At 42.3% G+C, this 72089-nt stretch overlaps 1 protein-coding gene across 3 annotated transcripts; it reads right to left on the reverse strand.

Annotated features, from left to right (window-relative positions):
• Positions 1–26103: 26103 nt before the first annotated feature.
• Positions 26104–52209, reverse strand: PNPLA4 (patatin like phospholipase domain containing 4). 3 transcript variants are annotated; one of them, XM_053580212.1, is made up of 7 exons: positions 51775–52207; positions 50464–50648; positions 46723–46817; positions 46433–46568; positions 36837–36902; positions 27010–27159; positions 26104–26260 (listed from the first exon to the last, which is right to left on the reverse strand). In XM_053580212.1, the coding sequence occupies exons 2-7, from the start codon at positions 50641–50643 to the stop codon at positions 26129–26131; spliced, it is 759 nt and encodes a 252-aa protein (XP_053436187.1). In that variant the 5' UTR covers positions 50644–50648; positions 51775–52207; the 3' UTR covers positions 26104–26128. The 3 variants fall into 3 exon arrangements, with proteins under 3 accessions (XP_053436187.1, XP_053436185.1, XP_053436188.1); XM_053580210.1 differs by having other exon boundaries at positions 27010–27162; positions 51775–52205; XM_053580213.1 differs by lacking the exons at positions 26104–26260; positions 27010–27159 and adding an exon at positions 31844–33218 and having other exon boundaries at positions 51775–52209.
• Positions 52210–72089: the final 19880 nt, after the last annotated feature.

Consider the following 72089-nt stretch of genomic DNA (forward strand, 5'->3'; position numbering starts at 1 on the left):
CAGTGTCCACATCAGAAAGTGCTCTGGCATTTCCTCTCCTGCTTTTAATACATGGCATTGAATATTAAAAAAAATTGGCACAATTATACAGGGCTGGAGAACAAAAGTAAAACTCAAGACTATTCAGGCACATTTCCTCCACACTTACTGCTAATACCCACCTCAAAGGAGTAAGAGGAAATTTATGGACAATGTAAAATCTCCACTTGTAAAATTTAAGATATTTTTTTTAGGGGGTAAAATGTGCTTTTATTTTTTCTATGTTTCGGGAGAAAATTTCCACCTAACTAAAGTTGACCTTGCTCTTTGACTTCTTAAAACGTTTCTTGTATTTATACCGAGTGAGTCTGACTAGTTTACTGGCACCTCTATTTCTCTACATTTGAAGATAGTTCTTGCTTTTATAACCTATGCTATCTAAGAAAGTATGGTTTCTCTCTGTGATAATCCCGCATACCTCTTATAAATGCCTATATCTTTTAAAATAAACAGCAGCCTCTGAATATTGCAAACTCATAAAATTGTCTTCCATTATAAAACATCTTAAAGGAATGTTAAGCCTATTTTCAGATCAGTTATGGTTGTTACGTCAAGTTGATTTCAAGAGTAATATCTATATAGCTAATCAATTTTTGCAATAGAGGGAAAGTTGATTGGCTTTTAGTCCCAAATGTCCACACAGCATTTTCCATTGAAAAATCTACAAAGGGAATGGGATCTATTTTAGGATTATGAGAAAGAGAAACCAAGTCTTTCTGGTAGTGTATGTGCTTTGGAGAAGAGCCTGAATGCATTATTTTTATAGAAAAGAAAACAAATACTTGTTGGCCCACCAACTTTGCCCACGTATATAATCCTCACAGCAACTACAAGTTAGTCTGGTACTCAGTTCACTCAGAAATGCTTCTGAGTTCAGTGGGTTAAGGGATTTGTCTGAGGCTGAGAAAGAAGGAGAATTTGGTTTTGTGTCTCTGCGAAGCCCCGGCTCTGGAGACTGCCTTCTTTCTTGTCTCTGATCAGAGGAGAGGTATCATTAATTGGGCAACTCATATCACTGGTCTGTTCATAGGAACTGGCAGACAAATCACCGAAGCGTCTCTTTTGGCCCAGGAAAACTAGGGAGGATGGAGTTAAAGAGACAAAAATAGCACCATCATTTTAGGAATGTGGAAGAGGAAGAGATGTGAGAGGCAAGATGATGTTTCATTACACGCAACGGATTCCTGAAACACTTAGATGTAATTAAACATAGAAAAAGGACAGAGCGAGATGCAAAACAGTGTTATGAATATATAGCCCTATAATTAGCTGCTTTTTTCAGACATAGCGCTACTTGCGGACTCTTGTCCATTAAAAAATTAAAAGAGAGACGGCTACTTAGGAAGACAAAGATGATCTAAATGAGGAGCTTAGCAGGTGGCTGTCATTGAGGAAGGATAAATAGAGGTCTCCCCTCCCCTCCCGATTGAGAAAATATTGTCTCGAGTGCTAGATAAATTTCACAATTTTATTGGCAGTTTGGTATGATTCAATTGCAGTCTGTATCCTCAAGACTTATATATTTACTTCCTTTTGCAGGGAGTCGTGAATCTGGAATTTATGTTTGGCAGTACCCTGCAGAAAGCAACATTTCTCTTGATGCATCTGCTGTGGTAATTTGCTCATTTGACTACACAAATGAGGCTGCAACTGACATGGAAAGCCAGTTATATACCAGATTAAAGATTCCAACACAGCAGAGACTCTGCAACTTTCCAAGACTCTCTCTCACTTTCCAATGTCACAAAGATTCATAAGAGCGTTTCTATCATTAAAAAAAACAGTGTCTTGGAATTGGCCCATCTTCCATTAAATGGTGGTGGTGATCCTGACCGAGAGGGTTTGAAAGTGACATTCCGTCTTCATGAGGTATTTTGTGAGAGGAAAGTAGAGGGACTGGATGAGGCGAGAAGGCACTCTTCAGAGTGTACTCCTTTGCTTTTCAATACACTAATGGACTGGAACTTTTATTGGATCTATTAAATTATAAATTTTAAAATGTGGTTTCTCTTAAGCCCTTTGATTAAACTTATCGTGTTTTTCTTATAAATCCAGAAAACAGCAAAAAATAAGAACCATTCTTTTCAAGGGATTCTTCAAATAATGCTTGCTACATTAACATCGAACAGTGTGAGTAACAAAGGGACAATGTCTAAATCTTAAGTGTGCTAATGAGAGAAAAATACATATTAAAAAGAGATTACATATTACAAGTGCAGTGTGAAAGCAGAGTTTCTCAACCGCAGCATGACAGACATTTGTCTCTGGATGATTCTTTGAAGTGGGGGCTCTCCTGGGTCGTAACATGTGGAGCAGCAACCCTGCTCTGCACCTACTAGAGGCTGGTATGAGTCCCCTCCCATGGAGATAACCTAAACTGACTCCAGACAGCATCCAATGGGGGCTTCCACTGAGAGTTTCTATGCTATAATTTCTTTCTTATAATTCTGCTGCTCAAGAAATCCATCCTCTTTTTTTTATTATCTGAAATACTACTTTTTTCTAATTATCTGAAATCATCCTACCTAACCCTAACCTCCCAGAAAATATAAGCTCCATGAAAGTGTTGTTCAGACCCTAGCAACTGTAATTAGTACTTCTTAAATCGATGAATAGAAATAGAATCAAAATAAATCTGCTCATGCTTTGAGTAGAGCCAAAAAGATGGGATTAGATTAATAACATACTCAAATCTCTGTGAGCACTTTTTAAGCTGTGCGTTAAATTGGGTTTTTCTGACCTTAGATACGAACATGTTACAAATAGTATGGATAGTTCAGTATCTTTACTTCTCTTTTGCAGAGAATCATGAATCTAGACTCTATCTCCTCTCTCCTTGTTGGGTTAGAAACCCAGCTAATAGCCTTTGTGGGCAAGAATGCAGAGCAGTGAGAAACAGATTAGATATTGTGAATGCTTTGCAATTTACAGGCTGGGAAAATCTCTGCAGAATATCCAGACCCCTTTTCAATCGAAAAGGATAATGTGGCTCGCCTAGTTAAAACTGAGGCTGTTTGGCTTTGATGACTTTCCAATGGGACATTTCTGGAATTGAGATGATGCGCTCAAACGTATGGGAAGAAAGCAATGGTGGACAAACTCACAGACTTCAAAGAACACAGGCCACGCAGCCGCAGCTGCGGAGCAGGCCACACAAGAAAAGTGGGGAGGAGGCGGGCAGCAGAATGCAGAGAGCACTCGCATGAAAGGAGATGGGTGCCACAGGGTACAAGGATGTGAGCCGGAGTCAGTCTGAAGATAGATGTGGGCGCGGAAAAATCCCAACAATCCCTGACATCTACACTGTCATCAAGAGTAAGTCGGTGTGTCTCAGGGGCTTGGAGAGAGGGAAACACCAGACAACTTGTGACAAAGTCACAGGGAGTGAGGGACACAGAGAGCATGTGCAGAAAAACTTCCATCACTGCCAGGCAGGGATTGGGGTGGGGGCTGAGCCTTTTCAGATGTCACCAGAGCTGAAGGTCCAGTGCACGTAGAGGCCTGTGAAGTGTGGTGACAATCAGGTCCTGGCCTCTCAGGCATGTAGTTCTGGGATGTGCTTGTTTCCTCTGAAGTCTCCACCACCCACCTGGGCTTGCAGGAGAGCCGGTGACTGAGAGATGCCTGGGTTATGTGGCAGCAGCTTCCCTCCCCACCTCCTGTAGGCTGGGTCCTGCCCCTGTCATCTGGTGGTGGGCAGAGGAGGCATGTGTGTGTCCCCTGATGCTCTTGGGTGACTAAAAGGAGGCTGGGTCCTGTTGCCTTGGAAGAAAGGGAGAGGGGGAAAAGAGGGAAGATGTAAGAGGGAGTTTCGTAAAAACATCGGCTCATTCGTGGATTTGACACACTATGCTGAAGTTAGAGGTGCACTCTCCAGAGCTGCAGTTCCAGAGTGAGCATGCTCCTTTCCTGTCAGCCTTGCCGGGATGCCAGCATGTTTTGAGCTCTTCCCAGAATCTTTCAGACAGGCTTCCTGAGAACAGAGCGTGGCTCATCTGCCTGGGACAGCAACACCTGGGTCTAATACCTCAGTGATTTTCACCTGCTGTGCCGCCGCCCACTGGCGTACCCTGAGAGGAGCTCAGGTGAGTCTCAAAAATTTTCAAAGATCATTAATTAAATTATTTTTGAGAGAAGTTCAAAGCACAGTAAGCATATTCTTTTTTTTTAACTTTGTTTTTTGATCAACATAATTTAATGGTGCCGTGGAAGTTTAACTATAGGTTCACGTGTGCCGTGAGATAAGAAAGGTTGAAAAAGACTGTGATAAGCCACATTGCTCACAAAGCCATTTCATAGGAGCCACTTGCAGTCTGGATGTGCAAAGTATCCAGGAAGCTTTCTGAGGATGAAAGTTATCATGTCGTCTTTGATGTAAAACATATACCCAGGTGCCCTTTGTGGAGAACAGTTCTTCACCAAATATCCCTTCAAGACAAAACTTGCTATCAATACATTTCATGTGAAAAGCCCAACTGAGAGTTTCCCTTCCTGCGTCTGTTCAATTTCTGCCCTGTCCTTCCCTCTTTAAAGCTCGTGTCCCTCCCCCAGTGCTTCTCTGAAACTGCCCTGAGGTGGCTTAGCAGTTTCTGCTGGTCACGTCGCTCTCGATTCCTTGGAGTCTTGGAGGGTTTGGCCACTCTGTTCCCTCTACTTGAGGATTGCAGGAGCCTGTGTGATGTTGCCGCCACCCCCTTCCTGTGTAGCTGGCCCCGAGGAGCTCTCAGAACCCCAGGAACTCTGCCCTGACAGTGCCCAGCCACAGCAGGGGCTTGGCTTCCTCCTTCATGGTCCTCTTGTGAAGGCTTCATGAATTCACCCTGCCTCTGAGTCCCTGGGCTGAGGTCAGCTGTATGAGGACCTGAGACCCCTGCCTCCTTAGACTCCATCCTTGCACCGTTATCCCTTGTTTGGGTCTGTTCCTCTCCTTCTGTGGACATCTCATCCACTGTCGTGGCTTGGTCATTCCCATGACAACATACCACAAAAGGCAAGCTCCCAGCGGGGGGTAATTGAAAGGGGTGTCAATAGGTACAAAACCAAATCCATGCTCTCCAGGGCACTCACTCGAGGACTTGTTAATCATTTTCTTCCTCATCTCTTCTGGTCAGGGCCAAAGCAGCCTTTTCTGCAGTAGTGACGCTGGAGGCTGGAAGGAGGGATGGGCCTGCTTTGGTTTTGCTCACATCCATGCGATGGCCCTGATAACGGTGGCAAGTGTCTCTTACGAGACCCTGGGTCTTGGTGATCTCTCACACCCAGATGTTTGCAGGGCAAGCCCACACTGGCGGTGTTAGCTGAGTGGGATTCTCCCTGAGCTTCTCTCCTTTAGCTTCTCCCTGAGCCAAACCAGCTAGAAACTTCCAGTATTTACACAACTAATCTCAGTTTAGAATTTTTTTCCCAAAACTACTGGTGTGGCAATTCTCCCAGAGTCTTTGCTAGCTCTTGAGTCTTTCAAAGATTATTTCATACAGAATTTTAAAAATTATTTTCAGCCCCACATGTTCCTGGCCCCCGGCAGAGGGAAGGCCTCCTGTTCTCTTGTCTCAGAGAGTCTTTTGTCTTGTGCCATACCCCCACATGCCACCTCATACTCCGAGACTGTGTTTAAGGCAGCTCATCATCCTGAGGACTGCTGTGTCACCATCTGGGGGCCTTCTTCTCACCCAACCACACCTGGCACAGTGGTCATTGCGTGTAGAATCATCTATCCTTAACCCTAGCTTCCCTTCTCCTTTTTTTTTTTTTTAACCTATATGTGCTGTTTTAACAAGCAGTTGGTGCCATGCTTATTAAGGGCAATTGGAAAAAGAGGCAACCAAGCCAGGAGCTTAAGCATCCAAAGAAGATAAGGAATGGATTAGAGAAAAAGCTTGCACAGGAGTCAACTTTCAGAATAAGCCTTGGGAGAGGTGTTAGGTGCTGCAATAGAGTAAATCCAGGTCTTAGAACTGTCTCCTGATGTCTTTGAGGACAGATTGAGCTCAGGCCCAAGGAAGAGGGGCCGAGAGTGCATGTGCTCAGTGCCAAGTTTGCAGAGCTAGGCTGGGCACATTTTGGCACTGCAGGCTGAGTAGGTCAAATACAGTTTGTGTCTGTTTGTCCATTTTAAGCACCCATCAAACTTCAGTACTTCTGGGAAAACAGTGGGAACATCAGACCATGATTAATAAGTGCCAGGCATAAACTCAAAAGCAAGGAACAATTGGCTCAAGAGAAAAAGAGAAGAGTAAACGTGTCCTTCAGAATGACCGCCATTCACCATCAAGGGCCGTGAGTGCTAACATTAACTTAGAGTCACAAAGGGAAGGAAGGGCCTCGAGCAGATCTAGTGGGCCACAGGTGGCAATGGTCATTGATTGTAGGAGTCCCCGTAGGTCTAATTTAGTGCCATGAAAATGCTCAGAAGGAAGCAAGTGGACTTATGTTATTTTTAACAGGAACATTGTTTGTAATTATCCTTGATTTCCTCGATTCAGCTGCTCTAGTGATCACTCTTGCTCTGTTTCAGGTGTTAAATTTTGCACCCAGAAAGTATTCTTCTTGGTCATTCGCTGCAGCTGAGATGCATGACTGTGCTGGCCTCTGATCGGTTCACAGAGAATGACCGATTCCTGGAATGCTGTAGGAACATTACTTATTTGTGTTTCTCCCTTCTCACATCCTACCTTCACTTAGCTGAAGATTTAAATAGAAGAGAAACTGGATTTATTATCTTCTCATATATAGCACTGCTTTCCAATTCTGTTCATAATTTTCTATGTGAGTAGCTAATTCTATCAAAACCCTAAACAGACGTCAGATTATTAGCCTGATCATTTATAATGTTGATCGATATTTAAACACGTATCAATAAAGTTCGTGTGTGTCAATCTGGCATACAGGCATTGCTTTTATTCTGACTTATATTTTTCAGTATTATGCAAAGTCTGTAGCAAATTGTCTGTGAGATTAGCCAATTCTATGAGAAGCATCTGCCTACAAGGAAATTTTACATTCTTATCAAATGTTTATATGTGGATTCTACAAAAATTTAGAAGACTTTGGCAAATTTGCTTTTCTTTGTGATATAAAAATTATTCTTGGTGATTTTCATTTTAGAAATAAAGTTCAAATTGGAAAAGCTAGTTGAAATATCACATTGTGCTTTTAATTGTAGGTTATACATCATACAAAGTGCGGGAGGTAGTCCCAGAGACATCCTCCAGTGAGATGCTCTGTGGGTCCGAGCAAAGAAAGCCAGTAAAGGAGAATTGCACAAATCAGGTTACTCTTCGACAAACACATCAACCTCTTTTCTCAACACAAATAATTTGAAGAGTTGGGGGCCACTTCACATTATTTCTCTTCCTCTCTGATTTATTTCAGCTAAGACGCAAGAATTCACGTGACATTCTGCATAAGCTCTGCAACGGTGGGATGTGTCATGTGGTTGAGAATGAACTTGCCTTGAAAATTCTTCCCCACATCCCTGCCTCCATCTGGACTTCAGAGTCCACCTCAGGATCAATGGGCTTAGGAGAGCAAGTCTTAAGCCCAGATACCAAGCTGGACACATGGAAAACCACCACCTTCTTCACATCTTTCATAGAAAGAGAACATGAAAGGAAATGACCCTGCTGTGCCTGCATTTTGAAAGTTCTTTAAAAAAAAAAAAACCATGAGATTCCAAGAAAAAGAACCAAACTGAGAATCTCGATCCAGGGCCACACGTCCAGTGACACTACCTACCAGGAGATAAACACGGGGAAACGAAGGAGGCAGACGGAGACAGTGAGAGTGGTTCTCAGGCTGTCCCTTCTCAGCCACAGAACAGAGTTTTACATCTCTTGATGAAAATATGAGGAAGAATAAAAAGACACAACTCTGCTGCCACTCCCAGCACTTCGGGAGGCCAAGGTGGGAGGAATGCTAGAGGCCAGAAGTTCAAGACCAGCCTGGCAACATAGTGAGAACTTGTTGCTACAAAAAAATAAAAATAAAAAATTACTGGGCCCGGTGGCATGTACCCATAGTCCTAGCTACTTGGGAGGCGGAGGTGACAGGATCACTTGAGCCCAGGAGTTTGAGGTTAGCATGAGCTATGGTCATGCCACTGCACTCCAGCCTGGGTGACAGAGCAAGGCCCTGTCTCCAGAGAACAAGTAAGCAAAAAGAGTATTCATCGAGGGTAGATAAATGTTGTCAGAATCAAAAAACATTAGCAAGTACAAAACTAGGTGTAGGATAAAAATGTTAATATCTATGTAGACTTCCAGACTTTTCATATCTCTGCTTTGTATCATATTGCATATTTACTGATTTTCGATATTTGGTTATAAACCATAAATAAAAGTTTTGTTCCTCTCACTTCTTCACGTTCTCCCATAAATAACCTTGTACTGATGGTCATAGATTATTCAGGAAGAACGAGATAATGGAAACTTATTTTGGAGTATTTTTCTTTATTCTAAATGTTCCATCTGTCTAACTATATTTATGGTATGTAAAACACCTGTTTTTATTTCCAAGGGACCAATCTGGTTCTAAAGTCACAGCTGGTGATGGTCTGCGAGGGCGTTCAGATACTATTTCTCATGCAAGGCAGATGGCTATCAAAAGAAACTTTATAATTTTATTTTCATCACCATCAAAAAATCTCGACAAACTTGCAGGCATGAGACTGACCATGCTTCAACATGGACAGTGCAAGATGTGCATTAGGGACAACGCCAGCACGCTAATAGCAGAAGGGATCAAATACTAGACATCACAATCTCGTAAGGATAATGGCAAGCTTCAATCCTTAGGGCTAAACGGTGCAAAGCAATAAACTCCACGGGCCATGTGGACCTCAACGCGTGGATGACATATGTTTGACCAGGTCCCCTGTAGAGCAAGCAGGGGCGGAGAAGGTGCCCTCTGGTCTGCGGATAAAGAGGGACAGGACGCAGGGAAGTTTAGAAGGAGCTGCGCTGAGGTGAGGTGCCCACATCAGAAGACATCTGGGGATCAAAGCTGGGGTTCCTAAAGACGGACACTGTCAGAAACAATGATATGAACAGTTTTTTATGTAAAGAATAAAAGTTAACAGTACAAGCAGGACCTCTTCTATTCTGCAACCAACTCAGGTAAAATCACCTTGGAAGCATACAAAACAGTCTCGTGTCCCGTAACAGGGATATACGGGCTGATCCACCAGATTCCTCAACCTTGGAGCGTCTGTAATGTTTGTCCTTTGTCTTTGGGCTGTGTGAGTTCATGAAAGACTTGAAATTAGTAAAATTGCTCAAATACAGAGGTGCCAAAAAGTGTATCCACACTTAAGAGAGAAAAAAGACTGTATTGAAGTTATGATACCCAAGTCACAGTTGACTTCTGCAGTTATAAGAAATACAAGATTCAAGATAACAAATGTTATGGGCATATCCTGAGTATTACAAAATTAATACAGTTTTTTCCCTTCTTAAAATGTGTATATGTTTTTTTGCACTCTCTGTACACAAGAGAAACTGTAAAGATGAATAAGAGAAAACAAGAATACAGATAATGAAGAAACATCATGAAATTTAAGGTATTGAAACTTTGACCTTATATGTCTGACAGAACAAATTCAGTTTTAAACCATTACAATATTATGTGTGCTTGTTTTATCTACTTTTTATAGTGTTTAAATCATTAAGAAAATCAGATATATCAGATTTGTTTTCATGAAATGATTAAGATAATTTGATTAGGTGTGAAATCAATGTTTAAATGTCAATGGAAATCTAATTTGTTATATTAATAAGGTCTTGATTTATTGGTTACATAAATAAAATACGGATATTTAAGAGACTGTTCTATAACTACACATAAAAAGTCAGGATAGGATAGTAGAAATATGGTGTTCTTCATGCACATAAATTTTGGAGATGTTAAGGCTTATCTCTCAACATTAAGAAGAAGAGATACTTCAGAATCTCAGAGTGTTTACAGCCAGCAGAAATTAAACTCTGGGAATACCCCCTGGTAAATGAGATAAAAACCAGATACAGTACCCTCTGGAAATGTGCAGCATATAATCACTAATTGAGAATATGTGGTTTAACAATATTTAAATGAAGTAACAAGAAGCAAAGGAAATTGCTCTATGGAAGTATTTATTGGCCATGAGAAGAATTAATTCTGAATGGAGGTTTGCTATTGAAAGGAAAATAGGGGATATAATTCAGCCAGTGAGAGAATAAAATTGAAGAATTCAAAGCCAAAGGACAAAATGTAAAAGTGTCATTTACATATTCTCATTGTACCTCTACATGGGCTATGGGGCCACTTGGGAAAGCAGATGTACTTCAGGGTAGGAGGGGTGTGGATGAGACCCAGAGCTGAGTTAAACACACGTTGAGTTTGAAAGTGCTTTGGAAAGACCCGAGTCTGAGGCAGAGGGAGACATGGATGTAGGGCCAAATGATGGCCAGTGTGGGCAAGAACAGAACCTGGAAGAGATGGGAACAGCCCTCTCAAGCCAAATACAGCCAGGGCATCATATGGGATGAAGAACAAAAATTGTCCTCTGAATCTGTCCCCTTCTACCTCTGGGGGAACTCAGCAGGAGCAAGGTGGGTGGAGTGCTGGGCCAGTTCCAGGCAGGCTGCAAGGTGGCCTCATAGATGGGGGACAAATGGGGCAGCCGCATATAGCTCCTGAGAAGTTTGGCTCTGCAGGTTCAGAGGGAGTTACAGGAGTGCCTTTGGGGGAAGTGGTGCCCTGGGCGGCCTTTTGTTTTTCATACGGGGTCTACAGAAAGTCTGTTGGGGATGGATGGTGTGAACCAGAAAGGGAGAGGCTGATGGTTCAGGAAGAGAGTAGATGAATGATGGGCACAGCTCCCTGAGAAGGGACGTGTCAGACCACACAGAAAATGCTTGCATTTCAGGTCACAAAAGAGGGAGACCTGGTCTCCACTTTCATGATAAGAGAATATCCCAAATCCCATTCCCTTAAAGGGAATACGGAAGTAGATGATGGGTGAGTTGATTATGAGCAGGCAGTACCATTCCCATGGCATGCATTTTCATTTTCTCTATGGCATGGAAGACAGGGTTGTAGGCTGCTTCTAAAAAGAACTGAGGTGGTGTGATAGTTAAGTAGAAGGGAGAAGGAACGAAATTATCATCTCAGTGGGGAAGGCAGAAGAGTGAAAGGACTAGCAAACATTTGCAACTGGCTCTTTTTAAACATTAAAATTAATATAATAGAAGTGGAAGACTAAGATTTTTGTAAAATTTGGGTATGATGAAAGCATAACATACAAACTAATTTATAAAGCCTTAAACTTTAAATTATTAAGTAAAGCCCTAAAGTGATTCTACCGTCTGAGGTAGAAAGACAAATATTATCATTACTAATCTGTTAGAAAAGTTTGCTGCAGAACATTGTATCACTTATTAATAGCATTTTTCCTCCGTGGTAATGGGATTTGGATATTCATTTCCTATTAATGGCAAAGGTAATGCAATTTTCTCTAATGAGTTTAGAAACTTGCTCACTGCCACTGCTGTTCTACGCACAGAATGCTTTATAGGATTTCACATCAGAAAGAAACTAGCTTGGGATGTCTCTGAGTTTCTCTCCTAACCTCTTCTGCTCATTTCTTCCAACCGCATCATCCTGCCTGAGCACAGCTGGGGCAGTGGCGTCACGGGCGGCTGTGATGCCGTTCTGGGCCCCTTCACTCTGTAACCTTTGCATCTTTGCCCACTTCCCACCATCACGGTCCTTGTTCTCTGCTTGCAGTAGCAGGTAGGAAGCCACGTAAACAACGTGCTGTCATCACTCCTAGTCGAAATAAATGACCTCAGCTGGGGTCTCACGTGTGCTCTGGCAGACCCGCGTGCTTTACAGAGCTGTCGCAAACTTAGATGATTTGCCTTTTATTCCAAGAGGAGAGTCGGCGGACACAGTTCTCTTCTCTCCCTCAAAGATGCCTCTGCCCTCGTCCATTCCTCTCCCTTCCTAAGGTTTTGTTTCTCCAAGGCAGTTCTTTCCTGCTCCTCCCTCAGGGCTTTTGATTCAGCCTATACCACCTTTCAGCAGGCACTTGCTCCACCAGGGACTCCATTCGTGGTCTCTCCCTGCCTTGCACGCTGAGTCTCTTCTTCCTTCGCTGACAAAATCAGCCTCGATCTTTGTTTCCCCAGCCAAAAATAATTTCTACTCACACATCTAACTTTAAAGTTACCTGTCCTCTCTCCCTCTTTCTAATATCAAACATCTTGGGGAAAGTCTGTGTATAAAAAACGGCAATAGTGTGTGTATAATCTGTCACTTATTACCCTCCCAGAAACAAATTTGTATTCCCATCACTATAGAAACCACCATCTTAGCAGGGCTCCTGAAGACTTCTTGTGCATATGAATCACTTGGGAATGTAGCTAAAATGCAGATTTTGTTCACTAGTTTGGGGCAGGAGGCTGAGATTCTGGATTTCTAACAAGCTCCCCAGGGATGCACCCGGATGTGTCCTTGGGCCACAATTTGAAATGCAAGGATGGAATGGATCATCACTCAAACTCTTATTCATTTTGTTTACAGGCTGTCACCTGAAGATTAAAGCCTTCAGTCTTGTGTACCTTATTTTCACCTCCTTTCACTTCCAGCGCATTGCTATTTGTCTTCCGAGTGCATCACTGCCCTGAACCCGCTGTCTCCAACATCCCTGAGCTGTCACCTCTAACAGATTGTCATCTTACTGGCCACCCTGCTGCACTCAGCACAGTGGAGGCTGCATGCATAAGGCGGTGCAGCTCTGGCTTCGTGGGGGAGGAGTTTTTTTGATAACATTAATGGATAACATCGGTGGACATTATTTACGCTTTAGGAAAAGCCGGTTTGCCTCTTTCCATGTTGTCTGAACCTTAGGCCAAAGAACTGCATCTGTAACCCCAAACTGAACTGTGGGGATATCCAACTCCCAAGCCCACAGCAGCTCAGGGATGGTGAACAGCCATGATGCGTCCATCACAATTCCCTCCTAGACTTTTCTGCTAGGCCTGTTTTAAAAAACAAACAAAACAAAACGAAAAACCTCGTCTGTGCTATGTGGCTGCTAATGTGATGGAATATGAGTTTTGCTCTGAGAACAGCCATCTCACTCGCCATCTGTGGACGGTCTGTTTCGAAGACTGATCATATTCTGCCTTCATTTCAGCTCCTCGCCAGATATAGCCCTGGATTTTACAGCCATATGCACCAGTGCTTTTCCCCTCTTTTCTTGATCTCTCCGTGGCTGAAAGTAATTTAACTTAGGTTTCCTTCAGATGCAACAAAAACATTTGACAAGAAACTCTCCTACAAATGATCTCTTACTTATAGATTTTAAAAGTAGCCGAGAAAATGACTCGGGTCTACAACAGATGGAAAAATTTGGATCTGGATAATTTCAGTAATTGTTTTGTGGTTTCATGATCAGTGTAATAATTGAGATGATGACATCAGGCATCTTTTCAATGTCCCTAACGTCGCACAGCACCCCACACACAGGTATACAAATTGATGCATTGGAAAAATTGACCACTGTCTGATATTCCTGGAAATTTTTCAAATGCTTAAAGTAGAGCAAAAATGAAAAGAAAAAGAAATCTCTCTTCACTCCATTTCCCTTAAATAAGAAGAATCTCTAATGACTCTTTAGAAAAACGGGCAAAATACACTAACAGAAAATTCACTGGAAAAATTAAGAAAGTTAAAATCAAGAAATTACTTAACCTTTTTTGGCTATAATTGGGCATTTATTCTACCAGAAGAAATTTAACATCTATTTATCTCATTTTGAAAATAAAAATAGCAGAGTGTGATTCACAGTTGTTAGACACCGTGTGTAATGTAACTCTCCCAGTCCACAGCATTTATATATTTCGGTATCCCATGAGTAGGTAAATGTGTGGGTTTCTGTGTGTCTTGCACATTTTCTGAGTGTGCTGGCATCTTTGTTGCTATTGTGAATGCATTTTTCTACCTTTTAAATGTGTGCTGGTATAAAAAATTATCAATTTTCACATATTCTTGAAGACATCTTAATGTTTCTTAACTTTTCATGATACTTTTCTAGTTGATTGGATTTTTTTTAGGGATTTAGTTACTCTTTTACTCTTGCACTGTTAAGGACCAGTGGCGAGCTAGGTCTTTTGAATAGTGCCAGATACAATTATAAACGTAATAATGGTTTAGTTATATATTTCACTTTTAAAACTTTTATTTATTTTTATTCATTGTTGCATTTTTCTAGAGCTCCCAGAACAATCTGCATAAGAGCAGAAACGTCAGACACACTTCCCTTATTCTTGATTTATGGGAATACTTTAATACTAGGAATAAGGCTTGTCATTTGACTGTGAATACTTTTTGAATGGTATTTTACTGGAACTTCTTTTTATTTTTAATTGAATATAACTATTTTATTAATCTGCCATGCCTATTGAAAGTCATCAAATTTCTTGAATGCATCTGACAAGCTTTTTTTCTTCCTTTAGTCAATTCACACAGTGACTCAAATTTAGAATTTCAGTGTTAAATTGTCAGAATCCAATTAGTGTCAGGTGGACCCGCAGACAGACTTCACAACCCAGAAGGCAGCCAAGGACAGCGTAACATGCAGAGTACATAAAATCTAGCTACGCGGCCTACTGTACCAACGGACGGTGAAGGAAACCACCACCGGGAGCAGAAAATAAAAAGTACTGCTTCATTCGTGGTAAACCAATCAGACAAATCCTCTAAGTAAACTCAAAAATGGTGACTGCATTAAAGATAGTTAACAAGTAAAATGAATTTTCCAGATGAAGCTCTGGAATGGCTTTGTTTAAAACAGGAGCCAGATTAAAAAATGGTTTGACTGCACTTCTGTGCCAAGACTGAAATGCAGAGAGTAGGAAAGAAGAGTCAGGCAGTATAATTATTTAAATCAAAGAAATAAAGCTCTGATAACTCACGGTCAACATGATTGTCTACCTGGACTACCCCAGAGAACCTTAACTACAACGGAAGATGGAACCCAGCACACAGGACCAGCACACAACTATTAGCAGCAATTCTGTGCACCAGCCACGACACAAAATGTATTTTTTAAAAGAACTTAATTCACAATAAGCAGAAGGAGTCAGAATAAATCTAATGATTATGTAAGACAGGTAAAATATTAAAGAACTCCTACATGTTTACAAGAACAAGACAGCTCAGTAAAAACCTGAGCATAAATAAAAATGTATTGAGTATAATTAAAGACAGATTTGTCCCTGACAGAAAAGGGAGATATAAAAACAGAAAAGGACAAAACTAGACTGAACCCTGGGGTTGGGTATGCCTGTGGATAGATAGATAGATGCTATGCCTACCTTTTTCACAGGTAGGTATGTAGGTAAGTAGGTAGATAGGTGGGTGGGTGGATGGATGGATGGATGGATGGATGGATGGATGGATGGATGGATAGATGGATGGATGGATGGATGGATAGATGGATGGATAGATAGACGGATGGATGGATGGATGGATGGATGGATGGATGGATGGATGGATGGATAGATGGATGGATAGATGGATGGATAGATGGATGGATGGAAAGATGGATGGATGGATAGATGGATGGATGGATGGATAGATAGATAGATAGATGCTATGCAAATGTTGGCCCATGCAGGCCCCCACACATACATGCATCTAAATGTTCTTCCTCTATCCACTGAGATGACCTAGCACCAGAAACACACCAGTAACCCTGCTATTTAGCTAATAAATTTAGATTATAAATATGGTAAATATAAATACCATTTTCCATTAGACAGAGCCATCATCCCTGGGAGAAATGACTGATATAAGGCTTGGACAGAGAAAGAACAAGATGAGGCTGGAATGTTTCATTCCAGAAAGCAAGGAAGAGGCGGAAAGAATGATGGGGACCTGTGACAAGGACACAGGAGTCAGCTGGAATGGCCTCCCAACCATCAAATTCAGGACAATTTGAACATCAAAGTAAAAGATGATAATACATGGATGATATTCCACGAATTAAGTAGAAAATTGTGAGTTCAGGGAAATAAGCACATTGAAAGCTTGATCAGGAACAAGAAACTTGTGTATTTAAAAATACCTCCTCACAAAGTCCTTACTTCATTACAAAAGGGAACAGAGGAACTCTACAGGGACGAAACCTGGCAGGCATCTCTGAAACCAAAGGTGATTCATGCGTCCCCGAAAATGTGTGCAGGGACAAGGCTGCACCACACCTGGATTTCTCTGCCAGAGACGCATGACCTGAATCTGAACATTAGAAAACATAAGATGAACCATATCGAGGGAAATCCTAGAAAATGAGCATAGTGGTTTAAAGGGAACACTCCTCCCCCAATTCATGTACACCTGGAATCTCAGACTGTGACTTTATTTGGAAATAGGCCTTTGTAGAAGAAATTAATTATGATCACAAGAGGAGATCTATTGAACTCATGAGGTCCTAAACCCAATGACGAGTGCCCTTATAAGAATAGCAGAAGATTGGGCAGCACCTGTGGCTCAAAGGAGTAGGGCACGGGCCCCATATGCTGGAGATGGTGGGTTCAAACCCAGCCCCAGCCATAAACCGCAAAAAAAAAAAAAAAAAAAAAAGAATAGCAGAAGACGCAGAAACACAAGGAAGATGCCTGTGAAGACGGAAGCAGAGACTGCAGTGATGCTGCCACTAGCTAAGGAATGCCACAGAACGTGAGCCACCCCAGGAGGTGGAAGAGAGGCATGGAACCGTTTCTCCTGGGGGTAAACCAATCCTGCCAAGGACCCTGATTTCTGGACTTGGCTCCCTGAACTGCAGGAATACGTGTCTGCTACGGTAAGTTACACACTCTGTGGTCCCTGCTGTCTCCGCCCTAGAAAGTGAGGACAATGACACACCCATCATCTTTCAGAGCCCTCATGCCTGAGAAAAGGGCCCACCCTGCGAGATAGCAGAGGCATGACAACTCAGTGGGCTCCTGATTCGGACCTGGGTTCTTTTGTCAGAAAAGTCAGTATTGGGGCAACTGAAGGAACCTGAAGGAGATGTGCTGATTCAATTGACAAATCAATGCTGATTCCCTAGGTTTGATTATTCCATTGTATTTATGTGGGAGAAGAGTGGTTGGGGGGGCGTTACGGTTGAGGAAGTGACTTTCAAGTGATTCAGGAAAACTGTCTTTACTGAACATCCGATATTTCTGATGGTTAAAAAAACATTTGCTATTGTTGTAAAAATGTCTACCTGTCTTAGTAATCATAGAAGTGTTAATTAAAGTAAAAATTAGAATAGCAAAATATTACAAATGTGAGGAAACCAAGTACAGGCAAAAACGAGGAGAAAGAGGCATTTTGCTCAATACACATTCTGCGTACAGAATATTTAAACTGATCTGGCGAGCAGTTTACAACATCTACTCAATTCCAGATATATGTATTCTGTGACTGCCCAGAAATTCCACCTCTGCACAGATACTCTTGAGTTTGCACCACACATTGCACAAGGAAACACATGTATGGTTGGGCACCAGCATTGTTTCTAAGGATAGAAAACCCGAAATGACTTAGATGTCCATCTATAGAAACATGGATTAAAAAAAATTGGATACATTAATATAATAAGTGAAATGATTGAGTCCGATCAACACATATCAGCAAAGCTCAATATCGAAAACACAAGATCAAGTGCGAAAAATGCGTAACTAAAGGACACTCAATGAGATAGGTACATTCTAAAAGGCATAAAAATACCTAATTTTGTATATAGGTATCTGTCTGTCTGTCTGTATACATACATGTGGAGATATATGAAATTATCTTATGTATATATGTGGCCACAAGAATTTCAGAGTATTTGTTACCTTTGAGAAATGGAAGATATAAAAGACTTTAGTTGTAAAATTGCATATTTTGCAAACTTTCAAATATCTGTAACCGATATGCTGATTGCCAACAGTTAAAGTAAGGTATGGAATATGTGGTTTCTTTAATGTTTTATGCATTTTTCTTCTTCCATTATTTCATAGTAATTTCTAATTAAACAGAAGAACACTTTCAAAAGGATGGCCCACTTTGATTGAATAAAGCTAAGCGAGGGTGGAGCCTGTGTTTAGGAAAGGAGAGAAGGTGAGTATCAATGTCAACCCCTGTGATATGGCACTTAGAACACTGCAAACCACCCTTGCAACAGCAAAAAAAACCTCTTTAAATCTGACTGTTGCTGGGAAGGCAAATTAATATATTCCTTTTGGAAAGATGTTTGGAGAACACTTAGAGATCTAAAAATAGATCTGCCATTCAATCCTATAATTCCTCTACTAGGCATATACCCAGAAGATCAAAAATCACATCATATCAAACATGTTTGTACCAGAATGTTTATTGCAGCCCAATTCATAATTGCTCAGTCATGGAAAAAGCCCAAGTGTCCATTGATGCAGGAATGGACTAGCAAATTGTGGTATATGTATACCAGGGAATATTATGGAGCCTTAAAGAAAGATGGAGACTTTACCTCTTTCATATTTACATGGATGGAGCTGGAACATATTCTTTTTAGTATCTCAAGAATGGAAGAAAAAGTATCCAATGTATTCAGCCCTACTGTGAAACTAATTTATGGCTTTCCCATGAAAGCTATAACCCAGTTATAACATAAGAATAGGGGGAATGGGGAAAGGGAGGGGAGGGAGGGGGGAGGATGGGCAGAGGGAGGGTGATTGGTGGGATTATACCTGCGGTGCATCTTACAAGGGAACATGTGAAACTTAGTGAATGTAGAATGTAAATGTCTTAACACAATAACTAAGAAAATGCCGGGAAGGCTATGTTAACCAGTGTGATGAAAACGTGTCAAACGGTCTATAAAACCAGTGTTTGGTGTCCCATGATCGCATTAATGTACACAGCTATGATTTAATAAAAAAAAAATCTGACCGTTATTAGTCACGATCTTGCATTATCTGTGCCAATAGCTTATTACACTAACCCAAAAAGAAAGGCTTCCAAAGAAGATCCATCGCAACAGGACAACCACCAAGACAAAGCAAGGTACCAAGAGCCCCTGTCTCTAGCAATGTCTTCAACGTGGAAGCTGCTTCTGGTGCAGGAGGTGCTGGCTACATCCCCATCCTTCCAGACATGCTCTGCAAATGAAAAAATGTGGCACTATCAAGAGAAGGGACCACTTGTGCACTGCTGGTGACACTGCAAACTAATACAACCTTTATGGAAAGAAGCATGAAGAATTCTTAAAGAGCCAAAGTCAAATTTCCATTTGATCTTGCGATCGCACTACTAGGTGTCTGCCCAGAAGAACAAAAATCATTTTACCACAAAGACATTTGCCCCAGAATGTTCCCTGCAGCTCCATTCACGACTGCCAATGAATGAATTAAACCATGGATGAATTAACAAACTGTGGCACATGGGTACTGTTCAGCCGTAAGAGAACGTGGAGACTTTGCATCTATCTTTTGTGTGTTCCTGGGTGCAGTTGAAACACGTCTTGTTCATAAAGTATCGTAAGAATGGGAAAAATATCCAACGTACTCAACACCAATATGAAACCAATAGATAAACAACTACTCCCTCACAGGAAAGGAAAACACAAGTCTACACAAGTGAGGAGGAGGGAAAGAGAAAGGTGGGGCAGGGTGATTGGTGCCATCTCATCTACGTGCACTATCTTGAGAGTATTCAGCACGCCCCCTGGCAAAGGGCTCAACGACAACTTGAACTTTGCCATACAAGGGAAAACAATGTTAAACTAAATATCTGTACTCTCATGTTAATTTGAAATTAAAAAGAAAACAAGACTGTAATTCCCAGCAAATGGCAATAAGCCTATTGGGGAAATGGCGCTATCTTCTGAATTCACACAAAGGTAGCAGGTGGAGTGACAGTGGTGTTAATCTTTTTTTTTTTTTGGCTGGGGCTGGGTTTGAACCCACCACCTCCGGTATATGGGGCCGGTGCCCTACTCCTTGAGCTACAGGCACCGCCCATGGTGTTCAACTTGGTACTGTTTTTGGGAAGTCACTCCCTGCATTACTCTAATTTAACACAGTTGCTATGTTAAACCTGCCATATTTACTCATTAACTGGTTACTATCTTCTCACCCAGTACAACAATAATTCTATGAAGTCAAGAACTAACTTTATTTCTCAATGTCAACATCTCAAGTACCAGCATATATATTGACACACAGTAAATTCTCAGTAAGCATTGATGGACTGGATAGAAGAAAGGGATGAGTAAACATCTTCTGTCAGGTCCTTCTAGAGCAGGTAACTTTTTCGCAGATGACTGGTATTTTCAAATGTACATTGAAACTACATCGGCGCCCCTCTCCGTCTTCCCACCTACAGTCAATATTTGCTGACACTACATAAGATGATAGGGAGGCCAACCACTGAATTATAGGCACTAAGCAAATATGACAGATCAGTACAGAACACGAATGACAGAAAGATCTTTAAGCAAAGTATTTTAATGCTGATTTAAACAGTATATTCTAACTTCATCACAATATACAGGAGTGACATTGTGGCAGCCCCTATAACCTCCCGCAGCCCCCTCCCTCCAAGTGTTAGCAGCGTCTTCAAAGGACCATTTGCCTCTTCCTTTACAGAAGCACCAACCCCCTTATGGGAGACAGATGATGACATCCTCTCCTCATTTAAAGACCAATGGTGAATCCGCACATCTGTCACTGAAGCCTCTCCGGGTCTCAACATGCTTACACTTGTTCCAGGAAGAAAGACTTTGGTACCCTGAAACAAGACCCCTATGCTGCCCCTTGTGGGGATTTTTTAAACATAAGAGATTACTAGAAAAATAATTAATAAGCCCTCATCTACTTTTTATTTTGCCAATTGTAGGGCAGGTATTTAAATACAGCCTCCTTTTAAAAATAATGGGGTAGGGGTACTGCCCCCTGGCCAGCCAAAAATCCACAAAGACTTTTTGACTCAAACTTAACTACCACTAATAGCTGACTGTTCACTGGAAGCCCTACCAGTAACATAGTCAATTAAATATATTTTGTATGTAATATGCTTTATGTACTTATGTTCTCATGATAAAGCGAGCTAGAGAAAAGGGAACTTTGTAAGACAATGATAAGGAGGAGAAAGTGTATTCACTGTTGATGAAGTGGAAATGGATCACCATCAAGGTCTCCATCCTCAGGATCTGTGAGCTGCCCAGGCTGAGAAGGGAGAGGAAGGCTTGTTCTTACGGTCTCAGGTATGGCAAAGGCAGACGGGGAGAGGTGGTGGAAGGGAGGCCAGAGAGGCAGGGTCCTTCAGTAGAAAGTAAGGGTCACTGGGTGTCTCAAGCCACACGGAGAAAGAATACAGCGTAAGGAAATGATCAGATGTGTTCCCGTGATTAGCGGGACAAGGCTGCCTCACATCAGGTTGGCTGCCCAGGTCACGGCGGCTGCTGCCACTCTGCAGCTGACAGTGTTAGCTCACTCATCCTCCCTTCCACACTGGCTTCCCTTTTGGTCACAGTCAGGCAATCAGAAGCTGGTTCCTGGAGGGATGACCCAAGCCTGTGGTCCTAATGGACCTGTCCCTTTGCTTCTGCCATATGAGGCTGCAATGGTTTCCCACCAACCATTCCACTAGTGCTGGCTGTAGACTGGATAGTCAATGGCATTACCTCCATTTCATGGGCTCTCCTCCCTACCCTATTACATAAGGGTAAATCTCTCTCTTCTGAATAGGTATGATGCCCTCATCCACTACCGTGATCCTATCCAGCCAGCTGCAGGAAAGATCAGAAACGGCAGAGTGGAACAAATCCTTTCCCTCACTGGGAGTGACTAGCATCAGATGTCCCCTTGGTGCTGAAATTGCTGTCAGGTACTTCTGACTGAGGCTGATAAGTAAACTTGATTCCTTAGCTCTGCAACCTTGCCAATGTCCCCAGTGTGGAAGTATCCCCAGTGTCAGTAAGCCCAGCAGTCACTCCTCAGACAAATTTTACCTTTTCTGGAAGAAACTTCAGGGTTTCAACAGGTAGCACTCTGAGCCCCCGCCAGCGGCTCTTCTTGCAAGTGTGGGTGTCCAGGTGAGTGTGGGGATGATGGTGGAGTTCCTGGCTTGGCAAGCAGTGGACATGAGCACACCTCTGGTTTCTAACCGTGTTTGGGACTAAAGGAGAGACAGACCTCCTGCACAGTGCTCCAGCTTCCTAGCTCATTCCCACTGGTCATGTGCCCTGAATTACCTCCGGTGCCTGTTTTCATGGCTGCTCAAGGGAGCTTGGGAAGGCAGGGACCCTCAGGGATGCTCCTACAGGCTCTTTGGATGGCTCCAGTCCAGTCCTCTATGAGGGAGTGGAGAGCCAGGAGCCCACCTGCAGGGCCAGGAGCTTGCCACAGCTGCAAAGTCATATGACAAAGTCATTGAACCCATTGGGAACGGGCAGATACCCTTGACTTGGCTGGAGCGGATGGACCTTCCACAAGTGTGGTATACCCATGTGCACTTCCCGTGGCCTGCCCACAAGAGTGAGTTTCACTATACAAAGGTTAAAGAGCAGTAGAAACCCAGGATGAAACCAAGCAGAGTAAACATTCCTCCATCTCTGCACAGTTAGAACATGTGTGTCATGACCTATCACACTGTAAGTGTATATGTACTTGCACACCTACACGTGTGTGCAAGTATACTGATTTGTGTTCATGTTTTTCACACGCTAATTGCATCTTAAGTTGGGTATGACCTTATTACAAAGTTGTAAATGACTGCATATTCAGAAATGCTTTCTGTAGCATGAAACACATTAAATCATAATTCTCCCATTTAAGTCAGTCAAAATGGAGAAATTATACTGAGTCGGGGGACACACAAACATATGTTTTATCATGGCGCAAGCAAAGCTTTGAGCTGTGTTAGCCGCATCAGAATAAATGCAGAACCCAGAAATTACATGGTGAATTCACCCCAAGTAAACTATCAATTTGCAAATGATAATAACAAATGTTAAAAAACAACTCTCTACTGTTCTTGAACTGCAATAATTATTTTCCCTCCTACTTCGAGTTAAGGAGATAACTCAACTCTCATTTCATTTTGCTATTGTGTAGATAAACTTTAGGCCAGAAAATCCCTGAAATGCTAAACTTCCCTAATTATTGGTCCCTCAACCGTAAAAGTCTGAATCCAAAAATTTTTCCTTTTTTTTGGATAGAGTCTCACTCTGTTGACCAGGCTGGAGTGCAGTGGCATCATAGCTCACAGCAATGTTAAACTCCTGGGCTCAAGTGATCCTCTTGCCTCAGCCTTTCGAGTAGCTGGGACTACAGGTGACTGCCACAACACCTGGCTAATTTTTCTATTTTTAGTAGAGATGGGGTCTTGCTCTTGCTCAGGCTGGTCTTGAACTCCTGAGCTCAAGGAATCTTTATGCCTCAGCCTGCCGAGGAGCTGGGACTACAGGTACCTGCCACCACATCCACCTAGTGTTTCTATTTTTAGTAGAAAAGGGGCCTCAAACTTCTCAGCCCAAGCAATCCACCCACCAGGGCCTCCCAGAGAGCTAAGATTATAGGTATGAGGCACTCGGCCTGGCCATGAATCCAAAAACTTTTAATGACTAAGATGTACAAATATAAAAAACGTTTCTATGTGGTTGTATCTATCTGTTTTAATCCTCAGACAAAACACTGAGAGTGGAGTCCCTGATATCTGTGCATTTTACGTGCCTGGGCTTGTGTGGAATAGATTTAATGCCCAGAGGCACAACTGCTCCCTGCAAGCCCCTGGGGTACACGCTGCACCCAATACTGTGAAGCCAGAATGCAACCGTCTCCTTTCTTTTCCTTTCTCTCTGTCTCTCTTTTTCTTTTTAATATACTGCTGTTCTGTTAGAGCATTATTTAACTTCAAAACCAAATCTATTTTCTCTAACTGTCAATGGAACCAGTGGGTTACCATAGTTACAAAGTAAAGAGCATTACTGAAAAGAAAAAAAAAAGGAAAGATTAATGAGATTTTAAATGACAGATTCAAAGATATGAGGAAACTGCACCCCCACCCCAGGGAATGGGAACTCACCAAGCCGCCAGTCACAGTGATCACCCTGCAAATGTACCGTATCTGAGTCAGGTTTTCTTATACCAGTTTGGCAATGCCTCAACCTCAGTGTCTGGATCCTGGTAGTAAGGAGATCCTGCTGGGAATGCCTGCTCTCAGCTGGCAAAGAGGCACCCACTCCCAACAAGGGCAAGCAGTGCCTGCCTGAGACTCCCAACACGGGAGAACCTGACCCCGTGCCCCTGGAGAATGCCTGGCCTGTGCAAAATCTGTGTCCTATCACAATGCCGTATCTTCCTCATGCTGCAAGTTACTGTGGACTGATCTGTCAGCGATCGCACGGTGTTTTTAAAGGAAAGCGCCATTCTCCCCCACCCGGTCAAAGATGTGTGCAGTGGGTAGAAATACTTGACACAAGTCCAAAAGAGTAAGATGCATTTTTTCTGGGGGTATATCAATAATGAATTTATTGAAACACAGTGTTTTATACAAATAGAATATTCACATAAATAATAAAAGAGAGGGTAAAGGCAAAAAATCTTAGGCAAAACTAAAAATCTATCCTGTGAATAAATGGAGGAAAGCATGGGTTGTGAGTCCATCCATTTCATATCACTTGTTAAAACAACATAAGATGTAAAGACATGTTTGTTGTAGTAGAAAAAAGTATGCACTCCCAAGGACCATTATTACTCTAGACTGGGCCTGTGCAGAACTTGTAAGAAAAGTTGGTGTTTACATGCTAAAAATTGTGTATTTGGGGCTTTTGAGAATCATAAAATTGATTTAAAGAATGGTTTCAAAGGGTGAAAAGAGAAATGCGTAACAATCAGAGACATGTAATTAAATTCGTTTGTCTCTAACTGCCTCTGAGTAACTAAGAGTTCATGCTTGGCAAAACCCCATGAGAACCAAATTAAGACAGTGTGAGTACAGACTCATCCATAGGCCTTCAGAGTGATGGGCAACCACGCAGAGATGACAAGGCCTGGGATGGCTGGAACGTGCTTTAAAAATGATAAGCGCACCATTATTCTGGCTTTAACTCTTATTTGCTAGACTGCTTGGTTTATTTGACTCTTGGTTTTAGTAGGATTTTATCTAGTTTAGTTTCTATAGCAGCATATCCAGTATATGGACCCATGGCTAAGCATTCAGAGAAGTACGGCCTTGTAGCCACTGAGGGAGAGAGTGGGAAACGGGCAAAAGAAAGAGAAAGTGTGAGGGAGGGAGAGAGAAAGGAGAAAGAGAGAGAGACACACACTAACACACATGGGAGAGACAAGGGACGGAAGCAATGAATCACAGCTGGGATTTCGCAACAGGAAAGCATCAAAACAGCCTCAAAAATCACCTTAGCTGGGAGGTGGGGTTTGGGGTTGGAAGGTGAGGCAGGGAAGCCTCTCCTGACAGATAAGAAAAACTGGGTACCAGTTTCAAAGTCTCCTGGACTTCTGGATGTCTACCCAGTCCTGCAGCACGGCTACTGAATGCAGGGGTGCAAGGCGAACCTTTGTCCCTGCAGGCCTGACGGAGGGTCTCTAACCCTGACGGTGTCTGTTTCTCAGAGTTGGAGACCTGGCTCTCCCAGCATGGCCCAGTCAGCCCGAGGGCCTACTTCCCGCAGTTCTCGAGTCAGGGGGACATGGCTAACTGACAGAGACACTCACCCCTCCTGTCAAGTCATTCCTTGGCCCTCTCCACAGCACCTAAATGGTGGCCCTCCGCTTTCCACATTCCATGGCTTACCTAAAGAGCCTTCCCATCTACACTTTCTAAAGGACAAGACCGTTCTATGAAAACGGTTCTCTATGGCCTGAGAACATCCTTCTTCATGACTGCCCAATTCCAATAAAAACCTGTGATTTCTTTCTGCGGAGTAAGAATCCAAATATTAAAAACAAACAAAAACATTACAAAGAGTAATAATGAAATCAACAGAGTCCTGAGAGATTCTTTAAAATGAATTTAATTAGAAGCCTCTATCAAAAACTATCTGAAACCTGCTTTGCAACATAAACTTGTAAGCATCTCATTCAAACCAATTTTCTTTAAGCAAAAACTTAACAGTGTCATCAAAACCACAGTGATAGAGGGACTCCATTTTCCTCTTGCTTGGTGGGAAGAGGGCGTGGTTGAGCCGCACCAGGTTTGCCACGGACAACTAGAACAGAAGGACAGGAGTCTAAGCAACAAGATGACACAGTGCCCACAAACACATGCTACCTTTATAACTGAAATTTTGTTATCACAGGTACAACTGGCAGTAATAAAAAAAAGTAGGCAAAATTTAACCTTAAGAAGTTAACTCCCCTCCTAGACTAGGGGGAGAGTTTCTTGGCCTTGGCACTGCTGTAATTATAGGCCAGTTACTTGTTTGTCCTGGGGAAGATGTCCTGTGCACTGCAACTCACTTAACAATACCCCTGGCCTCTACCCACTGAATGCCAGAAGCACCCCTGAGATGTAACAACCAAACATGACTAGGCAGCATTTGGCCCTCTGTTCACAACAATTAGACTAGATTGTGGGAATTAATATTTGTATATCAGTTATTCATTTGGGTCCCTATGTTTTTCTCTATATTTTATTACTACCTCCATCTTTCTAAACAAACAACTGATTGAATTTAAAATTGGTGCCATACCAAGTTTATCAATGTTAAAAAGAAGTGAAGATCAAGAAAATATTACACAAATCGGTAGGTAATCAGCAGCCACAGGACTTACAGCTGACAGTCCCCAGGAACCAGGTCTCCGTGCATGATGGATTCGTAAAGCGTGAAATACTCACTAGATGCTACTGATACATAAAGTTATGAATGAGCTGCCAGAGCTGGGGAAAGACGCTGAACTCAGTGGGAATTTTTAGTGGATTAGCACTCCTTAGAAACCGCTGACCGTAATCACTCACCATTATGTCCTGTTTGGCGACATTAACATACAGAGCCAGCTGCCCCTTGTCCTGCGGGGAGATGTCCAGTCGCCCACTGAAGGGGGAAATGGTCACTGTGCGACCAACAGGCAAGATAGGAAGGCTATTGGTGAGGGCGCCATCCACCCACTTCTGTGGGGAGAAACACCCCGCGTCAGCATGCGTTGACGACACGTCCCACACCAGGAACACCAGCAGTGAGCCTTTCTTTCCTCCTAGTAAGATCCACGCCTTGGCTATGCTCTTCAATCACTATTTCTGAGGACTAAGTCAATGGGAGAACTGTTTGGGGAGCAAAACAAATCTTTGAGCGCATACCACTTACCAATATAAGAACTGGGGACAGAATCAGGAGATCTCTTCAAATGTTTAAAAACGTTAATAAATTACTTTGCAGCACATGCACCTACATTCTAACTGATGGCAATGCATGTCTAGGAAACCACATGTAATTAGCTTGGGCTTGTTATTCAAACAAGTGGAAAGTCAAGTTTACTGCTGACACTGAACAAGACATCCTCTACCACTATCCATTTTTATGGTAAGAATTGGAAATTGGCATTTTCTTTTTTTTTTTTTTTTATAGAGCCAGAGTTTCACTTTATGGCCCTCGGTAGAGTGCCATGGCATCAGACAGCTTACAGCAACCTCCAACTCCTGGGCTTAAGTGATTCTCTTGCCTCAGCCTCCCGAGTAGCTGGGACTACAGGCGCCCGCCACAATGCCCGGCTATTTTTTGGTTGCAATTCAGCCGGGGCTGGGTTTGAACCCGCCACCCTCGGTATATGGGGCCGGCGCCCTACCGACTGAGCCACAGGCACCGCCCGGAAATTGGCATTTTCTGTGGCAAACATAAAAATAAACAGAGCAACCAGAAATACTTCCAATTCCAAAGCTGCTCCCAGGAAGAGGCTATGTCCTGAAGCCACAGAGGATCAGGTGCTCTCAAACCTTCCCGCATGGGACGGTGATAGAGGGCACAGGGAAGAGAAGCCTCCTGGGGAAGAAGGTGAGACAGGGTCTTAGGGCAAGGAGGAGGGTGGGGAGATAGTCGAGGCGTGTGCAGCTTCCCTTCTTTGACCTCCATCTAGGGAGCCACACACGGAGCAATGGCAGTTGGAGACCCAGGACGACAAGGTCCTCTCTGCTGTGTGTCCTAAGCCAAAGCATCTCAGTGTGTCCAGGGGCCTACGCACTCCCATGATCAGCTGCGGCAAGATGCCGTCAGGCACAGAATTGAAGTCCAGTGCTCCCAGTAACAGCTGTTATGAGAAATATCCTTCAGAAAGTGCTAAATTTCTCCAAGGGGAGGGTGTATGAAGGGTGGGAAAGAGCAAGAGACCATGTGGCTGGCAGTAGTGTGGGGAGGGGACACAGACATCTTTAGCTGAGAGGCCTATAAGCTGCGTGTCACTTGAACATGCAAAACGTAACGTAGAGAGAGCAAAGCTGCGCCGTTCAATACACGGGTGGAGTGAGGAAGAACAAAGCAGCCTGCAAAGTCCTGCGCTCAGGGAAAACAACTCATTTTGGCAGAGGCTTCTCCCTCTTTTGTCCTGCTTGTGTGTTTTTATTTGTGAAAATGGTGAAAAAATGACCACCTTATTTACAAAGGTCTAGGCCAGCCCCCAGTGCCTCCAAAGGGAATGACGGTAAGTAAATAAAAAAATTAAAATGGATTGGAAATTTCTTTTGAGGGCACCGCATTTTGGTGGAGGAGAAAATGTAAGTAGATTGCATTAAAATAAAACTGACCTGGAAAATTTACACGTCATTATTTTTAAAAGAATATAATATTATGTATAATCATAAAATGTGTATGGACTCATGTTTATTCATCTGTGAGTATGTACAGGTGAATACGTGTTTGTAGGTATCTATACATATATGTATAAAACAGAGCAGGTTATATAAATGTAATCTCAAAGAGGGATGTTTGCAAAAAGAAGGGCCCAAAATATCCTTTTTTATTCCAGAGCTTGCTTTTTTTTTTTTTTTAAATCCTGATTGCTTTCGGTATAAATACCAAATTCTGGGATAGGATAATACCCAGAGGGGAAAAACGGCAACACATTCCAAAATTATTTCTTGTTTTCAGCAGAACCTGTCACCAATGATGTAAAAAATCACACACGTTTCATCAAGGAAAAGTAAAGCTATGTCATATAACTTTAAGTCAGAGCTCATCTGATTTACTCAACTTAAAGAAAAGAAAGGCAGTCTGGCTCATTAAATTGAAACGTGTTCTAATTTACTACGGGGTTAATGATGGCTGTTTCAGGGAACCAAATATCCTTTCTCCCAACTCTGTGTGCTCTTGATAGCTTATTCTGATTGGATAAATGGCTGAACACGAATAGCTGATCAGGTGACTTGATTAAGTGTGCAGTGACGCCAGCTCCTCCAACACCTGTGATGCTGTAGGCCCCTCAGCTCAGAGATACGGAACATGCTACGTCTTACACCCAATTCATGCTCCCATGAGCTCAGAGCAGCCCCACGCTCATCCACGCATGCTGATTCCAGCAAAATTTCTCTAAGAAATAATTACAGCAACAAATGCTCCTGGAACTCCAAATTAAGCGTGGAACCATTTTGTATCTTATGTTCTGCAGACACTTTAAAACCTTGCATATTACACCCTTCTGTCTCCGATCGTCCAGCTGCATGCCACACACTGCTGGAAGGGACCCCCCACCCACATCCTCGCCTCATGGACAGCATTTCATCTGCTGGTAGATGATACCCTGAGCTGTCTACTGCTCCAAACGGTCCACAGGAAAGACAGCTGCTAGTCCACGCTGGAAAGTTCCCTGTGTACCTTTGAGGTCCCCTCAAACTGCGCTACCTTCTCAAGGGAAACAAGTGGTCAGGTGCAAAAATGCTACAGGCAATTGTGTTTCAAAGTCAGACTGGCCATGACCCTATAGCACAAGCCCTGAATCCCAGAGCTTGTCCAGCTACACTTTCTGCAGTTCTGCCTGGCTTCTAAGCATGCTCCATGTTAAAGTTCATGCCCAAGTTCACAGAGACACAAATAAACACTTGCTCCACAGAAAAGAAAAGCTCATGCCCTATTGTGGGGCTAATGTCTACTGTGGTTGTCCTCGGAAGGTCACAGCACTGAAAACCAGAACTCACGGAAGCATTTCTGAAGGGACGATGGCACCTGTCACACAGACCCAGGCTAGATCACTCACCTGTCAGTACTTGGTAAATATTGCTTTATACAGTAATGTATTATGGGTACCTATTAAAAATACGCTTTATGAAGTCAAGCAACTGCGATTACATAATTTAAGTGGAAGAACGTAAAAAATGATGAGGCGTTCACCTCAGTTCAAGGGACCGATTTAGTCGCTCAGCAAGTGTTTCCTGAGCACCCGGTGTGTGCCCAGCTCTGGGTTAGACACTGTACGTTTGTGATAGAACCCTGATGTAGGGCTCGATTATCGTAAGGTATATTTTGCTCAAAAAGCGAGCAAATAAAAAAGACGTTGTTGGAAGAATGAGTAGAACACTGTTATCTCTAATTATTAGAAATACCGTGGCCCGGGGCCTAAAGGTCATAAAACCATGCGCTACGCATCATCTAATTTTATCCTTACACGAACTCTATAAAGTCAGACAGTCATACTAGTACATTCAGTTTCTGCATTTTACAGAAGATGAAACCAGATTTTTCAGAATTACTTGTTGTAGGTCCGCGGTTGGTAAACTCCGGCCCACCATTTGCTTGTGTAAATCAAGTTTTATTGGCATACCAGCAGGACCTTTTGTTGATGTATTGTGGACGGCTGCTGTCCCTCCACAACAGCAGAGTTGAGGTGGTGTGTCTGCTGTGCGCTCAGTACCACACACTAAGAGTACTTAATATCTGATACTGCACAGAAGCATTACAGAAAATGAAACATCTGCTGCTGTAGTGCACATAGGTAAAGTCGGGCTCTTCACCAATCCCTGCTCTTTCTCGCCCACTGAAAGCCACATGGACACTCTGTGAGGCAGAATTGTCTTGTGAGGGCTCTAGGAGATGTGGACAAAGGGAAGTAAATGTGGTTTAGAAATAATTTTATATTTGCAGACGTATCTGTGGCTTTCACGATAGAGGACACAAACAGCCATGCCCAACCCTCTTGGTCACTGGTAAAATGGAGCAGAAGGAGAAAAGCACAAGAAGATGGCCACCTCCCAGGACAAAGGTGAGCATCTCCCCTTTGCGGCAGAAGAAGAGACAAATGAGATGTTTTTAATCAAAGGGGGACAGGTTAAAATAAAATTCCTAAAAAGGGCGGAGAAGCCCTGTCATTCTCTACGGTATATTGATTCTTGGTAGATTGCTGACTTCCTAGTGACTCACAATAGCAAGTTGTGAAAAGACTCTAAAAGAGCTAGTTAGCAGTTGACAATCTATAATTGCTATGTAGAAAATATTTCTGGAAGACTAGAATGTTTTTTAAAAAATTAAATGGACAATGTAAAAAAAGTCTAAAAGACCACTGAAAAATAAGAGCTTCCATTTCAGAGTAACTATAAGGTCATGTATAGATTTCCCTCCAGCCAAATCGAGCTGGTATCAAGGCCAGCAACTCAGTTTGCTGTTGACAGTGCAGGAATTACATCTCCATGTGAAAAGCCTAAAACAGGAAGAAATACAGAAATCTGAGCCCAAGGACCACAGTAGCAACTTTATATAAATACATAGTAACACAGAGTACTCCACAATTTGCTTTTTTATAGACATGTCAATAATGAAAGGATTAATAAACCATAATGCCAAAGCCTCAATGGACGAGAGTGATGCAAGGATAAACTCTTTATTGATAGTCTTTATGTTACAGAGTCAAAATAATACTTGAATTCTAACTTAGACAAACGAAAACAATGTAAATTCCTCCATCTTTTTCTTCTGATCTACATATATCAGTTCTAGAGATAATTCTATTTTGCTATTTTAATCGCCTGCTAACAGTAATGTTCTTCAAAAAGTATTAGTTAAGCACTTCCCTCCAAATTTCTCATTCTTATTCTAAATTGATGACAAGAGTCTGTGAAAATATGGCCTAAGGGTGTGACGACTCCTGTGGTTGATTCTATCACTGGAAAGAGTCCATACGCACTGCAGGAAAATATAAGACTTGACTTCAATTTACTCCCATCCATTCACTAATTCCACTAGTAATGCATAACTATCACAAGTGCTAAAACAGTCATAAGATGAAGCCAGAGAAAATTACACAAACTTTTACATTAATATTTTTTTTAAAGTAATTTTAAAGACATCATACTACTCCTATCCATGGGTGAGGTTTCGACAGGACTCATACTGTCTGTGCTGTGGTCTGTGCTAAAGTAGATAATTCTAAGCGATTAGAAATATTGGATACACAAATGAATCCTAATAAAATCCTGTATGCTTAATACTTAAGTCACAACAGCGGTGGAAACAAAGAGGTCTACCTATTTAACAAAAGTCACAAGAGAAGAAGGTGGCCGTTGCTGCTATTGGTGGCTGCTCACTCTCTCCACTTTGGGTGACTGTGCCACAAACGTAACCAGCACCAAGGGCCTTTCTTCCCCTTCAGCCACCTCCACCTTCCTCCATTTAGAAAAACAACCAAAGCCAACAAACAAATCAAAACCTGAGCTCCAGAAAACTCCAGAATCTAGAACATGAGAGATGTTTTCAGCACAATTGAAAATTTTTATGTAATTTAAATCACACAAAAAGCTTTTACCCACTGGAAAACACCATATTTAAAGCAAAGTTCACATTTCCCTGAAAATGGAAAAGGAAAAACTGTAGAAAATAACTTGGTGTGTAAACCCCATTAGACTGTGGGAGGTGATCCTGCTTATAGGGAATCAGTAACAAGTGGAGAAGGATACTCCCGAGCTGTCACTTTCTGACATTATAAATGACTCAAGGTCCCTGTGGCTCTCTGTCACTCGCTGTGTGCACGGAGCTGGCTCCATTATACAACGAAGGAAAACTATGCATTAAGGAGGCACAAGGTTCAACAGTTCAATGAGTAATTATAATATGCCTTCTATGCACAGACACCAAATGATGAGCAAGATATTGTCCTAGGGCTTTGTCCATGGTCAAGGGATGTGGGTGAGATCGTTTCCATCTTTGTCACAGCTCTTGGCCCCATGTTCCCTGCTGCTGAATGGTGGCTGTCACTCTGTAAACATGTGCAAAGTAGTCATTCAATCACATCATGGAATACCTCCTTAGTCCCCTCTGATTCCTCACATAAGACACTCCAACCATTCCTAGTCTTTGGGTCATACATCCCAAATCACTCAGGACCCAACCCATGACTTTACAGCTCACTATGCAGCCATCTCCAGGATAGGATAAGTGACCTCATGGTGCACGATAGCTACTGGAGCCCCAGTCATCACATCTAAGTTCTGGGAAACAGGAAAGAAAAGCATACAACCTTCTTCCTTCTTGTAAGTCCCCTAATAATCCACTTTGCATCTCAATGCCCAGTAATTGAATGCATGGGCACATTTAGCTGCAAGGGAAGCGGGAAAATGTCACCTTCTAGCTACAGAGCGATAGGTCTGGCTAAAAAATGAGATTCTGTAAATAAGTAATAAGAGTAAAGTATATATTGGAAGAGAACTTGGAGCCTCTACCACATGCCCCTCTTCCATAATACTGCTATTCATATTAAATAAACAGGAAAATGTTTTGAACGGCCTTAGAGCATACCAGGCTTCTGAGACTCAGCTGTTAGAACCTTTATTCTATTCTCTCATCTTCCAAATCCTACCTCCTCAGTCTTGCTTAAATACTATACACTACTCCCATCTTCTCAGTCATTACCTTTCAATTTATCATTGTATCAGCAATTCTGATGACTTTTGATCTCTAATGCCCTTTTCACAGTGATATACAATAATCTCATGAAATGTCTTAGGATTTTTTTCTTTACCATTCTGACATTTTTTACACGAGTATGGTATAAAGCAATAGCTTGAAGTAAAAGTTATTTTAGATTTCAGATCATTATAAAATTAAAGTTCATAATATAAAGTATATTTCGATAGCATCTTCATTCAAAATTTATATGTAAAAATAAATGTTGATTTTTTACTTATTTTACTCAACAAGAGTGAAAATGATACTTAACTAACTCTAAAATAATTATCAAAGTGTGTGATATGTCTCAAGTAAAATTTTAGATGACAAAATAGATGATCCTTTACTTGAAAACAGAATATTTATTAGCTCTGAGAGATAGTATTGAGAGTAGGAAAAAATAGGAAAGCTCATGTGCGTTCTGTGAGCTGATGTTTAAATTATATTATGTTGCTCTTTTAAAAACAAACAAACAAAATGGATTTTGTTCCTACCTGGACACAAAGAGGGTTCTAGACTGCAATACGTAAGTTCATCATGACAAAAAATATATTGCACACTTGTGGCTGATAAACAGTCCGGCAGACACGACAGTAACCCTCAGGCTCTTGTTCTTCATACCCACGTGGCCTTCACCCTATTATTCTGCCTCCCCATACCTCAGCCTTCTCATCTGCCCCTGCCACACAACCATCCGGGGAACACTGGCTTGGGCCAACAATCACATGGGCAGCATGAAAGAGGATTCCAGGAAGCTCAAGAAAGAGGACTCTGAGGACTAACAGGACCAGAGCAGAGACGTTTCCGCAATCCTATTACCCAAGGAGATTGTAAAAATCAGTTCTTTTGTGGTGAGATCATCAACTCCTCCAGAACAGGCCTGTGCTGGGCCCTCACAGGGAGTGCCTGAATGAATGAATGAATGAGTGACACGGAAAACACTGCTTGTACTTACTCATGAATAAATACATACACATTACACAGATACAAACCAACATCACTTATTCGTCCATGAACATGTGCCTGGTCTCTGGTATATGCTGTACCTGTGTTTGATTATATAAAATCAAATACTCATGTGTAAAATGGATATTGTCTTTGATTATAAAATGTATATATCTGACATGTTTTAAATTTGTACTCTATTTGATTATAAAATAGACAACTATTTCAAATTGCACATGAACTTCATGGATACCCTGTATATCTCTGGTACATGCTAAATAAATGTGACATTTGATTATAAAATGCATATCTCTGGCGTATATTCAATAGATACTCTATTTGGTTATAAATGCATATCTCTTAGGTATATTCAACAGATACTCTATTTGATTATTAAATCTATCTCTGGTATGTTTTAAATAGATACTATTTGATTATAAAATATATATTTCTGGCATATGTTAAGTAGATACTCTATTTGATTATAAAATAAGTATCTCTCCTATGTACTAAATGGATACCACATTTAGTTATAAAATGTATATCTCTGGCGTATATTAAATACTGTATTTGGTTATAAAATACATATTTCTGGTTCTCTGGTATATGTTAAATATATCTCTAGGCCAGGCATGGGGGCTCACACCTGTAATCCTGACACTTTGGGAACCTGAGGCAGGTGGATCCCTTGAACTCAGAAGTTTGAGATCAGCCTTAGGAATAGAGAGACCCCCAATCTCTACTAAAAATGGAAAAATCAACCGTGCCCCGTGGCAGGCTCCTATAGTCTCAGCACTGGGGAGGCTGAGGCAGGAGGATCTCTTGAGCCCAGGAGTTTGAGGTTGCTGTGTGCTATGATGATGTCATGGCGCTCTATCCAGGGCAAGAGTGTGAGACTCTGTCTTGAAAACAAAACCAAAATATGTATCTCTAGTATGTGTTAAATAATTACTGAATTTAATTATAAAATGCTTATCTCTAGTATACATTACTTTTTGATTATAAAAAAACTGTATATCTAGAATGTTTTAAATATGTACACAGATACTATATGTGATTATAAAATGCCTATCTCTGGTATGTGTTCAATAGACACGCTATTTGGATTATGAAATGCGTATGTCTGGTACAAGTTAAGCAGAGAGGATTTTGATTATTAAATGCCTATGTTGGGCTCATATCCTTATGGCAGAGGAGCCATCAAGGGTAGAACAGGTGCTGGGAACCAACAGTGTGGGACTGCAGAGGGGGAGCTGACTTTAGCCCACATCTAAATTTTCCTAGCAGAGCTGGCATACCCGTGGACCCTAAATCAGGAGAGAGAAACACAAACGCGCATCAGCCCTCAGTGGCATAGGTGTCTGGTACATGGAGGTTGGGAGGAGGCTGGATGGTCTCCCAGTGGAAGACATGGGGGAGTGGAGGGCAGCCTGTCTGTGGTTGAGCAGGGTGTGAGCCCCCAGCCTTTCCTAGCCTGCCGTGCAATGTGGCTTCGAGTAGGCCAGAAGCACTTTACTAGGTGGCGGAAACAAATCTTTGTGTTAAGAAAAAAAAAAAATCCCTTAACACAAACAATTTGTGTTTCTTAACACAAATTGTTTGTGTTAAGAAAAAAAAAAAAAAGGGGATTTTTTTTTTTTTTTTTTTTGAGTTTTTGGCCAGGGCTGGGTTCGAACATACCACCTCCTGCATATGGGGCCGGCGCCCTACTCCTTTGAGCCACAGACGCCGCCTGGGATAAGTATTTTTTAAAGATGAAAATAAGAGCATTTCTAGTCAATCATTCCCATTCATGAGATTTTGAGGATAAGGTACCACAGTGCCTACATTTGGTTTTCTTACTCTTAGGTAGAAGCAAAGCTACTTATGAGAAAAAAAAAATATATAAACTGATTTGGAAATACCAGGTTAAGCATAAAATTGGATCTTTCCAAAGAAACATGCAAATAAGGGGATTCTGGCCACTCCTCAGTGACAACCTTACCTGCCCTTTGTACTCCACTGGCTTCAGTCCTGCATAAATGGGCACAAAACTGCTGGCTAAGAGCACCTGGGCAGATACAAGAGAGAGACAGCTCATGAGGACAGACATTAACATTCACATAATAAATCTGATCTAGTATTTGCTATAAAAATCTTATTAAATGAATAAGTTCCGTATATTTCAAATACACCACTGCACATACTTACATAAAAGATAACATTTTTAATATCTGAAAAGACTTTGAAAAGATAGGTGCAAATCCACTCTCTCCAAATTAATCACCTTCACACACACACACAAGTCAGCACTTTCATTGTACACATCCAAGTCACTGCAAAATTAAATTGAAAGTGAGCCTAAATTCATGAGTGTGTGCAGGCTGCAAATAAATCATTTCTAATGTTCTATCACAAACTGTAAAAATCTTATTCTCCAGAGGAACAAACTCCCCTGATTATGCTAAGGGAGATCAGTCCACAGCTCAGAGAGATTCTAATTTATGTCACTGGGATATGCTAAGGGAACGACACATTTTAAGTTCTAGTGACGTGGTCACGACAGATAATGGAAACCTGGCAAGTAAAGACACCAATTATACTTTATCTTCCATTTAAAAAGTTGAAAAAGATTGTCACTTAGGATATTACCATTCCTTATAACAGAAGAAGTTAGGCTCTGATGGCTTTTCTGAAATGTAAATGTTTTATGTTGCAGTGTAGTTTCCAAATTGTTAGTATTCTAGCTGAAAACATAGAGCCTCAGATGCTGAATATTTTTTAAGCTATAATCTTTCAACTGATCAATAAAAGACTCCATGGCTGTTTCCTGTTAAAGACTGCGTGATTTTTTTTTTCAACATACATTATTTAGAAATGGATTATGTGCCCAAATACTAATTTGTAAATGATTCCTCTAGAATTATTCAGAACTCAGAAGGCATTTTACCCCACCAAACAGTATCATAGGTATGATTTTTAGGCCAGCTCTCAAAAGCCTATTTATTGTGAATTGAACTAAATGACAAACCCCATCACCAGTGTAGACTCTGGAGTTGTGACCTGACAAGCCATTCCTGCCTTGTTGATTTTTGTACCATGTACATGGAACTAGGCAGACGATTTCTTTGGTGGTGGCTCTTGCCTGGACACGTCTCCTTTCTCCAGTTACCAGACTCTCTACAGGGAAAGGGATCTGTGTCTCTCTCCTGGCACAGCCATCTGATCCTCTCCCTGTGATGGGAATGAAGACAACTGCTCACCCCAAACCCCCATGAGTGGGATTAACCAGGACTGTGCCCATGCCACTGTGGCACGTTGGGTACCAGGGGACAGGTCCTAACTGTGACAGCTCCTCTAGCATTAGGCCCCTGGGGCCTCAGATTTCAGCAGTGGCAGATTCAAAGATGACAGCACCACACAGGGACTCCCACAGCAAAGCAGACAGGAAACAGCCATGTGTTAAAGGGTTCCGGTGCACCAGGGTGTTAAAGGGTTCTGGTGCGCCAGGCTGGTGCGAGGTGTCAGAACCAGCTACAGAATTTCTGAACCCTGTACAAAACACAAATGCAGGGCCCCATGTTCACAAAGTATAATATTAAGAATTGCAGGATGGTGACAGGAGGGCATTAAACCAACTGCAAGGCCCCTTTGATAGTGGGGGCCCGTGCAAACGCTCCAGGTGCACATCCTTGCAGAGGACCCTGCGACACACCCTCAAACACAATGTCTCATTTAATTCTCTCCTGACTGCTTCCCAAAGAGACGCGGCTCAGCCTGCACTAGGACCCAGGCTCATTTTCATAGGTAATATGTGTTCATGTGTCTTGTCAGGGCCAACACACACAAGTCAGATTTCTCATGTTTGGTCCTTTCCCCAGCAGCTTTGTGCACATCTATCTCAATTGCTCACTCACTGGTAGATTGAAAGCACATTCATGTGCAGCGCTGTGTCTCAGCGGTAAGCAGCCACTTTTATTTATTTTGTATGTATTTATTTATTCATTGCAAGGTACAATACCAACTTCATGTGAGATCCATCCAATCTTACAAAGAGTACCTGCAGCCATGCCTGCATCAAAGCATTCCTCTCAAACTTCAGCCTGAACGTGCCACAAAGTGGAACAGTGTGAGGTGACAGTGACCATGCCCACTCCACAGAGTGGCAGAGCAGCAGTGAGCAGCGGCTGCAGTGACGTGCTGAAGATCACTTAACAAAGCGACAACAGACCCAGGCCAGAAAACAAGTATCTGCAGCCCAACCCTGTCCGCCCACTAAGAGCAGTGACACCACAAGCAGCTGGGCATTTTTCAGAGAAAGGTATTTATGGTTAAAGTATTTACATTCACCCTAACGAAATCCAGCCTCTCTCATCAATTGGCTATTCCTTAAAAAGAAAAAAATAAATAAAATAAATTACATATCCTAGGTATGTTTTGCAAGCATAATATAGGTATTGAATGAAGTTATTCAGCAAAGGCAACATCACACCACAGCAATAACTGGAACCATTTGCGGACAGTGCACATATCGTAAAATTATAGCGCTTAGAGGTCTTTGAAGGCCCAAAGCCACTCTATAAATACAGCGATTTATTTCATTTTGCTGCACAGACATATGTAGCCTGCAGAAAATCACCACCCTGAGAACCAGAATGATGGAGTTTTTTTTTTTTTTTTTTCTTTTACCCCCATGTCAAAGTATAATGCAGAGTTCATTGACAAGTTAATGCTTGGAACTGTTTTGCAGTATATAGATGAAAAATGTGATCCAATTACTTTCCTACAGATAATAACAGTAAAAATCCCCCTGAACAATATGAAAAGTGCAACAAGCTGGAAAGTACCTGCCACTCCTCCAAATCAACGTATTTGTTCTGTCACAGCTTGCCCTCCCTGTATTGGGACTGATGATTTGCACAGCAAACTAAGTTCAGAGGGAAAATGAGGTTTAGGTAGTTAGGAAGTAAGCGGCTGTTCTTACCCATGGTCAGCTTACTGCCACTTGATTGCAGGCAAGTAGGATTTTCTGAGGAAGGAGACATTCTGAGGTCATGTAGTAAAATACTTTGTCTAAACACGTGTTTTTGGTGCATCTAACCTCACAGTGTTCCCAGTGATATTTACCTCACCAAAAATCTTAGTACATCTACTGCTGTGGTTCTCATCTGGGGCTGATTTTAGCAGGGACGCTGCTAAACTTCCCACAGAACACAGAATAGTCCCCACAGCGAAGCATCATGGGCCCAGATGTCAGTGGCACATGGGCCACGGGTGAGAATGCTGCTGCAGGAGCCTGCCCCTCATGTCCCATGGCTGGGTACAGCGCTTGGACCTTAGGCATGTGCAACACCACTGATTTGACATTGGTTTTATTCCTTCCAAATACACAGAGATAAAAGTGGAAGTGAATGGCTTCCTGTAAGCACAGTCTAAAACATTGCCAAGTGTGTTCTCAATGCACGTTCAGACAGGTGCTCTTCATTCTGCATTTTACAGAAGAGATGTTGAGAAAATGATGTGGCCTAACTCCCTTAGAGAGTAAATGCTCAACAACTTTCAGTTATGCCTAAAGTTTACTGTGGACTTTAATGAGAATCTAATTGTTTATACAGAGCCTACTGGTGTAGTTGAAATTCAAAGACAGATTCAAATTTATCTTCCCCAGTTTTTCCAAGATAATGACCCATCTTAAATTCAGTCCTTGTTTCACCTTCTCAAGGCTAAGTGCAAGAAGATCTTGCTGTAAGTACATCCTGTCCATGTGTGAGAATATTCAGGAGGTTCCAGCGACCAAAACCAGGCAGTTCTTCCCAATACAGCGGCCGAAACTGGGCAGTTCTTCCCAATACAGTGACTGAGACCAGTGACACCAAGACCCAGAGGCCAGTGACACCACTGAGCCTGACGGTCTCCCTGGGAATCTCTAGCAAGAAGCGATCATGAATATCAAAAGACCATTTGAGAACACATGTGTGCATCAGTTGTAAACATGAAAGATTCCATGATCTGAACCAGTTCAGGGAAAGAGTGGGACTCCACGGCACCATGGCATTGTCGACTAAAAATCATCTCTCCTCAGCCTTGGAGGCACCATACAGTCACATTTCTTTTAAACAAAGGACTTACTTCCCTAGTTTTACTTTGCTAAAGGCTAACTATTAAAATGGGTTTGGATTTCCTGGCCGTGTGTATGCTTCTGAAGAAAAACAACCCAGAATAAAATCTGAAACCTAAAACAAATGAGTTGGGTTAAGTGAAGTGTACACACCCAGACGTTCAGAGCATGATGTGTAGAGCGTGCACAAGGAGAGGGGACACTAAGGAATCGCACAAAAGACGGAGGGTGCGCAGAGACGTCCAGGAGTGTGGAGGTCCTAAAGGCCACCACGTACCGCTGCTGGGCACCTCAGCATGACCACAGCATGCTCACATATATTTCACTTGACCTTTACCAGGAATTGAGATTGGCCAAGGATCCCACAGTATAGCAACAGCAAGGTTGGCCAGGTATGCACTGGCTCCTCAGAGATTTTTTCCATTCCCAAATGCTTCCTGCATTTGCAGAAACTGGTCTCAGCTTGGTGTTGGTTTGGTGAAGACAAGTGACCCCCAGGCATAAACCTTCAGTGGATCTGATCTTCTAAAGAAGTAGTTCTCAACCTTCCTAATGCTGCAGCCCTTTAATACGGTTCCTGTGGGTTGCGACTCACAGGTTGAGAATTGGTGCTCTAAAGGAACACTTTTCTGGCTGTGGGACCCCAACTAAGTATTGGAGGGGGAAAAAGCTGACATATTTGGAGGAGGGTCTTCTGGCCTGGGTTGAACTCCATAAAGAAATCTCACCTCCTCAGGCGACCTCAAAGTACTTTGGTAGGAGATGTGACCTGTGCCTTGGTGTAGTCACTATTGGGAAGGAGGGGAATGTTAAGCGTCAATAAATTCTGGAGACAAGAATGCCTGAAGGCCATGCATGTGTCTTGCAATGGTGTATAAAGTGGTAAAGATAGAGATAAATTATCAGGGACACACGAGATAGAATTCTATGTAAACCCAATCCCCAACAAAAGGAAGCTTTGGACCACATACTTAGTCAGCAAAGGTTCTCAGATAACAACCAACTAACATTGCAGCTATCAAATAAAAGATTAATTTTTTGATTCACTAAAAGTGAAGTTAATTAATACAGTTTAAGTATGAGCCATCACATGAAACCACTGAAAAAAAAAAAAAGAAGGCCTGTAGTGAAGAGGAAGCTATATAATCAAATGCTCAAGGGTAGGAAAAGCTCAGGATGATCCATTCCCTGAAATATTATAGATACAGGTTAGCACATTGTTTAAGAAGAACAAGGTGATAAGTAAGGGGTTAAAGAATAAAATTGGTAAGAAAGGGTAAGCACTACTCAGGCAGAAGAAGAGAAAGCTGCAGTTTAACATTAACTCCAGGACAGAGTCACACTGGGTGCTAAGCCGCAGTGTGTGTGTGTGTGTGTGTTTATCTCATTTTCATTATTTATGAAAGACTGGCCTTAATCAACATGCACGGGGCTTCAGCATTTGGAACACACCTTCTTGGGCTTGCTTTATTCACTTGCCAGAGTAACACTAGTAACTGTGCTAATCACTCCATTTCACAGTTGAGAAAGTGGAGGTTCAAAAATAATTCATCCCAGAGGAGTACACGGGGAAATGACAAGCTAGTCAGGATGGCCAGGAGGCTTACCCAAACTAATAACCACCCGGGGGGCACGGAGACAACCTCAGAAGGACACTGTCCTACGCTAGGCCATGGGTTTCCAGGGCACTTTCAGGTACACAGGTGCTCTGTTATAAAGAGCAGCAGTCTGCTGGTGAATGATGGAAAGCCAGGAATTTTTTTTTTTTTTTTTTTTATTGTTGGGGATTCATTGAGGGTACTGAAAAGCCAGGAATTTAAAAGAAAAAATTCAGCAAGTAGCAGAATAAATGAGTTACTGATAAAAATGGATAGAAAACACAACATGGAACAAGACATAAAGGAGGTTAAAATCTCCGGCGTGCAGTACCCTCCTGCGTTCCCTTACTCTAACCCAGTGGTTCTCAAGCTTCCTAATGCTGCAACCCTTTAATATTTAATCAATGAAAATAATTTTATGGTTGGGGGTTGCCACAACATGAGGAACTGTATTAAAGGGTCACGGCATTAGGAAGGTTGAGAACCACTGCTCTAACCAATCTCTCTCCCATCCTGTCTATAGAAGTTCCAGAGGCAGGAAAGTAGAGCCAGGGCTGCATGTCCAGAGCCAGGTGTGTACAGCCTGGGGAGACTCCAGGGCGGTCCAAGTCATCAGGCTGCTTCACCTGCTGGCTTTGGGGACTCCGATCCTCCTGTCTCCAACTAAGGGGAGTGGTGCTGGCTTCGGGGGCTTCCTTCCACTAACAAGGTAAGAGCAACATGCACACGAGCCAGGCGCAGACAGCAGTCCCGCTCTCTCATTCCTCACCTCGCCTGTTCTGCTCCATGAGTCTTCCAGGCACGGATTCCATATGGCTTGGTCCTCGCCATCTGCTATCAGGGAACTACCCATCCTTCCTTCTTATCCATTCTGAGAAAGGTTAACGCATCTTACTAAACATTGTGAACACTTCTTCTGTAACCCAGAATGAGTGTATGTGTGTTTATGAAGCAGTGTTCTCCTGACGAGGTATTATACATTGGTGTCAACTACTTTTCTTCTGCTCAATGAACTCCAGTAATTACACCAATTCTCTGAATAGTTATTATCCAAAACAAAGGAAATGGAAAAACGTCTTGTTTACTTACTGCTGTTAGAACAAATTACTACCAATTTAACAGCTTAAAACAAGACAAACTTATTATCACGCAGTCTGAAGGTCAGGAGTCTGGTGCAGTCCCATGCAGGCAAGATCCAGGGGTTGGTAGGGCCGCCTGTGTTCCTTCCTGAGGCTCCAGAGACACTGTCTCCTTTCTCATTCAGGTATCAGAAGGATTCAGTTCCACAGATTGCAGGGCTGAGGTCCCTTTTCCTTGCTGCCTGTAGTGGGGAGCTGTATTCCTAGAAGCCCTTGCGTCTCTAGGGCCCATGGGTTCCTACATCTCGGAACCAGCAATGGTACACTGAATCGGGGAAGGTCTCCAATTTTAAGGTTTCACCTGCTTAGTTTGGGCTCACCTGCTTAATCTAGGATCATCTCCCCTCTCAAGATCTTTAATCACACCTAGAAGATCCCTGCCGTGTAAGGTTATATCTTGACAAGCCCTGGGGGTGAGGGTATGGGCACCTTCAAAGGCCATCTTCTGCCTCCCACACTCCCACATAAAAGGCATGAAGAGAATGACCATTCATTTTAAGCTGCAGGCGTCAGATGGAATCAGAACAGGATGCTAGAGACGCAGACCACGGAACCAGCTGGGCTCCAACAGATAATGTTATTTCACCCAGTTCATTGAATAGGGAGGGCCTAGCTTGTCTGGTCTTTGGATTTATGAGACAGAGTCTCATTCAGCCACCCTGGATAGAGTGTCATGGCGTTATAACTCTCAGCAACCTCAAACTCTTCGGCCGTAGCGATCCACTTGCCTCAGTCTCCCGAGTAGCCTCAGCCTCCTGAGTAGCAGGTACTCACCACAATGCCTGGTATTTTTAGAGACAGGGTTTTGCTCTTGCTCAAGCTGGTCCGGATCCTGTGAGATCAGGCAATCCACCCACCTCGGCTTCCCAGAGGGTTAGGATTACAGGCGTGAGCCACTGTGCCCGGCCTTGTTCTTTGGATTTAAAACAGGCCATTGTGGGCGCCTGTGGCTCAGTGAGTAGGGCGCCGGCCCCATATGCAGAGGGTGACGGGTTCAAACCCAGCCCCGGCCAAATTGCAACAAAAAAATAGCCGGGCGTTGTGGCGGGCGCCTGTAGTCCCAGCTGCTCGGGAGGCTGAGGCAAGAGAATCGCGTAAGCCCAAGAGTTAGAGGTTGCTGTGAGCTGTGTGATGCCACGGCACTGTACCTGAGGGTGGTATGTGAGACTCTGTCTCTACAAAAAACAAAAAAAAACAAAAAAAAAAAAACAGGCCATTGTGACAAAAGCCACCTTGGTTCATGTATACTTGCTTCACACATGATGGCACTCACACTGTGCCTGGCCAGGTGCCAGGTGCTGGGCTGCACCAGTGAGCACAGCAGAGGAATCCGGGACTCCCAGAGCTAACATCTAGCGAAGGAAGACAGGTGATGAAAGCTAAATACGAAAACTGTAAAATGGGCAACAGACTAAACAGTGACAAGTAAATCAGGATGGGAGGCCGAAGGATTCAGGACTCAGCGTTCTGCCACTGTGGACAGAGCACAGGGCCAGGCTACACGGGAAGGGGGGTGTTGAGGAGAGGTCCCCTCCTGCTGTAAATAACACAAGCACACACAGTGTATTCTTAGGCAAACTGGAGGAGACAAGCCACCACCCCCCAACACAGTCTGATCTGTCTGAACTGGACCTTGACAACTTGTGACAATTCAGGTATGGGTTGACTAGCTCCTTCTCTCTATATGGTCAAGTCTACATAATATCATAGTAAGATTATAGAAATGTACCTTTTCCTAAGGTGAAAAGACTATCAATTTATAAGTAAGAGATTGGCATAATAGGTACATTGAGTAAAAATATTCTAATCTATTAAGTGGCAAAGTAATTTTACTTGTCAATTCAACATTTCGTTAAGTGTTTCAAATGATAGCATCTGAACGCAGTAAAAATCAATGCATTTACCTCCTAATTCAAGCGGAACTTCTACCACTCACTCTCAAGCCATTACCTGCTGCTGGGTGAAAATATACATTCTCCACATTACCCCAAGCTTTCCATGATTTGCACACAAAATAAAGAAAAGATCGCAGAGCTTTTCTAAGAAAAACGCACACTTTCCAATGGACAAATATTAAAGCCATTTCCTTAGTAAGCACATCGTTACTTGGAAACCAATCAATCAGCTGACATATTTCCCAGAGATAATGAATTCTCAACCCAACGACTTTGAAATGTGTTTGGATAGAAAGGCATCAAAACAAAATGGATGAAACAAAATGGAACATTACATGGAAAAGCTTAGAGACCTGAGTGTCAAGATGGGTTCCCACCGGCAAGCAGGATACCATTGGGTCCCTGCACATGCTCATCACAAACATCTCCCCCTCCTATCTCCCCTTGTTAAAGACACCGTAACACCTGTCATGCTGACTTATGGAGGACTGCTGAAAGATTAGGAGAATACAGTCTTACATGAACTGCAAAGTATCAGCTACAGTAATGCAAGGAACTCTTATGGCTACTCAGCTGAAGCAGCGACTCACATAACTCTGAGGCTCTGCATGTCAGCAGGAAAAGAAAACACTGAACAAGTCCTGCAGCCGCTAGGTCACAACAAGTCTAGAGGTGACCTTGGAGGTGCCCTGGTGGGTCCGTGTACCAAACGCATAATTTACCTAGCACTTAGCATCTATCAGGGGGAAAGGGCAGGTGGGACCTAAAGAATGCACTAATGCTCATTACTTGTATGAAGTATTTAAGTCAGTACCAGCTGACTGCCTCAGACAGAAGCTCAGCTTTGTTACCTTAATGAGATCTTCCCTGGAGGAGAAATTTGAGACTAAGTAATTTTCTCTGGTTTTAGTGTTGGTGATGGATACGTGCAGGCGGTTCTGGGCCAACTCGTGAGCGTTGGCAGGAAGAATCAGCTCCATTCTGCTTCTAAAGAAGAAAAAGTGATCCACATTATTCACCTTTAATTATTGAACAACTTGTAAATATTTTAGGAGAGAGAATGCTGGGCTTGCCTTGTGGACAGAGAGTCATCAACACTCTGTCTTGGTGTTGTTTGGGGAGAAAGGTACTATATATATACCTCAGTCGGGCCATGAAGTCATAACCAGGTGTGACCGCCCCAAAAGACTGCCTTCTAATTTCTTCGGCAAATGTGTAGGTAAATTGGGTACAGTTCTGAAAAAGAATATTAATAAATGACCCTTTGCATTGTTAAAAAGTTCATTCCAATTCTAAAACTCTACATCAGTCACACAAAGCACAGGATTCTACTGCCCCAACCCCAGTCTTTAGAGTCACGGTCTACTACTGGTGTACAAATCCCCTACCTGGCCTGGCTCTCACCCACTACTCTTGAACCCTGGACAAGTTACACATTCTCACAATTGCTAATGTTCTTTTTTCTTTTCAAACCACCTTAGATGGCTTTTGTCTACATCTGCAAAATCTCTGGAGGCTTGATTTGAATTATAATTTAGCACATTCTTCAATAAATTTTCACAACATAATAAACCAATTCTGTGGCCCCCAGAAGCACTTTGATTCCAATGGTCTAACCCAGATGATTCCCAATGACAATACAAATAACAAATAGCAATAGGAGTTTTCAGGTCTGTGGTTGGCAAATAACTGAATCAGAGTCTTTAGAGACTAGTGTTGGCCACTGGTGTTTTATAGAAGTCCCTGAGGGGAATCTGGTGTGCACCCGGGACCAGCATCCACACTGGCTGCCTCTGGAAGTTCTAAAAAAAGAAACCTGCAAAGTAGGTGTAATGATCCCACCTAGCAGGTAAGAAAACTGACGCCTGGTGGGAGATTAAATGCCTATCCCTGTAACTCACCAAAAATACATGTCAAAGCCAGGATTTGAACCCAGGTTTGTCTTTTATTAATTGATGAATTAATCTAGCAACTGACTTGGCACCAGGCAGTCAGCACCAGACCAGCCCATGGGCTGTGGAGGAGCAGATGCAGAGTACATGACTCATGACTCATGAGCACCTCCAAGAGTGGCTCACAGAGGCTACGAGCAAGTATATGAGGGTGTGGTCAGTAGAATCGAGGTTTCTTCTTTCCCCAACAATGTCCTCATTTCAGTTCCTGCCAGCTATGACTACTGCGAGACCTTCCAAGACAAAAGGGACTTTGCAGATGTGATGAAGTTAAGGATCTTGAGATGGGGAGATGACCCTGGATCATGTGGTTGGGTCTCATGTCAGCAAAGGGAAGGAGTTAGAGAGATGTGAAGACGCTCACAGCTTTAAAGATGAAGGAAGTGGCCCTGAGCAAAGGAATGTGGGCAGCCTCCAGAAACTAGAGAAGGCAAGGACTCGGGTTCTCCCCAGGAGCCTCTGGAGGGAGTGAGATGGCCCTGCTAATATTTTGATTTTAGCCCAGTGAGAGACCCTTTCAGGCTTATGACTTCCAGAACTGTAAGATAATACATGAGAATTGCTTGAAGCCACTAACTTGGTCATTTGTCACTGCAGCAACAGGACATGAATATACTGGGTGTTAATTTTCAACCTCAGGGGTTGCCAACAGCTTCATCTGCAATTTAACTACTGGGCTGGGACCTTAAATATGAAGAGGACTTGGACAGGGGTTAGAGGTATAAAAGGGCGATACTAAATACAATAGCAAGAGGGGCGAGGGGCACACAGCTGGAACTCGTCATCCATCCTGGAAAGCCACAAGTAGGCCTTGTGAGGTAGGCATGCTTAGGAACTTGGGCCCTGCTGTCCTATGGCCATCAGTAGGTGGAATGAAGGAATCAGATCTGCTGCTGGGTAATGTCACATTTAGTGTGTCAGGTGAGTGGACTCTAGAGACCTGGAAGGGACACAGCCCCACCTGTCAGGAAGCCAGTGGAAGCTTCTAGGTGAGAAATTGGGGAGCCCCCACAAACATGTGCTCTTTTCTTCTATGCTGGACTGCCCTCCTAGCCTGTGTCCTTGCATGAATTTCAGTGACACAAATGCCCACATCCCTGGCCAGACTGTAAACTTATCAGGCATGAACTTATTTGCCTTTGAGTTCCCCACCATGCTCTGGCAAATTGTAAGGACTGAGAAAAGGCCTGGCGGCATTGAGCTGTTCCATATTGGTGTCTAAATTTGCCTACCACCTAAAATATGCCCAGCATCAGGTGCTCCTCTTAATTATACATGCAAAGGCTCAGAACAAGATTAATTACGCACCTATTTGTCACAACAGTGGAAAGCTCGAGGAACTTAACACCATCAGTGAGAACTGAGCTAACAGGAATTTGAGCAGGTAGAAAAAATTGCTGAAATAACTCAAAGCTATCTTACAAATGGATTACTTCAAATGCTAAAAGAAAGGAAATAAAATAACCTTGAGCCAAAAGATTTTAGCTGGAAAGTAATTTTGAAAAAGGAGAAATGAGGACACCCTAAAGTAAACAAAGAAAACCATTTTCTACCTTCACATGGGAGCACCCAGTAAACGTTTAACCTTTTTATCACACCAACATGATCAGACAATAAAACAGAATCTCTAATTTAGAGCAAAAAATAAACAACAGGCAACTTGACTTGAAAATAGGACAGTTAAGTTTCAAATTCTGGCAAATTATTTAATGTCTTAATATCACAGAATTTCAGTTAAGTAAGTGGCTGTATTATTGCAGTATTTCTAAATCATCTTCATTCTAAATTGCATAAGACACTTCTACATATGCTGAGGGCTGAAAACCAAGTCTATACAACTCCAAAGTCAGCATTTGGCCTAGCTAAAGGAAAGACTACACTAAAAGGGAGGAAGTGATCCCTCAGGGGCCTACTGCTTCCAAAAGGAAACAAAGTTCTAAGAAAAAGCTACACTGCAACTCTTAGCATAAGATTCTGCTACTTTGGTGGAAGTTTTCACATCTTATTTATACTTTTCCTGACTTAAGATTCTCATCCTGTGTAATCGCTACAGTTTTTAATCACTTCTCTAGGTCCCTGTCAATCAAGCGTATAAAGATGGGAAGTAAACGTAAGTAGATTGCTCAATAACTGGCCTCAATTCCAGCTACTCTTCGATAAGGAGCTCACAAAAGATTTGAGAAAAAAATTTTGATGTTTAAAATTCTGCAGTTCTGAAATCTTAGATGTAACTAGAATTTATTCTTGGGCATGAATGTGTTAAATTATTATTTTTTATTATTGCTCAAAGCCATTAAAGTAATTAGTAAATATGACAGCCCCCTCATAAAGGAACCAGCTCTCACAGTCAGCGAATGATTGATCACCATTTAGATAGTAGAAAACAGATTTTTAAAACATAGATTGCATTAAATAAAATACATAATTAAGGCTTATTTGTATTACTTCTGGATAAACTTGGAACTCAGAGCTTCCTCTTACTGCGAAAATTAAAAACAAATTAAATTCCCATACTATTCTACTTAATAGAAATTGCATGCCCACATTTTAATTTGTAAGTCTGTTTACGAGTAGTAGTGAACAGAGTTGTTGGCCACGTACGTGTTCAAGGCCTTGAAAACAGGCTACAAGCTCTTCTCATGATCACAGAAAGAAGAAATATCCTTTGCTTTAAAGGAACAGATCCTTAAGGAATCTTAAGAATAAATAAAAAGTCAAGAGTGAAATAAGGCATTTTATTTTCTTATTTCACTGTCACCTAAAGTGAAAGCACATGATCCCTAGTGATTACATTTAAAAGCCTTAGCCTTTTCTGCTTCTCAGGCAAAGGATTATTTCTCTGCAAAATTAGCTTAGTAAAGTCAACACTCATTTTTGCCTCTAGCCTTAATTTCTTGATGAGAAACACAGCTTAGGTACTAGTTAGTTACCTCTATTTTGTCTGGTGCTGTTAGCAGGACAGAAGCAACTAAGGACCCGCCAGAAGCCCCAGCAAAGGCCTTGACATCCTTCAAGAGTTTTCTGCCATGTCTGCAAAGTGCAGATGCTGCCCCCAAGTGGTAAATGCCCAGAAATCCACACGCTGCAAAGGACAGGTTGATGTGCTTCATTCTAGCTGAGGAAGTGGCAATACAAAAAAACAAAAATGCTGTAAGTTGGTATAGCTTATTCAGCATACTGTGTGGTGTTATGCTGATCATTGTTCCAAGGCTTTCCTCTAACGTATCATTCTCTGTGCTAAGCACAGTCGTTTCAATGAATTCTAATTAAACACTGGAATCTTTCAAAGAAAACTTTTTTCCCTTCTCACCTTGACCCGATAGGCTTATAAATTTTTTAAATTAAACATTCTATATTTGTTCAGTACATAGATTATGCGATTTACTATTTAATTACTTGGCAAGAAATTCCAATTAGCAAGGCGTGTGGTCTTTTTTCTTGACCTTTTGAAACTTTATGCAGAAGGGGCGGGTCGCTACTGTTGTGAAAAGAGAAGTTAAAGGCTCTGTCAATGTCCAAGTGAACAACACATATGCTTTTAGTAAGAGCACCATTAAATCTCACATATAGGTCCCTGCTCCTCTCCCCGTTTCTTTTGCGCATCCATATTTGTTTTTAAACACTAGTATTCACGACTATTCAACAATGAAATAAGCAACTATTCAACAAGGCGTGACACTTCGTTGCCAAATAGCTCAAACTGGGGTCATGACAGGTGAAAGCAATTGAAGACTCCAAGAAATGTCAGCTGCGCTACTTTATACTTTGCAGCCTGTCTAAACACAAAATGTTATGTTTTCCTTTGCCGTTGTGGGCACGATTTGCTGCCCAGGTGAGTGAAATCGCCACCCGCCCACTGTGAGGTCGTCGGGGCTTGCTCAGGAACCCTCTTCAGGGTTCTGAGACCGGGAACACGGCCCAGGTCTCGAACTCGGGAACCCAGGAACTCTGCTCCAGAGGCGGCAGCCGGAAGCCTGCGGGGAGGAGGCTCGGCCGCGTCAGTGTTCAGGAAGCGGGACATCTGGTCACCGCCCCGGCGGGCCCAGGTTCTGACTCCGCTTCTGTGGTAGGGACCGGGAGGGCGGGGCTGCTCAGTTTCCAGTCAGCCAGGGCCAGCCCGCGCAGGCCCAGGGCTCTCCCGCAACTCGAGGGCGGTGGGGCGAGGAAAGCCTCCGCATCAAGCCCAGGCAGCACACTCGGGCCCGCCCGCCCCTCTATCCGCTTCGCGAACCCCATCCTACCAGCGCTGTCCCGGAGCACTCTGGTGTTAAGGCTGCCTACCCTACCCCGCCTCAACCAGGAGGCGGGGCAGGGCCGTCACTCCACTCGGCTCCGCCTATCAGGGCCGGGCCCCGCAGGCTGAGAGCCCGCCCAGGAAGGTCCTGTGGATGAGTTTGGTACCGCCTTTCCGCGCAGGTCTGTGATGTCACCGCGTCGACGCTTCCTAGCCTGCCTCAGCCGTGCGTCGTCTACTTAAATTGCCGGGGTCAACATGGCGCCCGCTAGGCCGGTAGGCCGTTCGACCGGAGTGTCCTTGAGCGCGGGCAAAACTTTCTCGGCTAGAATCATCTTATTTTCGGGTACTAGAGAGAAACCTAGTAATCTCTATGTACCTTTAAGCGTCACCCGCACACCTCACTTTTACCTCAGAGCCTGCTGACCTTTAATGACCCTGATGTGCTGTGCTCCGGAAGTGCTTGCCCCGCTTCGGGGCTGTAACCTGGAAGCGGTCCCCCTGTATCTCCGCCCTCATGCCTGTCTGGACGGTCCCGCTGCCCCTGAAGGGCGAGGTCTAGGGGCTGGGTGGGGGCGGTCCTCACACTAACCTCAGTCTGCGCTGGAGCGTAACCCGGGTCGCTTTGCAAAACCTGCCTTTGGTTTTTCCCTCAGAGTCATTGGAAAGACTAGACTATGACTTTGGGCAGTGTTGCCATTTTCAGTCAGCTTTAGGCTGTGTGACCTTGAGCAGGTTGCATAACCTCTCAGCTTTGCGGTGGCTTATTTGCAGAATGAGACGATGAGATACGGGTTGGTGGTAAATCACGTGCCATATCGGGGAGCCCCGGGGCGGACGGTCTCTGCGTCCTCTGTCACCACAGGTCCGGGTCAGACTTGAGAAGCGGCTCCGGGCGGGGCTGGCCCAGGTGCCTGACATCGCCACCCAGATTTAAAGGGTCGGCAATTTTTTCTTCCCCCAAACTGTGCCTTCCTCTCTAATCCTAAAAACACAGCCTAGAGGAATCTGGAACTTCCTGACTGAACTTCCTCCAGGTCCCCTGGTTTGAGGACAGAGATTTCCTCTCACAGAAGCTGCAAAACAATCGGGGAGATGCCAACATGCCTCCCGCTTAAGCCAAACAGGGACGCGAGGTGGAGCTGTCCCTGTGCCTCTGTGTTGGACTTTTTCTTTCTCTTCTTTTTTGGAAGCTACCTCGGGTGCATGACACTGTGAGTCCTCGATGTGATGACTGAGGAAAAGATTTTGTTTTTAATTCACATGAATAATTTCCAAACACCCCTGGTCAGGAAGACACCTTAATGCCTGTGCACAGCGTGGCTCGTTACTCAGAATTCTTTGCTTTCCTCAAACGTTAGCGAAGGGAAGGCCTGGTGTACAGCAGGGAAATTTAGAAGGACAAACGCAGCCTTCAGTCCTTCAGCCTTCTGCTGTCCCCTGATTCTTTGTGACTGAGCGTAATCCTCCTGAGAGCAGCATCCTCCCGAACGCTTGTGAGAGTCTGAGGCCCCATCTCAGATCTCCTCCATCAGAATCTGCAGGGATTGCTGTGGACACTAATCCCCGCCTCAGATCTCCTGAACCAGAATGTGCATTTTGACAGCATCTGCAGGGATTGCTGTGGACACTCATGTCTGTGACGCGCTGGTCTAACTCCTGTGGTGATGTTAGGGTCTGGATGTTTGTAAGCTTCCAGAATTCACATGTGGAAATCCTACTCGCTCAAAAGTATGGTATTAAGAGAAGGGGCCTTTGGAAAGTAATTAAGGCATGAGGGTAGCCCCTTGTGAATGGGATTAGCACTCTCAGAAAAAGAGACCTCCCCAAAGAGCCCACTTTTCACCATATAAGTATACAATTACAATGAGAAGATTGTAGTCTGGAAGAGGGCCCTCACCAGAACCTGACCATGCTGGCACCTTGATCTTGGACTTCCATCTTCCAAAACTGTTAGAAGTAAATTTCTATTTGTTATAAACCATCCAATGTACAGTACTTTGGTATAGCAGCCTGAGCAGACAAAGACAGGTGGTCGAGTTTAGCGTGATGTGGTGGCATCAGAAGTTTAAAGGGAGACTAGATCCACAGAAGCAGAATTTGGGGTTGTGTGGGCAGAGCAAGTATTTTCTCTGCACTTGGACACTGTCAGCAGGTTGATTTAGAAGACAGATGAAAACTTGATCACTGGGCGGCCTGGATGACCACAACTTTGAGATCCTTCCCTCAAAGGAAAGAGGATGGTACCACTTGTTTCTGCACCTGGCTGGCAGAGTGAGATCCTACCAAACGTAAGTCTCATTGGAGCACCAGAGTGTTCCGTAATTTTTAACTCTTACAGTTTTAAACTTGCTTCCTTCTTACTCCCTTTGACCCCATATTGGATTTCCATGTAACTAGTTTAAAAGTTCAGCTTCCTCAAAGAAGAGTGTCATATCACATTCATCTTTGTCATTTCAGCGTTCAGCATGTAGTATATGATCAAAAAATATTTGTTTGGATGCTGGATTTAAGTAAATTGCCATTGTGATCTGAATATATAGTAATTTAATTGTCCTTTAAAAATATTTTTCAGTAATTTTGGGTTTATTTATTTATTTATTTATTTTTGCTTTTCTATTTTCCTTAGCAACATAATTCTGAATTGGCTTATTTATTTAGACATTTATCACATATTTATTAAGCATCTGTTGTATATAGCAAGTGTTGAGTAGGTACAGGGCATATAAACTTGACCATCTAGCCCTTATCAGGGATTCAGAGCTCAGTGGGCAGGGAGACGTCTGATATATAGTTATAGAATTGTAATGAGATGCTATTGGAGACCTGCACTTAGCTGCCCCTGAATGTGCAAACTGAGATATTGAGTGGGAAACTCTTAGCCCTGGGAGGCACTTAAATAGCAGTGGGCATTAAATAAAGAGCTTAAACCTCATGGCTCCTTTTCCTGTCCCAAGCTCCCTCCCACAGATTTTATCCTGTTTTCCCATAGGAAGGAGAAAGGTACATGGATTAGAGATGTTGCCCACACCTCTGCTTCAAGAGCAAACCTTTGACTCAGAATCTTTGTGTCTACTCTCTTCTTCCAGTCTATTTTCATTGTAGTGTTATTTTGTTTTCCAGTCTTGGTATCTTATGCATTAACCTTCTTGTCCAGCATACCATCATTGCCTCCTTAATACCTTGTGCTCCCTCCTGCTTGCTGACTCCTCTAAGAATCTTTCAAACTGGTCCCGATGAACTGTGCGGATCAGGTATGTGCACTTTAATTTAAAAAGAATATGGCTGTACTGTTGGAGCACACAGCATTGCCTTGTGGATACAAATATAATATACATTGAGCTGAAAATTAGAGATGGTAGCAATTTTCTGTGTTTCTGTTATTAGAGTTCCTTAATTACAGTGCTTGCAATTGATGTTCTAGGTAAGTATAAGAAAGATCAGGTAAACTTTCAAAGTTTTAATCCTCAAAGAATATCTTTTATATTCCTGACACACATCCCCTACCACACCCACCCTTTTCTGTTTGTTTTGCTTAAGCTACTTAGAATTGAGTTTCTAAATATTGTAAACAAAACAGTTCTTACTAATATAAGTGCTTTTGCCATGGTGGAATTTTTACATGGCGGAATTTTCAGTGTTAGAAATATGGTATAAGAACTGACTACCTAAAGGAATACTGGGTGAATCTTTTGCAAATAACAATATTTTTAAAATATGAATGATATATGTACATATCATATATGTGTCATATATGTTTTTATATTTAATAAACCAAAAGAAGACTTTGCTTTGCTTTGATAACATCTGTATTTTAGTCCATTTGGTGTGCTTATAAACAAAAGAAAATTTTTTCTCACAGTTCTGGAGACTGGACATCTAAGATTAAGGCTCAAGTACATTTGCCATCTGATGAGGCTGTTTCCTGGTGCACAGATAGCACCTTCTCTCCAAGTCTACACATGGTGGAAGGGAAGAGGGAGCTCTCTGAGGTCTCTTTTATAAGGGCACTAATCTCATCCATGAGGGCTTCACCTTCATGACCTCATCATCCCCATATGTCTCCACCTCCTGACGTTATTACATTGGGGTTGGATTTCAACATAGGAATTTGGGGAGTGCGGGAACAGAAACATTCGGACCACAGCAGTTTGAAATATTGTTCCAAATAGACATCCTGATGAAATTTAATTTATGATTTCTTATATCTGATGGTGTATGATAACTTATAGGTCTTTTAGCATGGTGTTGAAACTAAATATTAAACTATTTCTATTAAAGAGAGTTATTTTTGGAATGTAACATATATTTATAAGCTTCATTTTAATTTAGTATGTGCAGGGTTCCAAATATAATATTTTACGTGAACTGAAAAACAGAGAGAGTAAAGATTTGCCGAGTGTTTCTATTGTATTAGAATTCTTTAATTACAGTGCTTGCAATTGATGTTCTATGTAAGTGTAAGATGAAGCAGGTAGGCTTTCAAAGTTTTTGTACTTAAAAAGATACATTTTATAGAAAATGGGTTCCAGATCCTTGGTACCCAGGTGGTGGGTATGGCACCCCAAATATTGTACATATCCTAAATGTTTTTCAAAATCCCAAAGAAAATTTGTGTTCTCTGCCCTGTGTACTTAGTCACAAAACAGCTATACACTTGACATAGCTGCTTATGGTCCAGCAAATATACAGACATACCGTCACTATTGTCATTCAAAGAACTTTCTATAATATATAATATTATAGAAATATTATTATTTTTCTATAATATTATAGAAAGTTATAATATTAATTAAATTATTAATTATATATAATATAATTGATATAATAATATCAATGTCAAATAACTAATATTATTGGATGATAAACAGGTAGACAGCTTCTGTGCCTATGCTTCATTAAATTTATTAAAATACTCTTTTAATTTTGAGGGCAGGATCTTGTCACTACTGGTTCTGATATCAAGAGAAACACCTTAATTACTAAAACATTCAATTATTGAATCACCTCATTTCAATGAGACAAAATAAGGATTTTGGTCAAATTTGTTTTTGCAAAATACCTTGCCTTCCTGAGGATCTATTCCTGTTTACTGGAATATTATTATTAATCATTATTGCACTTATTGTCTGCCCACCACGTGTCAGTCCTTTATACACAATGTCATATCATTTTCACAACAATGATGGAAAGGTAGGGATATGTAATAGTTGAGAATTTAGAGTTAATTTATTTTAGAGTTAAAATAGTTTTCCCACATCCGTATGGAATCAAAGTTTCAAAGTCCAGATTGCCTGGTTCCAAAGTCTGTGAACAGACCACTCTCTCTTATACTCTTTCGGAAGTGAATTAGTGAAATAGTAAGTTCTTATTATGTATCATGAATTAGTAAAATACTAAGCTTTTATGTGCCGTGAATAGTGAAATAGTAAGCTTTTATTATGTGCTGAGTGTTATGTTATTTATCTACTATGAGTTTCAGAATCTTTCGATTCTTTCTCAGGTCAGAATTTGGATATTTACAGTTTTACTAAAAAATGGTAAAAACGTCTTAATAAATGTTATGTATCAATTTATTTATTCATAGCAGTTAGAGAACTTGTTCTTGAACATCTTGAAAAGAAAAGAAATAAGCAAAGCAGGAGGTGCCTGTGGCACAAGGAGTAGGGCACCGACCCATATACCAGAGGTGGTGGGTTCAAACCTGGCCCCAGCTAAAAACTGCAAAAAAAAAAAAAAAAAAGAAAAGAAAAGAAGCAAGGCTAGCAATTAATTAAAGCTGTCCTTCTCTATTGATCGGTTACAATGACTCTTTTTGATTCCTTCTTTTCCTGGAAGCTATGTCATAAAGTAGGTGATTGAAAATTGAACATAATTTCCATCAGGAGCAGTATTATGAAAGGGGATTATGTTATTGACTGACGTCTTAACTCCAAATAAATCATGTGTAATCATTTGTCTGTCTGCCTTTACTCTCATTAAATAAACTTTATTGAGTGTATAATATATAGAAAGACCTGGGCTAGGCATTTAGAAATATGTAGGGAAACCTCTTAAGATAAAATCTTGCTTTAGTTCACTGTGTTTTCTTGCTAGAATGTCCTTTCGCATTTCTCCGTCCCATGAAGCCCTAGCTATCCTTCAAGGCCTGAATCAAATTGCACTTGTGGGTACATTCTGCCGCCTCCATCCATCTTAACTACACCTTCATCTTTGCTACTATATATGCACATCCTTGGTATAACACCTGTCACCTTTTATTTCACTTAGAGATGTGGTTGCCGCTGCTTTTTAGTTTCAGATTTCATTTATTGGCAAGAGCTATGTCTTGTACTTCTTAGCTTTCTCCAGCATCTGGAAGTTAGCTAAAGCATAGTTAATATTTATAATATTTAAACTGCATGATTTGGATATCTATCAATAACTGTCTTAACCAGAAGAAAATATGCTGGCTCAGAGAACAGAGAAGTTTAGAGGTAGGGCTCAGTGCAGACAGAGCTGCCTGGTGAATTCTGTGGGGCTGCCATTTTGCTGCTTCTCTGTTTTGGTCTCCTTAGTTTTATTCTGTAGGCCACACTTCCCCCAGGAAGCCACTGTCAGTCCCACATCTGCTTAGCTTATCAGTGGAAAAGCCCTTCTTTCATCGTCTGCCTCCCAAACTTAAGAACATATTCCTGCAGGTCCTTGAAATAATCCATGGGAACAGCATATCATGATTTGAGCCTGTGATGGGATAAGCATGGGCCATACAGACAGGGTGAATATGAACAGACCTGGGACAGGTCTGGAGACAGTTGGGAGGAGAGGCCTCCTTACGAAGAGGCTTCGCAGGCTGCGACATGCCCACTACAGTATTTGTTAAATGATTGTTGAATTAAGTGACAGCAAAAAGGCAGCTATAATCTTTTATAATCCTTATAAAGGACTTCAGACATATAAAACCATATCACACGCATTCAATTGGTACATAGTCCGAGCACAACTGTGATTGTTCAGGGCACCAGAAAGTTAGTCGTTAGATGTGTTCAAATGAACAGTAAGTATTATCTGGGCCAGAAGTTTGTCCAGCCCTGAATTAATGGTAGTGTTATTTGGCTCCTTTGAATTTTATGGGCTACTTTGGATGTGAGAGGTGATATAAGGCTCTTTTTGGTCACTAAGTCAGTGTAAATGGACGCAGACATCGTGCTGTGATGAATCTACGCAGACATCGTGCTGTGATGAATCTCCCTGTAGGAGGCTGTACTACTTGGAATTGTACCTGGAATCTTACTGTACACATAGGGTGGGAGGAGAAAGTAAATATTTGGCTAAGTAAATGTTTGTTTTTTGACATCAGTGACAATATTGATAAAGCTCTTCCACCAAAAAATTTAACAGAGTAGGAGGAGTTCCCAGAGTTGTACCATCTCTTCCTTCAAAACATGCCATCAGAAGACCTTCTGGAAAAGAGCAGAGTCGCCATTTACTGGATATCCTTTACGGTATCACATACATGTCATATTTTGTTTTGAAACCATAAATAAGTATACTATTGACATAGGCTTTCAAAAACGTCTTTACAGCCTCTTCATTGAGTTTCTAATGCAAACATAACACAATTATCAACAAACAGGTAAAAATGGCTTAGAATTCTGAAGTGGACATCCCAGTAAAATTCTGAAAAGATGGGCTGGCCGTGTCAAGCTTGGCTGTACTTTCAAGATCTCTTATTATGACCTGAATTCTCAGAAAACCAGTGGTAGAGTAGGCGGCTAATGGGATTTGAGAGTCTTGGGAGGCAGTACTTGTGTGAACTGATTTAGTTATTCCTGGTGGGGGAGGCGAGGGGGTGAGGAATCCCAAGTTCTAATGAACTGTCATAGCTTCCTACAGGCAGATAGATTTAAAATAATGAAAACATAGGATTCACGCTCTGTAAAGGAAAAAGATGGCAAGTTCAGAGTCGTTCCAACAGTGTTCATTGCACCGGGAAGCCTGTCTCCAGGGATACCTGCCTAACTCGAAGTTTGCATTTCTGAATTCCCAGGTGGAAGCCTGGAGGCCTGTTTGTGTTACCTTTTTGAGCACCAAGCTTTCTTTCCTGTGTTTTATTCCCTCACTCTTCACCTTGAGGGGATATGACCCCACTCTTCAGTCGTGTTAGAGGTGCCATATTAGCAAAACAAAATTCAGTAACATGGTCCTTGGAGTAGTTGCATAGCACATTCACACTGCACTCAAAATGCCACGAGGAAGAGGCACACAGCTCAAGTATACCATAACTTTCAGGTTCTTTGAAAGGCTCTTTGTCATTCTGAAATTTAATTTTCCTGTATCTTTATATGAGGTTAGACAATTAAGTTTGTGAACTCATTCTAGAAAAAGTGCTACATACCTCATTCCTGAATATCACTGTGGTCACCTTTGAAGGATTCCCTGTGGGCCATCTGGTGATGATAGTGATACTCAGGAGTGAGGCATGGAGCACTTTTTCTGGGATCAGTTTTCGAATTTGATTGTCTGACCTCATATGATAAGGCCATTCCAGAAAAAGAGTTCCAAAATTGCTTTGAAAGGTGGACGAGGTGCTGGCGTCGGTGCACAGCTTCCCAAAGGCAGTACCTCCGGGGTGACCATGGAGATACTCAGCAATGAGGTGTGTTGTGCTTTTTTCTAGGGAAAGCTGGCAAACTTGTCAGACCTAATCTATGTGTATGTTCGTGTGTGTGTGTGTATTTATTTTCAATTTATGAGCTGGACCACACTTTTCTAATTTTATCTTTGAAAAAAATTGGGATTCTGTAGTGTATAGGAACACTTATAAGAACTGGTCTTCGTTTCACTATTCTAGGAACACAGGCAGAAGTTGCAGATCATTTTACTTCTGCAACAAAAGAAACTAAAATGACATTTTTGCTTGATTGCTGGAAGAGAAATACCTTGTATCGATGTAGACAAGCACTCAGTTCAATGACCCCAATTTTACTTATACTTAGCATCCACCCAAGCTATATTTTTATTAGCTGCTGACATGTAATTGTGGAAATCATGAGTTGTTTTCATCATTTACACATTTCTCCTGACATTTGGTTCATGCTTCATATATATATATTTTTAACTTTCTACTCTAGAGTGGCAAATCACTGTGACACCTCATGCAGTGTAGTACTTTTCATTTGGTTTATATTTATATTGCTAGAGGAAAGAAGGAATGTGAAAACGCATGTTTTGTTTTTATTCACTTAATCCACACTTGCACGGTCTTCCTTAGGTGCCTCTTGTAATCACCTTACAAATATTGATACGTTTCATATTCTTCAGAGTCCTGCGAGGTAGACTCTTCTACATTGGCACTGGCATTTTAAGGACGGGTAAGTGAGCCACATAGAGATTCAATTGCTGTCTCACATCACACAGCTGACCACCAGTAGAGGGAGGATTCGTTTCTTTCTTTCTTTTTTTTTTTTTCTTTGCAGTTTTTGGCCGGGGCTGGGTTTGAACCCGCCACTTCCGGTATATGGGGCCGGCGCCCTACTCCTTCATCCACAGATGCCATCCAGAAGCTTCATTTCTTAATCACTTTTCTATACTCCCTCCCCAGTGCCAAAGTCATTAAGTAGACCTGTTCTCACAGGGTTTTTACAGAGGTCATTTTTGTAAAGATACTGATGACTGAGGTGAGTGGTGGTGCTTTCCAGGTGCACCCTGTAAGGACTTTGAGAGATTCATCCTCCTCTATCAAACCATTAAATAGTGAGTCTTCAAGACTTAGAAGTGGGGCCTCCTTCATTGTGTCAAGTAGGTGACACCATTTGTGCCCAGAGTTTTGGTGCAACCCCTGAGCTCGTGGATTCTACAAGATGTGATGTGATGGCAGGAGGACCACTCATTTATTTGGGTTGCCTGCCTGTGGATAGAGGTGACTCAAGACACAACTTAGGGCAAGTACCCTGCCCACGGGCACAGTTGAGGAGTGGGAGAAGGAGAGACACTGAGATGGAAAATCAGCTGCTTATTCTCCACTTCTCGTATCAGCTGCTTATTCTCCACTTCTCGTGGCTGTATGTTGGGAGAAGGGCTTGAAGACACACCCAGAAAGTAAAGGGTATGACCATTTTCCTAGACGTAGTCTGGGGACACTGTGACATTCTAGTATAGTGGTTCTAATTCTGCTGCTAGGCTGGAGCCCAGGCACCCATGTGGGGGGACCTGCCAGATAGGGCTGATAGATAGCCATGCTTGTGGACGAGTCTTCTTGGAGAAGTTTCCTGGTTGGCCAACATTGCTCCAGGGCCAGAGTGCAGGTTTGTGAGAGGGGTGTGCCTACCTAGAGAACCTGAGTAGACGTAAGCCTGGGCCTAGCGATTGGGAGCTCCAAGAGATTCTGCACGTTCTGATGAGGAATCACTGGAGGGTGGAGGGAACCCAGGCTGGCCTGAGATGGGGAGGTAGGCCTAGTGGGAAAGGAGCAGAGGCAAAAGACTGGACCATGGAGTTCCACATGAGGAACCTAGCTGGCACTCTAGACTGGCAGGTGGACACTGTTCAGGAAGCAACCCTGACCAGCGAGACCGGCCCAGAGCCTCTGGTCAGACACTGCACTCTCAGTGCCAGGAATAGTGCCGGACACACGGCTTTCAAGGTCCAGTGCAAAAGGGAAATGTAGTGACCCCTGTCACAGAAGGTAGGGGTGTAAATGCCCTTATAGCTTTCTCCTACTTCCCTGTCCCATCTCCCTCAGTGTGTCATCGAGGCTTTCGTCTGCTATGTAATGTCTGTCTCAATCAGAGAAAAATTAAAATCATAAATGATTAGCGTACTATTTCCCATTCATGTTTGTGCTGCACGATGCTGGCTTCCAAGGACGAATATTTGTGCATTTGAGTAGGAGGTGAAATCACCAAAATCACACAACCCATATTTTGTAGGCCGAGACTTTGAACGAAGCAGAGAAGGTGCAGTAGAGGTTCCCAAGGACCTGAAGTAATGCTTCGGTAATTAGCTCCCTGTTCCATGTGAACACATTTCACAACATTGTATGGTATGTAATGAATAAGCACGATTTTTGCCAGTTCTTATAAAGGAATAAAGAGCCTGGGGAAGGAGAGAAGCCCTAGGATTGGTACTAGGTCTTGTGGACACATCGAGGGGCCTGTCCCTCAGACCCGCTCACTCCCCTTATTCTCAGGGGTTCCCCTTTCTCTGCTCAGTGTGCACGGCAAGACCACAGGTCTGGAGTTTCCACACCTCAGTTCAGGCAAGTGACGCAGAGCTGCAGACTCTCATTCTTCCTCACCCGCATTTGTGTGCAGAGGATATGGCTGGCCAGATGTCCCTGTTCCAAGAGTGATGCAGCTGTCACTCTTGAGCAGCGGGGGAGCACTCCTGAAGCTTTCCACTGCAGCCCTTGTGGCTGATAAAGCGTCCTGGGCATAAGTAGACTGTTTAATAGATAACTCATAGCTCCACATCTGATATGTGATTTTTCTTTGGCTATTCTGTACTTTTTCTTTTTGTTCCGAGACTGGATCAACACAGCGCAATATTTTATAAAGAAAGGGGAATAATAATAATAATAATTTGGTATCGGTGACTGAGCACATACTGTGCTATATCTTTGCTGGTCACATTCTTTTCATCATCGTGGTGCCCATGCCTTTTGGAAAGCATTGGGGACACTGGCCTCAGGACACTAAGGCACTTTCCCTGGTGGCCTGTGCAATGAGAGAGCAGAGCCAAGAAAGAAATCCAGGTTCCAATCACAGCTCAGAGGCTGTATCTTTTACCCACTTTACTGGAGAATGGTTGGCTCACGTTGGCTTCATTATATACAGTGTTGAGAAACTGTTGTCCTTATCATCCCCACCTTGACCCTGGCTATTTACTGACTGCTGTCAGAGTTGAGAAAACTTCTGATCCTTGATTTTTTTTTTTTTTTCAAGGAACTCAATAAAAAACAAAGTAGCAGTTAAGCACAGCAGATCTCAGAAATGTTTGCCCTTAGTTAATGAGTGATTTTGAGAATAGAGGCAGTGTGTCCTCCAAGATTATATGCATAATCCCACAAATATTGATGGCAGGTGGATCTCACCTGTCTGCAAAAATAGATTTCTCCTGTCTGTGAGTTGTGTATTCTCCATAACTGTTTCCAGTTTGCCCCCTGCTGGCTGATGGCAATGGTACATGGCAAATCACAGGCCCCACTAAATAAAAGCCACAGCTCCTAGGACCCTAAGATCCAGACAGGTCTCAGTTTGATGTGGCCTGACTCCTGCTAGAAACTGGCTGACTCTCCCATTACCTGCATTCTGCTATTTCCAAAATCAATTCCAGGGAGAGGCCAGAGGTTTTTCAGATCAATTTTTTATCCTCCACCTAAATCTCCCCACACCATGTAGGGAGGATAGCTTTGTGTTACTCACTGGAATTAGGATTGAAATCTCAGTATAAAATTAAATGCATAAACATCTCAGGAAGCATAGCTCAGTCTAATGTTGGTTCTGTTTGTCCCTCTCGTCTTCCTTCACCTTGACTCTGTGCAGTAACACTGATTTCAAACACAGATGAATGGCGTTTTATCCAGAATAAAAAGTCAAATGGTTATACGGTTTAGCTACTTGTTTAAACTGTTTTTAATTTAAAATTTAAAATGTTCACTGCCTTGCCAAATAGTCATTAACCTACGTCATGGAGTCATCTTTTTTTTTCTTTTTTAGTGAAGCAAACTAAAGTTTCGAAATGAACATAAGATTGCCAGCGTATGATCTGTTCATTTGCTTTCAGAGTTAAAACGATTGCTAACATAATTCTAGGACCTGAGCATAGGCTTCAAAATGATGTTTGTGTGTGAATACATCCACCCTCAAGGAGGAATATTTATTTCACAGAAAAAGTGCCAAGTTCTTTCCACTCTTGTTGGCATTGAGGTTTTTAAAGAAGTAAAACAAATTATCTCATTTCCAAAGAAACACATGTTCACCACAGAAAATTTAAAGAGTACAAACGAAATAAAAAATGGCCCATGTGAAACTATATGTATGCAGTATTCATACATAAGTTTATTATGTACCTTACTTTGTAGAAATTTCTATATTAAATTTTAATACAGAGCAGTATATGAAAAGCTACCAATATAAGACATAACATAATCTAAGAATTGCCAGTAATTTATTACATAGTCAATTACCTAACATGATGAAATGTACGTGAGAGTCCCATTTGCATATTTGGCTTCCAAGTATCTTTTCTGTAACTAAGACATGTGAGTACTGTTTTTGCATGTAATAGCTGTGAATGATACAAAACTAAAGATTATATTAGATATTTGTGTTTGATTAATTACTATCCTTATTCAACTCCTAAATGACTTCTTGTCACCACTATTTTCAGCCACCATGAGTGTTGGAATTTGTGTCTTAATAAAGTTGTAAATTATGACATACTAGGTGCTTCAATACTAAAAATATGAAATGCGAGCTGGTCATGGTGGCTCACGCCTGTAATCCGAGTACTCTGGGAGGCTCAGGAGGGTGGACTGCTTGAGCTCAGGAGTTTGAGAGCAGCCTGAGCAAGAGGAAGACCCCATGTCTACTAAAAATAGAAGAACTAGCAGGGTGTTGTGGTGGGTGCATGGACGCCTAGCTGCTTGGGAGCCTGATGCAGGTGCATCACTTGGACCCAGGAGTTTGAGATTGCTGTGAGCTATGGTACCAGGACACTCTCCCCAGGGCAACTGTGAGATTGTTGTCTCCAAAAGGAAATATGACATGTGTGGATGTCTATTAAGTAATATGATATATTTTTAACCCACCTATCAGACCTCATACTTTCAAGCATGTGTTTTCTTCACATAGTCAGCTAAAGAGCCGATGTACTGCCTGCCTAGTCTATGAATGTGTTTCTGTGAATGCAGTTACTTAGCAGTATGAGCGGAACATGTGTGTTGGCAGTTGTGTAGGCACTACGAACATTAACAGTGATGGCCCAGGCAGGCTGCACTCTGACGAGAGGGAAAGATTATAGGCAACCATTGTGCTACAAGAGTCTAAGCTTGAAACCCAAGGTGGCACAGGACAATGTGGGATTCCACCCAAGCCAGCCCCAGGGGTTAGGTTGCAAGTGAAAACTGCGGGAGTTCTGTGCTCAGTACTGGCCCTGGAATCCCGGAGAGTGTCTGGAGAGTGGCAGAGGTCACTGATCAGGACTGTATCACAGTCCCAGTAAAATGAGAGAACTCTTTGCCTTCAAGGGCTTAGGGCATTTTGTTGACTAGCCTATAGAGGGGCAAATGATTAACGCAGAATGCAACTGGGATTCTGTTTCTCTAGGCTCTAGTGCAGAATGTGAACACCTGCCAGGTCCGGAGTACTCACGGATCTTGCAGGGCCCAGGGTCCAGCAGGGGCACAGCAGGCAGTAGACGCTGGGTGAGTGCGTGTGGGTAACTAACGGTGAGAAGTCTGACAACATGACTGACCACAGCTGGGAAATTCTAGTCCTGCTCCCAAAGCAGATAGGTGTGAGGGCTGAGATGAATTGTCTTGTCCAGCTTGCTAATTGATGACACTGCTTCCAGGAACTCTGCAGCAAGGAGAGACCCATTTGAACAAGAGAGGGCAGGCTGCCAATCCGATTATTGACAACCCGAATATGCCTTGAGTGTTCCTAGGGAGTACTTTGACAAGGGCTGTATGCATTTGGATTTTAAAGTTCAGGCACATTTGTTTAAATCAAACTGTTCACTTCATATTTATTTTTAGCTCATTTTAAAATTACTCCATTTGCATTTGTATTGATACATTTACATATGTACACACATTCTCAGACTACAAGTTAAGTTGACCACAGCTTAAAATAAATCTGCATTTGTTTTTCTTATTCATGAAGAGTGCCTGGTTCAAAACCAGGTTCTATCACCTATGGCTGTGTGACCTTGAGAAGTTTACTTAGCCTCTCTGTGCCTTATTTACATAAGCTATACCTGTGGATAATGATTGCAAGTAAATTATATAGCGTTTATGAGGCTAAATGAGCTACTATATTCAAGGCGCATAGAAAATTATTTGTCATGTGGTAAAAACAGTTCAACTGTGGTATTATTATCCTAAAGCATAATGAGATTAATGTTGACAACATTCAACTTAATCAAAATGATTAATAAAATACTTTTGAAGTGGATAATGATTATACTTAAACTTTAAAATGTTTCTAAGGCTGAACGAGTTAATATATATGCAAAGAATGTACAATAATACCGTTTGTCACTCAACTATTTTATTGTTATTCTTAACGTAATAGTTACGTAAAAACACTTAGATTACTAGATACAACTAGTATTTTAAGACATTTATTATTTAGCATGAATGTCTTTGATTATTTTTAATGTTTTAAATATGTTGAAAGATAAGAATTACTAAAACGAGAACAAAATTAAATGGTAAAGATGGAAAGGCCGTAAGTCAGAACACCTTTTCTCTCTCTTCATATGAAAGCTGTATCCTCAAGAAATCCAGTTCCTTGGAACTGAATGCATTTTGAGATGCTAATTTATTTTTCTTGCAATTTATAGATCTGGCATTATTAAAATATTCATGTCTTCAAGCTAATGTGGCATAACAGGTTTAATTTTCAAAACAAAGATGACATGAGTGAAGCATGGTCCATACTCACTTTTTTCCCATAAGCCGTATGTGGTTTGTACTCTGTTAAAAACGTGGACACATAAATAAACTATTATAGAATTATGAAAATAACCAAGTTTTGGAGCGAAATGTTTCCTCAGAGTTTCTTTCTTTCATCATTCCTCAGGTAAGTAGAGTGTAACCCTGGACAGGATTGGTAATATGTGTGTGTGTGTGTGTGTGTGTGTGTGTGGGAGTGTTTGGGACTGGTTATTTTAGACCTGGGGCCTTTGTACCACAGTGGCATCTGAAGCCTGGGAAAGGATGGAGGGGCAGAAGAAGGCTGGGTGGGGAGAGCCTCAGAGGGCAGGGTGCCTCAGGGAAGCTCAGCTGACCATGGGAGCTCCAGGGCAGAGACAGCCCATAGAAGCCCTGAGAGAGGTCCTAGTGTGGGTCCCAGTGCTGCACACTGGCTGAGAGTACCCACAAGAAGCGCGAGGCCTCCATGTAGACACAGCAGCAGCCCTGAGGCACTCAGTGAGAGGCCACCCGTCAGCTGCAGTCCTTACACATTCCTTACCAAAGAGAGCTTTGAGTGGTCGATGGGTGGCACATCACCAAGGGGGCTGACACCTTGGTTTGTTGCTAAAGCCATTTCAGCCTCTACCCAGCGTCCAGTCCTGTGCTGCCCATGCCAAGGATTGCCTGAGTTTAACATTGCTGCATTTCTGGAGGATCCGCTTCCCTGTCACGTCTTACTTGTGGACCTGTTTTATTTAGGAATGTGTAGGAGGAGAGTAAAGATTAGCTCATGGGGCTTCATTATAATCAAGCTTCTCCCATTATAGGAACATAAGTCCATTTAAGCTGTGTAATAAAATACCACAAACTGGGTGGCTTATAGACAACAGAAGTGTATCTCTCACAGCTCTGGGGGCTGACGTCCAAAGTCAAGGCATGGCAGATGGGGTCTGTGTGAGGCCCTATTTCTTGGTTCATAGTGAGCACTGTGTCCTCCGATGGTGGAATGGCTAACGAGCTGGCTGAGTTCCCTTTTCCAGGTCACTAAACCCATCCACGAGGCTCCCCCTACACCTACTCTCATGACCTGACCACCTCCATCCGGCCTCACCTCCTAACACCATCATCTTGTGGATTCGGGCTGCAACAGAGGAATTGCAAAGTGCGAGACACAATCATTCAGACGACAGCAGGCAGGATTGTTTTACTACTTCTGGTAGCTTTAGTAAATATCGAAGCAAAAGAAGGGGAAGAAGATGGAGGAGCAGTGATCGTATCACTAAGAGCAATGGTAGTAATTGTTCATGTTTACGGGCATAATAGTCTAAGTCTTGGGCAACACTGTGAAGCAAGTGTTAATATTATTCTAATTTTAGAGATAATTGATAGAGGGGTTAAATAATTTGTCCTAATTTATTGAGCTAATAAGTGACAGGGGTAGAATTCAAATTCATGTAATCAGAGGGCCGCATATCTTCTCTCATGTATTACGATTCAGAATCAAGACATGAGCTTGATTATTCAGTTCACTCTGTGCACTTAAACTTAATTTTTTTTTTAAGACAGTCACTGTGTCTCACTGGGTACATTGCAATGGCATCACAGCTCACAGCAACCTCAAACTCTTGGGCTTAAGTGATTCTTTTGCCTCAGCCTCCCAAGTAGCTGGGACAACAGGCACCCGCCACAACACCCGGCTATTTTTCCATTGCAGTTGTCTTGTTGCTTAGCTGGCCCTGGCTGGGTTCGAACCCGCCAGTCTTGGTGTATGTGACTGGCGCCTTAACCACTATGCTACAGGGGTCGCGAGCCTGTGTACTTAAACTTTCTAAGTAACAATATCCTCACCTATAAAATGTTGCCTGTCTCTCTGATGGGGTATTCTTAGTCACCATGCGCGTCACTGTATCATGATTCATAGCACATCTACTCTTAATTATTTCTTTGCAAGTCATACTTAGCAAAGAAGTTAGAACACGGTGGATATACAAAAGCCGTGAGTAAACTAACAACTGACCACAAGTGAAGAGGGGCTTGAGTATCTAATGAAGCCATGAGCTGGGAGCCCTCACACACTCAGGAAGCTGTCTGTACTAGGCTGAAACCAACACAGGAAAGTGACCCTGCCTGTGAGTAAGACACTTCAGCCCATTCACTGTCTGGAGAGTATTGGCTCTTTACGACAGCTGCTTGGAAGAGTAAAGAAAGTAAGGAGGGCTTATCAAAATCTATTTTTCCTCAAATGAATCAGTTTATTTTCATGACTCTACTAAGGATGCTGACACAGTTGTGCCCATCAAAGTTCCATTCCTAGTTATTCTAACTAGTATAGAATGTCTTTCAGTATGGACATGGCCAGAGCTCACTGGAGACACTTTATAGAACAAGAGGGTTAATCAACCAAGGATGACCTGATGAGAAGATTTTTGAGAAGACCTAGAAAATCCTAGCTCATAATGTGAGTGAAAATCACAGTATGCATCAAAAAAAAGAGTTGCTAATGCTACCATCATCTGCCTCATCGATGAGAATGTTTTCCAGAGAGGCAGTTCGGTTGTCAACTCCAAAATGTATTAACTGAGTCTGTGAGACTTTCATCCAGTTTTACCATTTCTGAGTCATTGCATAACCTGCATAGCAAAGAATAAAAATGGTATATAGGATTGGACTTCTGAACAGAAAGGTGCTTTTTGTGACACCAGGCAGTTACTGATTTCCAAGTGTGTGTTCAAAAGAGTATAAACCACCTGGCTGTGAGCAGTTGTACCTATCCATAAAATGCCAGATGGCCCCAAGACACCGGCCTTGCTTACTAATCAAAAGCAATGTCATGTATATGCTGGTGTAATGCGCGGATTGATAAAATACTCAATTATCGGGGGAGAAGGGGAGTTTATAACCGCAGCACCTTCTACGCCTTCCCAATTTGTAATGTTTACAGACTGCTTTGGGATTTTTCTCCAAGGATAAATCAATCCCTTTAATCTTGTTACTGCCTACACATCACCCTTGTGTGTCGCTCTGTGTTTCTGTGGTTCACAGGTGATTGAAACTCTTCCTTCTGGACGGCACCCAGCATGTGGTGCAGAGAGCTCTCTGACCCCCAACGCTGACTTTCTGTTTAAACTAACAGGGATTTGGGACTGTGTTGCTGTCCAAAAAAAAAGGTCGTTGAATCTGCTTCCCCTTACCTCAGATACCCTTTCTTGGTCTTCCTGCTTCATGCTACCTCCCTTAAAGAAAATCTCACAAATAATCTACATCACAATAGACTAAGAGCTGAAACTATTTCATATGCCTTGGATGTGATTATGTTTCTCTTTTCCTAAAAACAGGAAAGAGTCAATTGTAATAACCTTGGACAGCCATCTTACTTTTAGCAGGAATTCTCCTATGCATCAGCTACAGTGAATGAATCGTTGGCTAATTCATCAGAACTTTCTTAGTCTCATGATTTCTGCTCTTCATTTCGTATTTTTTAATATAAAAAATTGATGTGTTTAAAAATAAGGTGGTTTTACTGTTGTCCGGTTATGATTTTTAGGGCAGATATTTCTGAAATGACAAAAATAAAACTTCATACATTTCGGCTTTTGCCCAAGAATTGAATTACATTTTTTTTCAAGAAAATCGACAGTATCCAGTCATGATAGTATCAGTTCCAGATTTCTAAATGAAGAGGAAATCAGCATATTTAGTTAATTGCAGACAGTCTTAACTATGAGACCTGCTGCCTGCTATACTGATGCCAGTAGCATTTGCCCTTTATGTTGGGGAGGTTAGGATCAGTTTTTAAAATGGCTTGATGTGCGATCTAGGATGAATGCAAGGCCCAGGAATCCATTTCTATTTTTTGCCTTTTAATATGATTACAGTACAGAGGTGTAGCTGCTTGTTCCTGGAAAACCGTGCATGACCCAGAATGCTTGTGTCTGAGCCGGTTCTCCCAATGACCACGAATAATCTTTTGTGTTTCATGGATGACCTTGCTCTGCTTAGTTCAAGATTTCAGACAGTGCTTCAGAAAACATGTTGCAGTATTTGGTGACTCACTGGGGATATTGACTGGTCCTTGTCCAAACTGTCGGGAGGCCTTCTCAGCCTCTTCACATCAGAGCGTCTCCAACACTGCACCAGGTAGTGGCAGCTTCAGTCTGAGCTGGAGTTGGACCTTGTTCATGCCTTGACTTAGGCAGAAGTTCCCCTCGCTCTCCAATCTGCTTAAGCCTGTATCTCATAACTGTAAACACAGCTCCTTATCTCTCAGATGTCTCTAGATATTTATCTTAAGCTTCAAGGAATCCCAGTCAGTTAAAACTGCAGATCACCTTGTAATGTAATGTGACTGTTGATTTTAAGAGATCGAGGCCTTAACTGATTGCATGGAAGTGCAGTTTCATCCTCTGGTCATTTAAATACCTGCTTCTCTCCCTTGGCATATTGCTCACTTCCTTTGCAATCATTGTGGTTCAAAGCCCTTATTTGACAGTTTGTTTTATGAATCTACTTATATATTCTAAATCCAGGCCCCTTTCTGTATGCTGACTTGGGTCCGTTACCTGCCAGAGGCCCTGTGTCACCACGCACCGCTCATTTGAACTCTCCAAAATGCACTAGAACCTATGTTTCCCTCTTTTTTGTCCAAATGTGTACTTTTAATTGTCTTAGGAATAGTTTGCTAAGTGCCCCTAGGCAGCAGG

Source organism: Nycticebus coucang, chromosome X (genome assembly GCF_027406575.1).
Source record: "Nycticebus coucang isolate mNycCou1 chromosome X, mNycCou1.pri, whole genome shotgun sequence".
NCBI classification, from domain to species: Eukaryota; Metazoa; Chordata; class Mammalia; order Primates; family Lorisidae; genus Nycticebus; species Nycticebus coucang.

Coding starts and splice junctions, on each gene's coding strand:
- PNPLA4 (XM_053580210.1), bottom strand. CDS start 50,643: ATGAAGCACATCAACCTGTCCTTTGCAGCGTGTGGATTTCTGGGCATT. Junction 46,818..50,463: donor CAGCACCAGACAAAATAGAG/GTAACTAACTAG, acceptor ATTCTTTTTCAG/AACTGTACCCAATTTACCTA. Junction 26,261..27,009: donor TCGCCAAACAGGACATAATG/GTGAGTGATTAC, acceptor CTTCTGTTCTAG/TTGTCCGTGGCAAACCTGGT.